The 72,089-nt window shown below is 33.6% G+C and overlaps 4 protein-coding genes across 4 annotated transcripts in view; 2 read left to right on the forward strand and 2 right to left on the reverse strand.

The window, feature by feature from the left end:
* Positions 1-18,555: 18,555 nt before the first annotated feature.
* LOC132617875 (uncharacterized) lies at positions 18,556-20,172 on the forward strand. The gene is made up of 2 exons (XM_060332945.1): positions 18,556-19,022; positions 19,462-20,172. Exons 1-2 carry the CDS (start codon positions 18,750-18,752, stop codon positions 19,867-19,869), a joined length of 681 nt encoding a protein of 226 aa, XP_060188928.1. The 5' UTR covers positions 18,556-18,749; the 3' UTR covers positions 19,870-20,172.
* Positions 20,173-33,516: 13,344 nt separating this feature from the next.
* On the forward strand, positions 33,517-34,832 carry LOC132617646 (uncharacterized). Its single transcript, XM_060332694.1, has 2 exons — positions 33,517-33,794; positions 34,374-34,832. Exons 1-2 carry the CDS (start codon positions 33,687-33,689, stop codon positions 34,743-34,745), a joined length of 480 nt encoding a protein of 159 aa, XP_060188677.1. The 5' UTR covers positions 33,517-33,686; the 3' UTR covers positions 34,746-34,832.
* Positions 34,833-45,692: 10,860 nt separating this feature from the next.
* LOC132616859 (G-type lectin S-receptor-like serine/threonine-protein kinase At2g19130) lies at positions 45,693-48,509 on the reverse strand. The gene has a single exon (XM_060331608.1). The coding sequence runs from the start codon at positions 48,362-48,364 to the stop codon at positions 45,902-45,904; it is 2,463 nt and encodes an 820-aa protein (XP_060187591.1). The 5' UTR covers positions 48,365-48,509; the 3' UTR covers positions 45,693-45,901.
* Positions 48,510-69,971: 21,462 nt separating this feature from the next.
* LOC132618225 (G-type lectin S-receptor-like serine/threonine-protein kinase At2g19130) overlaps positions 69,972-72,089 on the reverse strand; it is a 2,844-nt gene continuing 726 nt past the window's right edge. The window contains exon 1 of the mRNA XM_060333288.1: positions 69,972-72,089. This exon is cut by the window's right edge and continues 726 nt beyond it. Within this exon, the coding sequence (XP_060189271.1) occupies positions 70,251-72,089 (1,839 nt within the window). The 3' untranslated portion in view covers positions 69,972-70,250.

Raw genomic sequence — 72,089 nt, forward strand, 5'->3', positions numbered from 1 at the left:
AATACCTGCTACTTAATTAGAAAGAATATAAAATGTAGATCAAATTCAAAATAATCAATGAAATGTGAACCGAAGTAAGTGTGTATATATATATAATATTACTAGTAATTATTATCTTTAGAAACAAGTAATCAACTAAAAATCCACATTTGATATATAGTATCTTAAAAGGAATTTGTTATTACTCACGGTTGCAGAAGTACAGAACTGCGAAGGAAAAAGAGTTACACGATTAGAGATTTAGGGGATATCATTTTTCCCATATTATTATTGGTCCTACATTGCAACAAAATTATGAATTTTAAACATTCTTCTGGTAAACTAAGTTACGATTTTATCAATCTAATCTACGTTAACCACTTGGCGTACAACTTTAATTTGGTTTTTCGAATTGATAGATCGAGTGTAAGAAAGGATTTGTTTGTTATTATTATTGTTCTTATTTTGAATTGATGGTTTGAGAGAAAAGGTCACTTACCAATCAACTCTATCTGACGACTTTAATCAAAATGAAAAAAGATTTTCTTACTCAATTTAAATCAAGAAACACATAGAGCCTGTTTAGGTGTTTTTAAGTCAAAATAGCTTATAAGCACTTTTGTAGTGTTTGTGTAAAATAAAAAGTGCTTTTAAACACTTGTTTTTAAATCAAAATAATAAAAATAAGCCAAAAGCTATAAATTAATTCCTAACTTATAACTTTTGATTATAAGTCATAAGTTATAAGCTCATCCAAAACAAGCTCATATTTGTTTAACAAAAAGGTAAAGCTACAGTCGATAATCGGATACGAAGTCATTGGTGCTCTTGCCGTTATTTTGTTCTGGTCATTAGTTTTTGGCCCTTGTAACAAATAACTTTTTGCGGACATAAATTTATATTTTCGTATGATAACATTTCACAAGTTATGTCTCGCATGACTTTTGCCCTTAAAGAGCTTATACCTATCAGCATAAATTCAATTGGTAAAGGACAAAAATTGAAAATCAGCCCATTTGAAGGACAAAAATTAAAGACCAGCTCATTTGAAGGTCAACTCGTGCAATTTTGTCAAGGTAATGTTGCATCATTTGTCTTTCTGTACAGGATAGAAAGCTAGCCCATTAGTGAGTTGGGAAAACCATCATGGCCCATTTTCCGTTTGGTGGAGAGAATCAGACTCTTACCAAAATTTTAGTGATTTCGACATTTAAAGTATAATCCAAGAAATTGCTTGCTGTTTGGGATGTCCCTACGAGATTGATATTCATTTTTTGTCTTCCTTTTTGCATATGTTGAAAAAATAGGTACGCTACGATTTACGGGCAAATGATATATCTGCCCTTGCAATAGAGCCGGTGTATTGCAAGCTTTCGAAACAAGCTACGCTTTGTGTCAACAGAGAGCATGTGGCGATCCGGTATATTGTTTGTGACGAATCCAACAGGACATCTAAGTTGAATATAGTATGATGTCATGTCAATTTGTCATGACTTGCCTGATTCTGCTTGCCCACGTCTCTTTACCGTCTCCACCGCTCAGCTCAATGTTATTTTAGTCCAATTTTTTTCATTAAATTTAAAACAATTAACTTAGCACAAATATCAAAAGCGGAAAAACAATTTAAAATACTGATCCCAAAGTTTCCTTTTGTGATAACCAGCAGAATCCATATCAAATACAAGGAGAAGGAGAGGCTTTTGCCCCTCTAAACAGAATCAAAGGTAGCCCATTAGTGTGTTGGTAAAGTAACATCATTTGGCCCATTGATAATTGGGAAAAGGATACTGTGTGTCCAATGGCCCAAAGTAATGTCACGTTTGGCCAATATTTGAGCCTAATACCCCCAGCAGTCCGCTCGGCCCAAAATAATGTCAAGGCTAGCCGGCCCAACAGCCCAGGCTGCTACAGCGTATATACATATGTTGGAATTAATCATACATTTATTTTACATAAATTATACGTTAATTATACATTTATTATACACATATTATGCAACAATGATATACACTTTATATACAAGAATTATACATTTTATATACATATGTTGGAATTAATCATACATTTATTTTACATAAATTATACGTTAATTATACATTTATTATACACATATTATGCAACAATGATATGATATTTTTTTTTTACATATACAATAGTGATACATATTATATACCAGAATGATACGGTTTTTATTATACATTTTTTATACGTAAGGTACACTTTCTATACAAGACTGATACAGTTTATATACACATGTTGGAATTACATATACACTTTCTATACAAAAAATGATACATATTATATACAAAAATGATACAATTTTCTATTCTATACAGGGCAGTTGCACTGTACTGATACACATTATATACACAAATGATACATATTATATACAAAAATAATACATACCTTAGTGATTCATATTTTATACAGTTTCTATACATTACAGATAGGTAATGATACATATTTTATACACAAATTACACATATTATATATAAAAATAGCCTCAAACATTCTTGTGTTTGGGTTTTTATTTGAAAATTGTCTTATTTAAGTTTTTGGCTTATGAATGGGATTGGTTTAGTGGGTATAATTTAAGTTTGGAAAAAATTGGATTAGAGGGTGGGATTATTTATGGCCGACCGGCCATATATGTCCTTTTCCCTTAATAATTTGCTAGAGTATTGAATTCTAAGCCCAAATTAGGCGACTTCTATGGCCTGCCCGTTGAAGATTCAAAGCAGAATTTGTATCAAACGGATTGGCCTTCAAATTGGTGGTCTTTAATTTTTGTCCCTCAAATTGGTGGTCTTTAATTTTTTTCCTTTGCTAAATACCATGAGGTTTGGGGTTCGAATCTAGGCTCAGTTAAAAAAAAAATCGCAAGACAGAGTTTTGTAGCAAAGTTAGGCCTTAAGGCAGAATTTTGCACAATTTCAACTGAGTAAAAGAAAAAACTCTCCATGCCTTATGCCTGAAGACAAAACTCTGTCTTAAGGGAGAGTTTGGCTTATGCATGCAGGTAGAGTTTGCAGTCAAACTCTACTTAAGGCAAAATTTCAAACTCTCTTTGAAGGAATCCAAACTCTACCTTGTGAATTTTTTTTAAATTTTTGACCGAGCGGTGGTTTGAACTGGAAACCAAGAGATTTTAGTGAAGGGGAAAAAAAAAATTAAAGACCATCAATTTGAGGGGCAAAAATTAAAGACCACCCCCCAATAAGGGCAATTGTGCAAATTGCCCAACTCATATCCCAATTTTAGGCTCTATAATAAAATAAAAAAAGGGGCAAAAGTTGTCTTCCTTTCTTTCTTAAACTCCGTGCCTAATCAAATGATACCAAACAACTTGTGGCAGAGGGAGTATTATCTTTTTATACTCTTCTCAGTTTCAATTTAAGTATTTTGTTTTTCTTTTTAGTCTGATTCGGAAAAATATATCTCTTTTTATATTTGGTAACTCTTTAACTAACATCCTATATAACATGTTTAAGACCACAATTCAAAAGGCATATGGTATATTACACATTTTTTAGTTAAGATTATAAGATTAAAAAAATCTTCATTTCCTTAAACTTCATGTATAGTCAAACTGAGACACTCAATTTAACACGGGCGTAATTGGGATAGGTATCAGGTTTCTTCCCCTTTCTTAACTTTACAAATAATGGTTGGCCAAAAAAGACGATTATGCAATCCGTTGAAGCACGTCATTTGATCTTACTCAAATTAGTAAAATTACACTAATTTATTGACTTAAATCGAAATGAAATCTATCCATATAGAATAGGAGAGACAAATGCATGATAGGATGACAAGTGTCCTCATAAGAAATTTCCTATTTTAAAAAATAAAAAGAAAAAGAAAAAGAAAAAAAGGAATGAAAAGAAAAGACAAAAAGAGAAAAAAAAACTTTAAAAAAACTAATTAACTCGTCTAATACCCCCCCCCCCCCCCCGGGCCCCGGGCCACCATATTTCCCCGCCAAACACACACATGCACAATTTAAAAAAAAAAAGGTGCACGCATAGTTTATAAAGTTGCTAAAATTTAGGAATACATATTATCTTCTTTCTTTTTTTTACAATTTTTGTTTTTGTTTTAATTCCTAACGCACACGTGCACGCTATAAAATAAAAAAGTACACCCACAATTTATAAATTTAGGAATACATATTATCTTCTTTCTTTTTTTTTTTTACAATTTTTTTGTTTTAATCCCTATTTTTCCTATATATGTTCTATATTACAAAATAAAAGAGATTGTAACCATATGTAACTCTTAAAATTAAATCACGTTGTCACTCCTTTATAGCAAACTAAACTTGCTCACCCAGAATCAATTTTTAAAACTTCTCTCATTCCCCTTCTCACAATCAATTTATCTTTTTTTTTTTTTTTTTTTTTACAGTGATTTATTGTCACATCTCGAACCATGACCTCGGTGACTTGCTGCATCTGACCAAGCAAACCGCATGGGTTGCTGAATTAACATGGGGCATATATTGATGTGGAATATAATATAAACATGCATAGTCTGAATAAAACATGTGACATCATAGTAATACTAAAAATATTGTTTATATCATGATGCAAAATTAGTCTGAAAATATAATAAGTAATGAGCCAACACTGGCTATACGACTCTGAACATCTGACATAACATAACTGACTAGTCTATTCTATGAAACCTTTGATATGAGTATGACTGCTAAACTGTTTACCGAGACAAGGCCCCCGGCATACCTTAACTGCATGACTGACAATAAATAAATAAAGAAAAAACCCCGAATGAGATGGGGCTCACCAATAGCCGATACGTGCAAGGTCCCAACGAGCTGATCCGTCGTCCTGTAAATCTGCATCGTGAAATGCAGGCCCCCCAGGCAAATAAAAGGGGACATCAGTACATTCAAATTGTACTGGTATGTAAAGCAATTGAATGAAATAAGCATGGCACATGAAATAATAGACTGAAACAGAAACTGTATCTGTAAGCTGAACATGAACATGAGTATCATCTGACATGAATATATATGTGTAACATGAGTAAAATATTTTAAGTGGGAGAGCCTTAGGATAACCGATATGTAACCACCACGTAAGTACACGACGTCTGGTCTCTGCCCGACCATCTAAGCCATCATGTAGCTTGTCGGGGTACAAGACATGAACATGTACATGAATGGATCCAATAACCCGTAATGGGTAAACATGAAGGTAACATCCTAACTAGGCGGAGCGATCCTTATCCTACGCTGGCATACGTAGTTTCAGGCTATTTAAGCCTTCTCGGTAATCTGTGCAACTCTCAAAACATGAACATAGATATAATTGGCTCAATAGCCCATGAATTATATAAACATGATTGTAAACATGACTCGTGTTTGTATTATAACATGAAAATAGATATAAAGTATAACTTGTATGAAAGCATGGAAGCTTGTAAAAGTTCATGAAAATAAACATAAAAGTTCATATCTTGCATTTAAGAACCCATAGAAAGCAAAGTATGGGTTTTCATAGATTACAGACAGATTCTCGATACCCAAAATGGACTATTAAGAACACAATAACGAATTAATAATACAACATGGTATATCATGGTACATGTACTTAGGGTTATCATGAACATGGCTAGAAACCCTAGTTTTGGTGAAATTCTATATAATCATGAAAAAACGTGGCGGGGGAAGAACAATGATGTTTCCACACGTAGATAAAAACCCTACATACCTGTTAATGCTCCAAAACTTATAACTAATGGTCTAAACTTGAGAAGAACCCCAAAAGACTTAATCTTGAATCCTTGAGGTGGTCTTTTTTAAAAACCCTAGGTTAGGAATAACGAATTCTTATTTAGAAATCATGGATATAAGTTAGATTAACTTGAAAGGCTTGGAATAGGCTTACCTTTGTGTGCTAGAATGGTAGGAGGAGAGAACATTCATGTTAGGGCTTGAAACGATGAAAAATAGAACAAAAGACTGAAAACGCGTATTTATATTGTTTCCTCGCCGGCCATTGTCTGGGCACCAAATACTATTTGTACTTGATTTTACAGTCTCAAATACGGTCCGTATAATCTGACCGTATTTCAATTGGCAAATTACAAAAATTAAGATTTTTACCAACAAGATTTACGGATCAAAATACGGTCCGTATTTCATTATATGGCCAGAAGTGCGGTCTGTATAATAAGGCACAAATCCTTAAGTGAAACGAATTTTAATCCTAACACTTCCCATTTGGTTTTCTAGGTCCTGAATCATGAACATAACTTAGTTAGGAGGTACAAGGTGTTACACATATTTATCTAATTTGAAGTTTGTATATTCTGCTTACATGTATGAATTGGCAATATATACAAGAAAATCACAAAGTTCAATACACATCCTCTCGAAGGTAATGAGATTTGGCACCGAGTCAATGTTTGATTCTATTACTTTAGAGATTATGCATTTATAATTCCATTCTGCTTCTCCATTTCTCTCTGCATTTGTGCTTTATGTTATTTTTAGTTCAATGTTGATGTTTTTATTTTTATTTTTATTTTTATATTCATGAATTCTTTATGTGATTACTTTTCACATTGTTCATTTTTTTTTTTTTGCTTTTCGTAATGTCGCCCGACTTTAAGTTGCATATGTGTATAAAAAAATCTACATATTATCTAACGCAGTTTGCATATGCACGCAAGAGAAGGAGTGATGTTGACATGAAAAACGTTTGCCTATATACTTTTACTTACATTGACTAAGTGAGATCAGGTAAAGGAACAATATAATCTTTATAAGCATATGATGTTATATTATCGTTTGACTCAAATATTGTATGTTACTTGCTAATTACTAGGTTAAATGCTAACATTTACTCTTTTTAGTATCCCTGTATAGCACTTTTGTTATCTGATGATAATGACCCGTGTATAAGTTTTTTGTTATAGTGCATTCATGTTGAAATTGAAATGCCTAGAAATAAAGTGCAAATGTTACATTTAGTTAAAAAGAGTATAGAAGATAACAAAAAGTATAATTACGTGTACACTATAAAATATCGCAATCACATTAAACGAAATAAATAGTTGTATTTTGAAGTGTATATAACTTTCTTACTTAAGAATTTGTATTGTGTAAACCGTAAAATATACCTTATCAAATAGTGAGTTTTCATAATCCTATTAAATTTCAATCTTACATGAATTTTTCATGGTGCTGTAACTTTAGATGCGATCTCCATTCTGCTTTACCATTTTAAGTTTATTTATTATATCTTCAATTATGTATGTAGATGATACTTAGTGAATGATAATTAAGATAGAAGGGCAGACCAGTCTTTGTATAAATGTCAAGGTAGTTAAGGACTTAGAAGCTTTTAGAAGATAGAGTTGTCATAATTAGTTATAACTAACTCTAGGCTTGTGAGTAGTTATTAATATGATCCCTTGTATTCATTATTGGATTATCACATTCTAATGATCATTACTTCTTCTTCTTCTTCTTCATCATTTCTCAATCACCATATGATTACCTCCATTTTTACAATTTCTATTATCTCAGTTTGTGATCATCAAGATACTGTATATTCTATGTATATTGACTACAACTATCCTCTATTCTTATCACCTGCCGATGTAAGTGGAATACAGATTATTTCTTTCCAACTTACGGGTATTGAAAACCATTCTATCTGGTTGAATTATATGAAACTTGCTCTATTAAGAAAAAATAAGTTGGGGTTGGTTACTGGTGCTTGTAGTAAATAAAATTACCCTGAAACTATGTGGGTCATTGGGAAAGAGTAAATGCTATAGTTCTCTCTTGGGTAATGAATGTTGTTTCAAAGAATTTACTAGAAGGGATCATGTATGCTACTAGTGCTCTAGTTGTATGGAAAGATTTATGTGAAAGATTCAATAAAATTAATGGTTCAAGAACTCACAATCTACATAAAGAGATAGCTACCCTTAACCAAGGTACAACATCTGTGTCTATATATTTCTCAAAGTTGAAGATTCTGTGGATAGAGTTTGAGTCAATGGTACCAGCTCCTGGTTGTAACTGCTCTAAGCCAAAAGAGTTTGTAGAACATTTACAGAAAATGAAGTTGTTTCAATTCTTGATGGGGTTAAATGATTCATACTCACAGATAGGGGTGCTCACGGTTCGGTTTGGATCAGTTTTTATTTAAAAAATAACCAAACCAATTGAGTCGGTTATTCAAATTGTCAAACCAAACTATATCGGTTTTTACTATTCAATTTTTGTCGATTTTTTCGATTTTTGTTGGTTTTTAAAATACCTTGTAGTCACTATTTGAATTTAAACTTATTTGAAATAGTACTGCTAAGAACAGTCACTCTTGAAACTAAACTCAGGAGCATACTTATTCTTAGCAATGGGTAGTATTGCCAAGAATTGTAGAGCTAGCACAAAACAAAAGTTGAAATTGTTAAAGCCATTCCTCAAATAGAAAGATGCCCCTTCAGTACCATAGTCCATAGAGATGACTTTTACCACCCCCAAAAACATTGTACACCAGCAAGTTGATAACGGAAACATGACAAAGTGCTAACAGTACTAGCAAAGCTTCTTGCATAGTATCTCATGGCTTTAGCAATCATACTCTTTTGCTTATAAAGAGTCCGTTTATAAAGCTTATACAACAAAAGAGTAATAAATCTTATACAGCAAAAGAAAACGTGGCTCTTGTTCTGTTCTTCTTTTAAGTAGAATAATAAATCTTAACAATAGCTAGATTCATGAAATATTGATGGAAGGTCTTGCTGCAATTCAGAGATCCTAAATGGAGAAAGAGAAGTTTTTTCAATCAGTTTAAAGAGAAGACTTTTTAATCAATTTCCATTTTGTTTATAATTTCAGGCAAGCTTAGGATTATGAAACTGCTCGAAAAATCTATTAAATTTTGTGAGTCTCTACTTCATATTTAACACACCATACATATGAATAAATAGAAAATAAAACAATGGCTCAACACATGAATCAACTTTAAATAGAGGGCTCAACACAAGCAGAAAATAGTAATGTCATTTTCATCATCCAACTTTAAAAAGAATTGTATTACAATAACAAAATCATAATAGGGTCCTGTAAAACACTCTTTCACATAGCAAATTAAAACAAAATTCATCCGAAACTTCAAGCAACAAGAATATAGTAGAAGTTTCTTCCATCATTTGAGCTAATCAATGCTCAAAACATCATCAGGATATTCTGAAAGAAAAGAATTAAAATATTAACATTAAATGAATTCAGAAACTTAAACATATTCACAAAGAGTTAAAGGTATAAAATTACCTTTTTCAACTATTTCAAGTTTTTGAATTTCCTCTAGAATATCTTCAATGTTGTATTCTTTGGGAGTTGACCTGAGCCATTGTTGAGTGCAAATTAAAGCTTCTACAGTTTTTGGGGACAAAAAACTTCAATATGAATCAAGAATCTATCCTTCGGTGCTAAAAGCCGATTCGGAAGCAACAGTAGAAATAGGAATTGCAAGAACATCTCTCCCAATCCTAGAAACAATTGGATACCTTTTGCTTGCATCTTTCCACTAAGCCATGATATTCAAATCTTTGGTTAACTCCATATCATCTATCAAGTACCTCTCAAGATCATTCTTATTTCCAACATTATCTTCTTCTTGCAAATATTTTTCCCATTGTGATTGACATATCTCGCCACTATCACTTTCAGTCAACATGTTAAATTGACCTCCCAAATTAATATCAGAAGTCTTAGAAAAAGAATCTTGGTAACGATGATACAAGCGAGTTAAAGTATTCATCACTTTCTCTGAGCTCAAATTTCCCACCAAACTACCATAAGCGTTGGCAAAAATGAACTTCACATACCTCATCTTGTACCCGGGATCCAATACAACAGTGACAAATAATAAAATATTTATATTATCAAAATCGGCCCAATATTTATCAAACTTGACTTGTATCTTATCAGCCATATCAATCAACACCAAATCATCACCATAAGAATTTTTTTAAAATAAAACCAAGAAGATTAAAAAGCTTATGGAAGAAAGAATTTGAAGTAACATACAAAGTTCCCGAAAATTTCAAAGTAATCTGATAGAAAATGTCAAGAAACTTTGTAAAACCTTTTACCTTCTTCCAATCATCCCCACTTGGATGCCCTCTTGATGAGTCGTGAAATTACGCGATATTCGATGCTAATTCCTTAAGTTTTTGTGACTCTTTAAGCACTTTTGTTGTTACTTTTTGTGTTTTTATGTTATTTTGTAGGAAAAGATGCCCGGAGAGCATAACGGAGCAAAACAGACCAAAATAGAGCAAAAATAGAACAAATCAACATTTCTGGCAGCATATGCTAATAGCACATGGTGCAGCATGTTGAACATGCTAGCAGCACATGGTGCAGCATGTTGTGCATGCACCATCCGCGAGTAGCACATGGCGCAGCATGTTCAACATGCGAGTAGCACATGGTGCAGCACTTGCTGACAGAGAAATTGGCACCATGTGCTACGGTTTTGGCACAACATGCGAATGGCACATGGTGCATCATGTTGTGCAAGAGGGTATTATGGTCCAGATTTTGTTCCCGTTTTTGGAATAATATAAATACTCTTTTAGGGTTTGTAATACATATCTTTGGCAGTTTTTTGCAAGTTTTGGAGAGCAGGTTTCTATACCACACTTTGGGGTTGAAGATTTGAAGATTTGGTTGAGTATTTCTTAAACCTTTAATTCATTTCTTCAATTCTTTGCTTTGTATTGTATATCTAAGTGTGTAGTATTTATTTTCTTCACTTGAATCTCGTCTATGGAAATATTCTATGATTAAAGTGTTGAATGAAACTCTTGTTTTGCTTATGTATTGAATGATTCTTATTGCTATTGAAGTAGGTCTTTGTTGATTTAATTAATCTCGTTCTTGAATGTTTCCAAAGGGATTAGCTAACCTTAGGACTCACCCATTTACTTAGATTGAGCTCGGAAGAGAAAATCTAGGTTGGGAAAGATTAATTAACAAGAATTTGGGTCATTAAACTCATCTAATAACTTGAGCTCAGAAGAGGATAGTTACTTGAGGTTAAATTGATTGTGCCTAATATCACACTCTAAGGCTTGGAAAAGCTTAGAGTGAAATTCATTGATTTGGTTGGAAGACTTTCAATGAGATTTTAGATATCATTATCTATCAACACAACCCGCTCTTAGTTGTAAAATCGTAAAATACGTTGGATCGTTACTTGAGTGTAATCTCCTATTATCCATGCTTGTGGCCATTGATCATTTTACTCGCTTTCTAGGTTAGTTTACATTTCCGCATTAGTTATAATTCTCTCAAAAACCCAAAATATTATCCATCGTTTGGCTTTAGCGTAGTTGGTGAAAGTTCCTTACTTTCTTAATCGCCTAGCATATTATTCCCTGTGGGATCGACCCCGACTCATAGTTGGGTAAATATATTGCATACGACCGTGTACACTTTCTCTTTGAGGAGTGTATTTGGACGTTATCACCTCTGCTCCCAGTCATTTCAAGACAATGCTTTTGGTACTTGTGATCATCAACAAACATCCTTGAAAAGGCCTTTTCAAACTTAATAGCTGCACTCAACATCATATATGTTGAGTTCCACCTAGTTTCAACATCTAAAGTCAAAATACCATGACTATCTATTTTTACCTTTTCAACAAACAACTTAAATGAAGCAAATCTGGTAGGAGAGGACTTAACATACTTCACAACATTCCTGACCCGAGAAATGGACTCATTATGATCACTTAACCCTTCCTTTACAATTAAATTCAGAATGTGAGCATTACATCTTACATGTAGAAAGTCATTGTTCAAGATGATACATTTCTAGTCATCAATCCTCACCTTCAAGTGTCTAATTGCAGCATCATTAGCAGTAGCATTATCTAGGGTCACGATGAATGGAGTGTCAGCCTCCCAATCTATCAAACAAGCCTCAATCGCCTTTGCAATTGTCTCACCCTTATGATCTGGAACTTGAAAAAAGTTAAGAATTTTCTTTTACAAGTTCGAATTATCATCAATTCAATGGGCAGTTATAACCATATAGGTTAGGTTTTGAAGCGATGTCCATGTATCGCTAGTGACACATATATGTTGGTTTTTAATAAACTTTTTCAGCTTTTCTTTTTTCTCGTGATAGATTCTCAAACAATCAGCAACAGACATACGAGAGGGCAAAACAAAATTAGGCAAAATAAGTGACATCAATCTCTTAAAACCTTCCCCTTCGACGACTCTAAATGGTTGTTCATCAATTATAACAAATTCAGCAATAGCCTTTCACACTTTGTTGATATTAAACATGACTTTTTCCATCTTACCAGTACCATAATTACGTCTTTGTCTCCCTCTTTCAATAGAGTAAGACCTGATTCTCCCTTGCTTTCTGTCAATGAATCTAAAAGGGGACATTTTACAAGTATTATTCAAATGATTCCATAATGTAGTTGTCCCATTTGTCCTTTTATCAGAAGCAAATTTTTTAGCACAATAATTGCACGAGGCCTTTCTCTTACCATCTTTATCAATACATTTAGAAAAGTATTTCCAAATTTGATATGTTTCCCTTCTCGTTTCAATGCCAAGATCAATTTCAGGCAGTGTTGTTCTTTTGTGCTTTTTTGGAGGAGAGGGAATACTTGAATCAACAACTCGCTTTTTGTTACCTTCTGGTCGAGAAATTGTCTCTGCTTCTGAAGGATCTTTCACCTCTGCTTCTGAAGCTTTTGGTTCCATGTGCGAGAGAGAAAAAAGATGGAATCATAGGTGAAGACAAATTAAAAAAAAATGATGATAGAAAAAACTAGAAATTTCGCTCCCTTTTTTTTTTCCATCACCCCCCCCCCCCCCCCGCACCTTCCATTTATTTCGTTGGTAATTATTCTTATTTGGTTCCTCCATTTAGTTCTTCTCTTTAACAAATTGTAATTTTTACATAAAAAAAAAAAATACACACACACACATATATATACAAATTTAATTTTTAATATATGTATATATAAAGTCGGTTTGGTTCGGTTTTTTTTCGATTTTTTTAGACTTGAAACCAAAACCAAACCAAATATAGTCGGTTTTTAAATTTAAAAACCAAACCAAATATATGTCGAGTTTTTTTTCCGGTTTGGTTTGGTTATCGATTTTTCGTGTTCAGCCCTACTCACAGACTAGAAGCCAAATTCTTATGATGAACCCTATGCCTAATGTAAATCAGGCTTATTCTCTAGTTATCAGTGATGAGTCACAAAAAGCAGTAGCAGCTAATTTTGGATTTTTAGGAACTAATCCAAGAGCCACAGTTGGAAATATTGATCTGACAATGCACTCAAGAAACAATGTGAATCAAGGTGGTTCAACTCAGTATGGACATCAGAAATTCAAGAAACATTATAATGGTTTGATCTGTGATTTTTGCAAATGTAAAGTTCACACCAAAGACACTTGTTACAAACTAGTAGGTTATCCTTCTGATTTCAAGTCCAAGAAAGGTGTGGTAGATAGGAAAACTGGTCAGAATCAAAGATATAGTGCTGCTTATAATGTGGTAGGAGAAAGTTCAAGTTCTGATTTTGGACCTGTCAGTACTCAAAACTATAAAGCTCAACAGACATCTATGCCATATGGTATGAATGGGACAAGTTCTAGTTTGGGATATGGTAATAACATGGGAGCATATGGCCCTCAGAATGGACAACAACAGGTGGTCAATGGTGCTGATGCAAACAGTTTTAATGCACAACTTCATATAGGAAATACATTTACTAGAGAGCACTCTGATCAGATTGGTCAGTTGCTAAACAAGAATCATAGTGCAAATGCAGCTGTGTCTTCAGCAAATGCAGCAGGTAGTATAGCAGGTATGGTAGAGGACATGGCAATGGTAGCTTCTGATAGCAATAGTCCTGAATGGATCATTGATACAGGAGCCATTAATCACATGGCCTCTGATGCAAAATTACTGAACAAAGAAACAATAAGTGAACCTATAGTTCCAAAAAGAGTATATTTACCTAATGGTGACATTACTCAAGTAGCTCATATTGGGACTAGTTCAATATCTAGGAATAACACAATATCTAATGTGTTTTTGGTTCCAAAATTCAAGTACAATTTACTGTCAGTTTCAAAACTAACCAGAGAATTGCAATGCTCTGCAAAGTTCTTCCCTAACTTTTGTGTTTTTCAGGATCTCTTCACTGGGAGGGTGAAGGAGATTGGCAGAGAAGCAGCTGGACTATACTTGTTGTTGAATCAACATACATATAATGGAAAACATATCAGCTTAGCAGTGCAGAATCCTGAGAATACAGTGTTCAATCAAGATATTAGTTTGTGACAAAAGAGGCTTGGACATAGTTCTTTTTTAGTTATACATAGATTGGTTCCTGGTACTTCTGGTGATGTGACGAATAGTATAAATAATTGCAAAATATGCCCTTGTGCCAAACAGACTAGATTACCATTTCAATCTAGCAGTATAAAAACTAGTGACAGACTCGAAATGATTCATGTAGATCTATGGGGTGCTTATAAAATTTCTACTTTTGATGGCAATAAGTTCTTTTTAACTATTGTTGATGATTTCTCAAGATTTATATAGGTAGTGCTACTAAAAAATAAGTCTGATGTGTGTACTTATTTAAAGCAATTCTTCAAACTTATAAAAAACAGTATGACAAAACTATCAAAGTTATCAGAACTGATAATGGCTCAGAATTTCAGAATAATATTTGCATCAATATGTTTCAAGAATTACGTTTCAAGAATTAGGCATAATTCACCAAAGGACTTGTGTATATACACCACAACAAAATAGTGTGGCTGAAAGCAAACACAGACATATTTTAGAGGTTACTAGAGATATGAGAATTCGGGCTCATATTCCTATTGATTTCTGGGGACATTGCATTTTAGCAGTAGTTCATGTGATTAATAGATTGGTTACTACAATACTTAATGCTGTTTCACCATATTAAAAGGTTTTATGCTAAACAACCTAATATTAACCACTTAAGGGTACTAGGTTGCTTATGTTTTACCAAAGATATGACTCAACATGATAAAATTCAATCAAGATTAAAAACAGCTATACACATGGGTTATTCTGATGTGCTAAAAGGATATGTGCTATATGACTTAGCTAATAATAGTTTCTTTGTCTACAGGAATGTAATATTCAAAGAAGGAATCTTTCCATTCCAAAAGAAGGATACAACATCCACCTATGTTTTCAAAGACACTGCAGTTGAGGATGTATCTTTATAGCCTAACTATATTTAGTTTAACAACCTTCATCAGCCTGAGTATAGGCAAGATGAAGTTCAGATATAGGATTAAATGCTGAGTACAAACACTGAGACTATGCCAACTGAAGCTCATGCACAAGAGACAATGTCTGAGTTACAAGGTCAACAAACAATAGACTTGCAGGTTCAGATTGAACAAACAGCTGTACAAGCTTCAACTACTGTAGTTCAGGAAATAAGAAAGTCATCAAGGGGTAAAAAACCACCAATATAGATGAAGGATTTTATCAGTTTGAAAGTACATAAAGATGCTCCATATGGACTAAACATATACATTCACTATGACAAGTTGAATCCCAAATATCAAGCATATATTGCTGCCTTCTCAACTTTGATAGAGCCACTACATATAATGAAGTTGTTAAAGATCCAAAGTGGATACAAGCAATTAAGGATGAGATATCAACTAATCGCACTTGGGACATAGTTAAACTGCCTCAAGAAAAAACAACAATAGGCTGCAAATGGATATACAAGATTAAGTATAAAGCAAATGGTGAAGTTGAGAAGTTCAAGGCAAGGTTAGTAGCTAAAGGGTATAGCCAAAAGGAAGGAATTGACTATCAATAAACATTCTCACCTGTAGTTAAAATGGTCACAGTCAGAACTATTTTGACTTTAGCAGCAACATAGAAATGACATATTCATCAAATGGATGTGTATAATGCCTTTCTACAAGGAGATTTATATGATGAGATATATATGGAGTTGCCTAAGGGATTTGCCAATCAGGGGGAGAATTCAGTATGTAGATTGGCCAAATCATTGCATGGGCTAAAGCAAGCATCAAGACAGTGGAATGCAAAACTGTCTGAAGCCTTAATCAGTTTCAAATTTCAACAAAGCCAGTTTGATCGCTCTTTATTTGTCAGGAAAAATGATCAAGGTACTTTGATCATACTTGTCTATGTGGATGACATGTTAACCACAGAAGATAGCTTGACACTGATTGAAGAAACAAAGATAGCATTACATCAAACTTTCAAAATGAAAGACCTTGGGGAGTTAAAATACTTCCTTGGGATTGAATTTGCAAGATCAAGTAAGGGCATCACAATGCATCAAAGGAAGTATGCATTGAAGTTAATATCAGAGGTGGGATTTGCAGGTGCCAAACCAGCTAGCACACCTATTAACCCTAATGTCAAACTAACTTCAAAACAATATGATGAAGGAATGCAAGCCAAAGCTAAAGATGAAAAAGTACAGATCAAGACAACACATGAAGAAGATACTCCAGCTGATCAAGCTGCCTATCAAAGACTCATAGGAAAGTTACTTTATTTGACTGTAACAAGGCCTGACAGATCATTTGTTGTTCAGAGTCTAAGTCAATTCCTTCAACATCCTAAGGTATCACACATGGAATCTGCACTAAGGATAGTAAGATATGTTAAACATCAACCTGGACAAGGTTTGCTACTCTCAAGCAGTTGCAATCATACAATAACTACATATTGTGATGCAGACTGGACTCCATGTCCTATAACTAGAAGAGCAATGATAGGGTTCGTGATTAAGATTGGAAATTCACTTGTGTCATGGAAGTCAAATAAGCAAAAAGTTGTGTCAAGGAGTGCTGCAGAAGCAGAATATAGAAGTTTAGCCACTACAACAGTTGAACTGATCTGGCTATTGGGATAACATTAAACTTAAACATTGATCAACCTATTGCTATACACACAGACAACAAGGCAGCTATACAAATTGCTCACAACCCAGTGTTCCATAAGAGAACAAAACATATAGAGATAGACTACCATTTCATTAGGGAAAAAATTCAGAAAGGAATCATCACAACTCAATATATCAACACAAAGGAACAACCAGCTGACATCTTTACAAAGGGATTAACTAAAATACAACATGAGTACTTGAAACTCAAGCTAGGGGTTCTCAACATTTTTACACCACCTAACTTAAGGGGGAGTGTAGATGATACATAGTGAATGATAATTAAGATAGAAGGACAGATCAGTCTTTGTATAAATGTCAAGAGAGTTAAAGGTAGTTAAGGACTTAGAAGCTTCTAGAAGATAGAGTTCTCATAGCTAGTTATAACTAACTCTAGGCTTGTGAGTAGTTATAAATATGATCCATTGTATTCATTATTGAATTATCACATTCTAATGATCATTAATTCTTCTTCTTCATCATCTCTCAATCACCATACGATTACCTCCATTTTTACAGTTTCTATTATTTCAGTTTGTGATCATCAAGACACTGTATATTCAGTATATATTCACACATTATAACAATGTACAACAATCACCTTTTATTTGTGTTATTGGAGGAAATAGAAGCAGTTTCAGTTGTTCACATGAAGAAGAAATGACTTTTCGTTTGAAAGATGGACAGGGAATACAAAAATCACTCAGTGCATAACAAAGAGAAATACATAGGCTAAAGAAGAAAAGTTAACAGAAGCTTGGAGTAGCAAGCAACAAAGTTGGTTGTGGATATATTGCATCCAAAGACAAACATCCAAAATCTTGGCTCTTTAGAAACTAATGTTAGCATTATTAGGATGTTCTGTTATGACTTTCATGTTCTCATGGTTTAATAGATAGGGAAAAAAAAATCAAACTATTATAATCTTTCCATTATTAGGATGTTCTGTTATGACTTTCATGTTCTCACGGTTTAATAGATAGGGGGAAAAAAATCAAACTGCTAGAATCTTTTTCTTGCTTTACCTGAATTCATTTTGATGGATGAAAAACTTAGCATTTTAATTGATGTACTGAATTGTTTTAGAAGTGTTCATGGGACGAATTTGTTTGCTAGAACGTAAAATATCAATTCTTTCATATATAAACATGCAAGATAACGTTAGTATGAATATTAATTAATTGCTTTAATTGTTGTGTATGCCCACGAGGGAGAAGAATTAGTAATTTAAAAAGATAAATGGCTTAATAAGACTACATAATCCATTTAGTATTCACTTTATTTATAGAAAAGGAAAAGAAAAAAATAAAAAAGTTCAAAATGAATTGGATTTAAAGATATTAGTAAAGCAAATATTGTAGATGATCATAGCTACAATAATAATTTAATATTCTCAAAGCCATAATATAATATTCGCTTTGTTCGAGTTCTAACAATAATAATTTAATATTCTCAAATAAACAAAATATTATATTTTTTTATGATTAATTTTCTTTATACCATCGCGCGGATACTAATACTAGTAATAATAGTAATAATAGTGTAATAAGAAAGTCCCAAACTGCCTAACTTGCTGACTTCAACAGTGTCAAATAAGTCACCAAACAAAGGAAAGCATATTTGATATTTTTCTTCGTGTTAAAAAAATTCCTATCCTCGCACCTTTTCTTTACTCCTTTTATGTCGCACACAAACTAAAACTGCCTTTAAAAAAAAAAAAAAACTTCTCTGCAAATTCTGTAACCACTAACCATGAAGAAAAACCTCTGCCTTTGTTATTGTCCTGCTGTTGTAGAAACAGACGATTCTACTGATTTTATTTCTCCAAATACTGTTTCTTCATCTAATAAAGTCTTCAGAAAAGAACCAGAGAACAAGGACTTGTCATCTTTGTCAAAACCTTCATTTTTGAAGCATAATAATAATAAGAGCCTCCACAAATTTCCAAGTTATTCTCGTCGGAAAATCTTTTCATACAAGTACTTCCCTCGACTGTTTAAAGCCCTCTTGTCTCAAGATCCTGTGGTAAGTCTTTCTCTCTCTTAAGTGATCATTTAATTCCTTAGGCTTGTCGAATCAGTATTAAAACGAATGTGTTACTGGTTGGAGAGTCAAACAACTAGTACAATTTTTCAAATTTTTTTTGTAAATATTTTCGTTAGTTATGTTGGCTTATAGTAGTTTTCATGAGTAATTTTATTTTAAAATTTTGGAGAAGTACAGCCAAAATTAAGTGTTTGACTCTCCTGCTCCGTTCGATATAAAATTGGAGGAAGTATCCATGAATCATACTTGGTTTGATCAAAATCCTTAACAATTCCTAATCAATTTTAGTCGATTAAGATCATTCCAAGTGGAATATAATAATTTAAAAAGCCCACAATCACTCCCTTTGTTCTGCTTTCTGATTTATAACGAATTTGTTCTTGTTTTTTTTCATGTATAAAATCTATGGGGTGTACAGAGAAATATTCAGCAACTTGATTTTGAATTGAAAAGTAGCAGTTGGAATAAGAAAGATGAAAAATGCTTCAAGAAATTGGATAATCATGAATCAGTTAAACCAGAAATTGAAGTCAAGGAAGATAATCGAATCCTACAGGAAAAAGTGATCAGTTCAGTTTCACATGAATCTCAAAAGTCGTTATCATCAAATTGGACAAATCCAAACACTAGTAATATTTCAACATCATGTGACCAGAAGAAAAAGGAGTCTTGCTCCTTGTTGTATTTGATTATATTTGCTCTCTTCATGACAATATTTCTTGGTAAATATTGGGCCATAGTGTTAACACTATCATGGCTTTATTTTGTTCCTTACCGGAATCAGTTTTTCCAGCAATGGGAAAATAAACTGAAGTCGTCGACGTAGAAGTCAAGGTCAATGTCGAAAGTCATTACAGAGAGCATTCAATTGTTGACCTGAAATGAAAAGTAAAGTTTTTGACGCGAACAATACTTCAAGACTCTGGCTTTCGTGATTCTTTTGGAATATCACTGGATGCTCTACCAGCAATTAATTACTAGTACTAGTATTTGTAGGAGTGATTAATTTTTGTTTAGTATTTTCTTTTTCTTTTATTTACATATTTTTAGGGAGGGTAACGAAGATATTCTCCTTGTAGCTCTTGTATACAACATTGGAAATTAACGTTTGTTGGAAATGTTTGCTAAGTTTTACAGATATGCTTGTTCGTTCTGTTTTACTATGACTCCCTCCATTCAAACTTTTACATGGCATATTTTGAAAATTTGGCCAAATAGGCTATAAGATAGTTTCCAATTGTTACATATAAATATTTTTTAAACTAAACTATTATAGAAGTCATTAGCAGAAAATTTATCACTCCAATTCATAAAACTTTATGTAAATAATCAAAGTTACTTGCGCAAGGATAAATCAAGCAAAATTTCAAGGAAGAACATTATTGTGCTATTTTTTTAGCAAATATTCCTGCTTATGGCTTTAGTACTATAACTACACCAAATTATATTAACTTAAATTTGGTAAACAAAGTGGAGGTCTATGTAGAGTACATTATAGGAAAAAAATACTCACATTCAGTATTTATGTTATATCATTTTATTTATCCTATTTTATAGTATGAAAATTCTCTAGCAATTCTCGAACTATGCGTCTTACTACTATTTTATTTAGATTGTCTCAAATTTTTGTACTCTTCGTCGGATAGATAGTTCTGATTTTAAATATTACAAAAAAGTTTCATTACGACTGCTTTTTCATTAAAATTATCCTTTGAATTTAATGTCTTTATGAGAAATGTCGGAAAATCATAGTACTACTTATTCCTCAACAGAGACTGCATTAAACAATTCACATATTTTATCTTTTTCATAGTCATGCCAAATTAAAAATAAATCATCAAAATTAGGACAAAGAGAGTACGGAACTATGAGGATAAGTTAAAACTTGATTATTTATGTTATGAATATGCCAATGTTTAGCAATTCGAGTATTTTGTCGATCTTGATTTCACCGATGTCAATATTTTATTACTTATGAAATTTGTCTTAATTGACTAGGAATTGTTCAAATATATCTTGGTCGTATAGATTGGTACAAGTTTAAAACTTACACATCTGCCAAATTATTGAATTTATGCGATTTTCGTTTCAGTTCATGGCCCAATATCCATTTATGAGCTAATGCATAATTTCTTTTTGGAAAAAGGTTCAAATATACTCATGTACTATACGAGTATAACAACAACATACCCAGTGAAATCCCACATTATGAATATGAGGAGGGTAAAGTGTACGCAGACCTTATCCCCATCTCGAAAGATAGAGAGGTTATTTCCGAAAGACCCTCAGCTCAAGAGAAAACATGATGAGAAAAGGTTAGATAAGCACAAACAGTTCAAAGCAATACGAAAATGAAACTAACGAAAGTGACAAAAGCCATGATAAAACAGTCTGAGAAAAATAAGCAGTAGCTACCACAGATAAATACGATAATTGTGGTACAAGAAACAACATATAATTGCAAGAATCAAAGGACAAGAAAATGAAGATCAAAACTGCGACTACTAGTACGACGGGATACGTGGGACTACCTACTAGCCTTCTACCCTAATCTGAGTCATTCATAGCCTCCTATCTAAGGTCATGTCCTCGGTAAGCTGGAATTGCGCTATGTCCTGCCTAAGCATCTCTCCCCAATACTTTTTCGGCCTACCTTTACCTCTTCTGAAACCGTCCATAGCCAACCTCTCACACCTCCACAATGGGGCATCTGTGTCTCTCCTCTTCACAAGCCCAAACCATCTCAGCTGCGTTTCTCGCATCTTATCCTCCACTGATGCCACTCCCACCTTATCTCAGATATTTTCATTCCTAATCCTATCTCGCCTGGTGTGCCAACACATCCATAGCAACATTCTCATTTTCGCAACTTTCATCTTTTGGACGTGTGAATTCTTGACTGCCCAGCACTCCACCCCGCACAACAAAGTCGGTCTCACTACCACTTTGTAGAGTTTGTCTTTAAGATTTGGTGGCACCTTCTTATCACACAGCACTCCTGAAGCGAGCCTCCATTTCATCCACCCTGCACCAATACGATGTGTGACATAATCCTCAATATCCCCATCTCCCTGTACAATAGAGCCAAGATACTTGAAACTTCCTTTCTTTTGGATGACTTGGGTACCAGGCCTCACTTCTACGCCAGCCTGATGTGTCACGTCACTGAACTTACACTCCATGTACTCTGTCTTGGTCCTACTCAACTTGAATCCTTTAAACTCCAGAGTTTGTCTCCAAACCTCCAACTTAGCATTCACTCCGTTGTGGGTCTCGTCAATCAGGACTACGTCATCCGCGAATAACATGCACAAATAGCTAAAGTACATTCTTCGTTAAAAAATAATCTATTTATGTTCTTTCCATTACACAAATACCTAAAGTATATCCTTTTCGGCTGAACGAAGAGAGAAAATCTACCTTAAAATTATTTTTCTAATTTTTTTAATTAAAATGGAAAATAAAGAGTCTTGGAGGCTAAGGATGTGTTTGGTACGAAGGAAAATATTCTCAATTTTTTTATATTTGGTTGGTCAAAAATTTTTAAAAATATTTTTTGAAATCAAAAAATAATTCACATGGCTTTTCTTGTTTTTTATATTAATAAAAAATGTTAAAAGAATATTTCTAAAATTGATTATTTTTTCCACTTCCGTTAGTTGAAAATAGTATATTTAAGCTATTTGCATAACGATGAGAGTATAAATAGGCCACTTTTCTATCAAAGCTATACCAACTTCAAATCGTATAGCACATATACTATACGATTTTCAATTAGTAAGAGCATTTACAGTAATACAATTACTAAAAAAGATCGATCCCACCGTCTCTAATGTGATCAAGTTTGGACTAGCAACAAATGCGGAGAATTTTAAGTTTAAGGTTTCGACAAGCTCGAGATATCTTAGCTGGACTCTTATATGTCAATTGACTTCGTGAGGCAAGGCAACACTTGGGTCAAGAAAAAGATTTATCAAATTCATCTTATATGCTGGTATATGATTGTACATGACATTTAAAAAGAAACTTTTTGAAACATATGTTAATCACGTATATTGTAGGTGGCATCCTAAATTTGTCAAATTTCTTCATTTTGACATCTAAATTAAGGGTGATACGTATTTAATATGTTATTTTTGTTCAAATTATGCCCATTGAACATGTTTTTTTCTTTTGTTTTTTGTTTATAGTCACCTAAAGACGCTAAGCAACTTCTCCAATTGTCACATTACGTAACCCCCACAGTTAGAAACACCTACCTCTACCATGCCCACCCAAAACACCATCGTTTACCTCACCAGAAATTCTAAGACTCACACCAATCACTCCTAAATATAGCTGCTACAGCGCCCATACTTGAGAATCTGGCATTCTGAACCTTTAGGGGTCGATTGGTAGGAGGATAAGTTATCCCATGTAAATGGGATTGGGTGGGATAAGATGGGATTACTAATCCCACCCTTTATGTGGGATTACTTATCCCACCTTTTATCCCATCTACATGGGATTGGATGAGATATCAAAAAAGTTATCCCACCAACCAAACATAGGATTAATTCTAATCCCATTGGATTAATAATCTAGCCCATCCTATCCCTCCTACCAAACGACCTCTTAAAGAATTAGTGCGGGGCGGCGCTCAGCCTTCAAGGTTGCTGAGAGTACATTTGCACATCGATGGCTTTAATTTTGGGAGAGGTCCTTGGGATCTGATGGATCCGGTCGCCCTACTCATCTAGTCCATTTTTTGATTTTTAAAGCGAATCCGCTAGGCACGTGCGTAGGGCTATTTTTTTATTAATAATCAAAGCGAACCTCAAAGAGAAGAGTACAAATAAGGGGGGCTAGACCTTACCTTACTAATCCTAATGAGGTAATGAACCTCTACTACTTAACAAGCATGAAGAAAATAAAAACTAGAGAAAATCAGATATTCTATGATCATTACAGAGTTTATAATACACTATATGATGATATTACAAAGGAGGATGCTTAAATAATGTAAAAATATAAAAGTCGAGAATAAAGTTGAGTTATCAGCCTCAAACTTCATTTTATACATGTATGAGCTAAAAAATATAACTTGCCCGTTTAAAGTAACCTGAAGTATTTTCTTTTGGTCTTTTTCTTCAAATTTGTCCAATAACACTTGATAGTTCATCACTTCTTGGATTTATTGGATCTTGTTAAAGTTGTTGACACTGTCAGATGATTTTGCTTTTCCAGTCGCATCGGTAGGTGCCTTGGAACAAATTTCTCAGTCACCTTACCATTCCAACTATGCTGCCTTCTATGTGTCTTCTTTTTACTTTTGTTACTTCCACTTCTTTGTTGCCTAGGTGAGAGATCCCCATCCTTGGCCACCTTATCAAAGCATATGTCTAGCATATCATCCTCATCATCCCCATCGAAAATGTCATCGCCCAAGTCAATATCATCTGTCGTAGTTGGACTAAGTTTTGAAACTACAGCGTCTGACTCATGGCTCTTTGTCAATACTCCCATATCCTTTGTGGTACTGACCAAGCTCTTATTAGAGTTATGAATTGCATTCGATGTATCCATATCATATCTATCTATTCCATTTCAATATGCTTTTCAAGAAAGCGTGTTGTGGCTCAGTAACGACTATTGACACAGTCTCTTGAACCACTACACCAATTCCCAAGTTCCTTCAAACTCCTGAATTACTTGGAATATCCGTCATACCAGAACTTTTCGGTGCAGGGTTTGGCGTGCCTTAGGTTAGAGTTGTCCTTGGTGTCACACCCTCATTTTAACCGGGTTGATTTAGGAGTATGACGTATTGGTGATTCTTATTTATTTATTTTAAGGAGTCGCCACCTAATTAATTTTACGGTGAATTAGGACACCTAAACATTAACTAAGGTAAAGTTAAAACTAAACCTCTGTTAATGGTCTGCTTAACCAATGTGATTCTAGGTAAAGACTCTATATTATCCTAAAGGGAAGGGGTTAGGCATCCTTTAGAATCCGCTAACTACGGTTGTCCGGCCAAACTTAGGTTAATTAATTGAGAATAAATATAATGTTTAAATTCACAAATGTCGTTAAAATTTTGAAAGGAAAATAATATTAGTGAAAATAAGATTTATAGAAAATATAATATAAAAGAAAACTTAAAATGCCATTTTTTAAAATAGGACTTATAAATCGCTAAGACTTTAAATGAAAGCAATAATGATGTCATTTGAAATAATACTTGTAGAAAATATGATGTATTGCATAAAAGAAAATTTTAAAGGCTATTTAAAATAAAACTTGGACACGCTAAAGCCTTGAAAAAATGTAATAATATTCTTGAAAATAAGACTTGCAAAGATATAAGCCTATAGTCTTTTAGCAAAATGTGAACTTTAGACAAAAACTTTGTATTATATTAATATGGTGATGTAAAAATACCTAAACTTATTTTTCTTTAAAATGTGATAGATAGGATATGAGTTTTCTTTCTTTTATATTAACTATACTTGGCTAAAAGAAGTATATTATTGGGTAAACTTTGGAAAATTATTCATAGAATGTATTTGAATTTATATTTGCCAATTAGTAACGTTTTGAAATTTCTGGGATAGTAAGCATAAAATATGATTCTTTTAACTCAATATATGAGGTTATGCTATCTTGCAAATCAATTATGCTAAATAAAATAAATATTAGACATTATAAATAGTTTTAACATGAAAAGTAAAAAAAAGAGAGGGAATAAAACTTATGGAATTAATTTTAGTCTTCCTTAAACTAACTACCCATCACTAAAACTAAAAACTACTAGTTCATTAGGGTTCATCTAAGTTAAGAAAATAAAATAAGATAAGGTTAGTCATACAAAGCAAATAAAAAAATACACAACAATAAAATAAGATAGAGGGGAAAAAATTTGAATGGATCTGGCCCATTTTCCAGGCCCAACTGCTGCGAGCAGGAATGGGCTCAGCCCATCTTAGACTGTTGCGATCACTGCTGTTGTTGGGCTTTGGCCCAGAAGATTTCCTGTTTTCCTATAAAGGCTGGACGGAGAGAGAAAAGGCTGTTTCGTTGGGCCTTGACCCAACATCGATTGCGGAAGACGACGAGTCTTGGACTCGTACGCGATAGCCATGCATAAAAAAACGGAAGAAAAGGATTAATATAGTGAAGATATGCAAGACACGCTAAAAAAAGAAAACAAGTAATTGAAACCAAATAAACCATCACATAAATAATAAACAAGAGTAGGACCTTGACGTACCAATATAATAGAGCAATCTCAACAGACGACTGATTTATATGTGTAATATATGTATATATTATGTATATACATATACCTAATCAAACAACCCACACTTGCAAATGCACAAACATATATGGACTTAAACAAGGATAAACTCATCACAGCATTCATATAGACCTGAAACTATTCTTTTACTATTTAACACATTTTAAGTATCAACAGCTTACAAATGCACCAGCAATAAGTCAGCAAACCAAACAACAAGATAATGATCCCTTTTTCATTTCAACAACTCATACACTTAAGAGGACACCAAATATCACTGAGGCAAATTTCAGTTCAAATCAATTTCTAGTTTATTAGAACCTACACTGAAGATGACAGGACACAGAGTATGGCATTTTAAGAACAGCTATAAACTTTATAATGGGATCACTGGGTACTGATTAAGACCAGCTATTTATTCGATATCGAAGCAGTCCGACGTTACTTCAAGCTACCCAAATATCAAACAAACACTCACAGGTTCCAGATGAATCAGGCCAGCTTCTCAACATGCGAGATCTTATTTTGGACGTGTTTAGGTTAACAGATGACACTTGAATACTTTAAAGCAACACAAAATCCATACTCAACACAGTTTATAGCCAAAGCGATGGCCAAATGAAATAAGGTTCCTTTGAAAGCTGCTTAGTTTTAAGGCAGTTTTGACAAAGAACAGGGACAGCAGGATCAGATAACAAAACAAAGCAAAGCAAAGAGAGCCCCATTACAACTAAATATACTAATGATCACCTCAACAGTAATCTAATCAAAATGATATCCTCTTTAAGACAGACCACATACTCATTTTGGACAACAGTTTAGAATGGATGACACAAGGCAGATGAACCTTAGACAAATCCAGCATGAATCAAGACCATAGAAACCCTTTTTGCATTCAAAATTTAAACCAGATACCATTCCTTCGTTTGCAAAAATCAGTTTTAAAAGGAAAAATAAAAAGTTGTGAGGAAAGACTAGTGAACAAAGAATGAACCAACTCAAATAAAATTGAAAGCCACACTGACATTTTGTCAAAATGAGATGCATTCTCCACTACTTGTTAGTAAAAATAAGAATTTATCAAGCATAATCGTTTTTTTTTTAAAAGGAAGGCCAAACAGTTTTCAAATTATTCTCTGGACTGATCATGCAAAAATGAAGAAAACCAGGGTCCTTAAGCACACACAGAGGACCAAATTTGACTCCACATAATCATTTCAAACTATTTACCTTTACTGGACCAAAAATGGCACTTCAGTTATTCAATTTGTTAAAAAAAATAAGTGTTGCTAGTAACAGTACTAACACTCAGAACTAAAATAACTTGCGAAATGACCACCTTAGCCCATTTAGTAATCCATTTCTTCTCTTAAAACCATTTTTTAGGCAATCTTAAAGACTTTCGTAAGTTAAACCCAAATGATAACTCATTCAAGTGAAGCCAAACCAATGCAATACAAGTCAGTGTAAAGTCATACAAGGCATCGATAAGGCCAACTCAATACAACAGACACAAGAAAATTTGAGAGAATGAACCTAGAACCCAAAACATCAACGCATAGCACTCGGAATCAAATTGTTTCAGGAGAATGACAGATGACAGCACTCAAGAGCCAAAAAAATAAACTTTTCCAAACACAGGAAATTTGATCTACAAAGTGATACACACACACACACAACTGGTATGTTTTATCAATAGGGAGCCTCAAATATCATTTTCAGAATTCAGCAAAGCCCAACATATATTAAAAGATATCAAAGTCGAATCCCAAATGTTGTTCAGCCTTATTTAGAGAAAAGAAACAGACATAGAAGGCATATGAACTGGGAAAATCATACATCGTATCCTAATCTAAGCACGAAATTGATTTTAACTCAGTCACGGAACTGAACATAATTTAATTTTAGCACTGAATCAGTCCATTACAGCAATAGGGAAATAAACTAGAACTCGATATTTTAGTAATTACTTGAAAACAAATAAACAATGCATACTCCCAAAATTACTTGAACTAGAGTAAGATTTGGAGAGCTAATGTTGAACCATTTTGGACCATAACCACAGAGAATACACCTCGCGACACTGAAGACTGAGGAAGAGAATAGATTCAAACTGAAAACTGGAATGTAAAACTAAAACACATACGCATTAAATCACATTATCCAATAGCCCCTACTTTAATCATTCATCAAATTGTCCAAACATGAAACCCAAACAAGTTCAAAAAAATAGGATTAAGCATGAATAGACTTAACTAAATAGTCATACTAGAAGCATAATACAAATTAAGCACTAATCAGAAACATTCGACACGTTCTAAACTGAACTAAAACAGAATGAAAGTAAACTAACAATACACAACCAGATGAAACAGCAAACCACATCATATCAGCATTTTAAGCATACCCTAACGACGACTAAACTAAACAGCATACTAATCTCATAAACACATTATATGCAAGAACTAAAAAAATAAATGAAAGGAATGAAGTTCACTGACCTTCTTCGGGTGCAGCGAAGTGAGGCAGGGTCTTCGATCTACCCTCGAACACTATCAAATCCGAGCTTGCGATACTCGGATTCACAGCAATAACAAGGCAAACGAATATAAATTGAGATCTAGTATTTTGACCCGATTAAAATAAAATTACGATTTGCTAAAGAAACTGATTTTTATGGAGATTTTGAGGCGATTCAAGAACTTGTTTTTGCAAGGCAATTTTTGGGGTTCTAAAACCTGTTTTGTAGGGGATTTTGGAGTTCAAGAACTCCTCCAAGGGATTTCTCCTTCAAAAAATCTCCTCTCACACGTTTTCCACTCTCAACTATTTATAGGTTTTTTTTTTTAGGTTTTCTGTAGAAGAAAGGGAGAGGGAACGAGAAAAGGAGAGAGAGAGGAGCGGGGAACAGGGGAAAGTGGGGAACAGAGGGAAGTGGGAGCGGGGCGTAGGCGGCGGTGGTGGGGCGAAGGAGATGATGATGAAAAAGAGGAAGGAGCGGCGGCAAAGGGGAGAAGAGAGAGAGAAGGAGAGAAAGAGGGAGGCGGCGGATGGAAAAAGAAAAGGGAGAGGGAACCCTACCTGTTTTCTTCATTTAAGAAACGGGTCGGGTCCATTTTTGGACTGGATCGATTTTAAATGTGGGCTGGGGGTGAAAAATGTTGGGCTGGGTATTAAAATGTGGATTGGGATAAATAAAAATGTGGGCTGGTTGGGTAGATGAATTAAAATATGGGCTGAATGAAAGAAATAATTTGGCTTCTAAATTTAAATAGAAGATCCATTTTAATTAATTATATACTAAGTGTGCTAAAATATCCCCTAATATAAAGTATGTATTTACTAACATTTATATGAAAATAAAATGACGTCGTAATAGTCGGGCGATAATATATTTGAAATTCAACAGTAAGTAAATGCAATTATTAAATTACGCGAAGATAAATGTGATGCGTGTGCATAAGCTGGTAAAATGCCAAAATAGATAAAAAATTGTGAATTAAAATAATAATGATAATAATAATAATAATAATAATAATAATAATAATAATAATAATAATGATAATAATAGTAATAGTAATAGTAATAATAATAATAATAATAAATGATGATGATGATGGCTAGTAACTGTAATAGAATAATGAAACGCCAGTATTGATAAAAGGCTAATAATTATAGTAAAATATAAATATATATGTTTTTTTAATTTTTTCCAAAAATATTAGAAGCATAAATAGGTATTTCGGAGGAGAGGCGGGACAAAATTGGGTGTCAACACTTGGTTGCGCGAGCGATCCTGCGTTCTTGTTGGCAACCAAAGAAGACAATACACTGCCGAATTTTGTGTTCATGTCATGATGTCAGTCCATAGGTTATGCTATACCTTTTATGTAACACCCCGTACCTTTAACCTAAGTTTTGACCATGATCCTAGACTCAGAAAATCAGATAAAGAATGTGGGAATTGGAATTTCCCTATTTAGTTGTAAGATGGGGGTTTACGCCCATGAACAGTGACCGTATTTCAGTATACGGGCCGTAATTCAAGTCGTAAACTGGTACCAAGGACTTCTGAGCATTCTGGAATTTGACATTTGGATGTCACATAGTTAAATACGGACCGTATTTCAAAATACGGCCAGTATTTCAAAATACGGCCAGTATTTAACTGGGCCGAAAAACTTAATTTTCCAGAACAGTATATATTCGTCCATATCAGTTCAAATCATTATTTTTCATTCCTTCAATCCCTAGAACGACCTCCTATCCTCTTCCATCATCAAGAACACCAAGGTAAGCCTACTCTAATTATTCCATGTCAATTCTAATACATATCCTTGTAATCTAAACAAGAAATCATCATTCCTAATCTAAGGTTTTCAAGAAAACCTATCTCAAGGTTCAAGAATCAAGATTTAGGAAATCTTCTTCAAAACTCAAGTCTCTAATTCAAGTTTTGGAGCAATTAAGGTATGTAGAACTTCCATCCACATGTGGGAATCTCTACGTTCTTCCCCATGCTTCGTTTCTTGATATTCATGAAGTTCAAACCCTAGGGCATTAAACCCAAAATATTGGTAGCCCGTATTTATGTATTTATGTAAATGAATTTTGTATCTATATTCATTATTGTATTCCTAATCTTCCATTACGGTTATTAGAAACCCTAGCTTAATCCATGAATCATGAATTCTTCCTCATGTGTTCTCATTATGTTTATATGAAACTTTATGATTTTAGATAGCAAGTTACAAGCATGTTTTCAAGTCAATTATATATATATATATATATATATATATATATATATATATATATATATATATATATAATTATGAACTATTGTTATTACTCATGAATCAAGAATATGTTTGCAAGATTATGACAAGTTATCTCATAAAACCATATTACAAGATATTTCATGAAACCATGTTACAAGTTATTTCACAAAAATCATGGGCTTCTTAGCCAACTATATCATGTTCATGTTTTTGGGAATTGCTTAGTTAACCGAGAAGGCTCAGATAGCCTGAAACTACGTTGCCACCGTAGGATAAGGGTTGCCAGCAAGGAGGCAACACCTTCATTATGCAGTTTGGATCCTTACATGCTTATTATTACTTAAAACTCATATCCCTGGCAAGGTTGTGAGTGTTCTGCTAGTAGGACGCAAGTACCAGACCATGTTGTCGGTTATACTATAGCATTCCCCACGTTACAAGTAGTTTTATATACATGTATTTCCATTGATTTACTGTTTTCAGATTTTACTCACGTTTCATGCTCATGTTCAAGTTACATTCAGTTTCAGTTCATGTCCTATACCTATGTTGTGCCATGTTCTTCATTTCAGCAGGTTTTACATACAAGGACTATTCACCATGTACTAACGTCCCTTTTGCCCGGGGCCTGCACTTCACGGTGCAGATACCGATTTTCAGGAGCATACACCTACGCAGTAGGATCACCTCAGTTATCAGCTTATTGGTGAGCCCCACTTCTCTCGAGGTTCAACATGGAGTCTGCATTAGTATTCAGTTTATGGTAGTCCACGACCATGTCCTGGTAGTTAGTATTCATACGTGTTTTAGAGGTTTCATAGACAGATGTTAGTTCATAGAGTCAGTTATGCTTTCATAGTTGCAAACTATTATGTGTTCATGATTTTTCACGCTATAAGATAATTTCAAGACTTTATTCCGCAAATTACATTTTCATGATTCATTTAAATTGCATCATATAGAGTATATTGTTTTGATGCCCATGTTGACAAGCAAGCCATGAGGTTCGCTCGGACACATGCAAGCAAGGCCCGAGTGTCGTGTTACGCCCAGGCCATGGTTCGGGGCGTGACATTTTACCTTTGTCAACGCGGCATGGCCGTGAAGTATCCTCAACGTGTGGCTCCATAAGGGGTATGGGGTTACCACGACACTCAGATGGCTCTATTCTTCGCCCTTTTCCTGTTCACTATCATCATTAAAGTCTCCTTCCACATCAACAAGATCCTCCTCATTCAGGGTTTGGGACTTCAGCAGCATCACATGCCTTAGCAACAGCTTGAAGAGCAGCCAAATATTGTTCGTCATTCATTGTTTTGCTTGCAAACACAACTCAGTGAAGGATTAAAATACCTTGGGATAACTAATATTGTGAAGGTTCCACTGTGGGCTTCAAACTGTTTAACCTAAAATTTATTTATTAGGGAAACTAGTTAAACTTTTTTGAAAGAAATCTTTAGCAACACAATTAATTCAAATATTGGTAATCATTTGATTAAGTAATCGATGCAGTAAATAGCAATCAAAATAATAAACATAATAATTAATGATAATTAAAGAACTGAATAATAAAAAAAATCTCCTCGAACGGTGATGGATATTGCTTAATGAATGAACAATTATTTGCTTTGCAAAAAACAGTATAGAGTAATATTGTATTCATGCGAAAAATTAGATGAGGTACAATTATAATAGAATAAATGTAATTAACCTCACTAACTAACTTCCCTAACCCTATGCACAACTTAGTTGTTATTAGTGTGGAGATTGTGAGCTCCTAATAAGATAGAATCTGATCCCTTAAATCTCGAGTTTTCGACGTTATCATCTACCTCTGTTGCTCGACCATTTTGAATCATGTTCGGGGGAGATTATCTGAATAGTGATTTGTAGGGCATAATTGAGATCTTTTCCTGATATATCTCTCCAAAATTTTTATTCATACGGTGACCTGATCGAACAAGAGTAACTCATGAGTCGCTTTGCTTATTCCAAAGTAAAATTCTCTTTATCATATTTCACTAATACATACAACATTAATAAGAAGTAAAAAACTTAAAATATTCACCTTCTTTATAGTGCCACCAGATTTAAAGGATATTTCAATTATTTTAATAGAAAAAGTTTTATCAATGTTATTTTATCAAATGCTTTAGTATTATTTTTTAAACTTCAACACTTATATCTAAATGCGTAACTATTTATTTATAAAATCTGCGCAACATTTAAAAGTGTTTTTGTTACTTAAAATCCAGCTAATCAAAACAGCTTTTTAAAAAAATTACTCCATTTGAATTCTTCAAAGTGTACCTAGTAAATTAATTACTTGTGAAATTCGTAATCTATTCCTGTGGTCGGATGTGACATAAATACATAAATTAGTTGGTTGTTTTCCACCAATTCTCACTGTCAAAGAGTGAAGTAAAGGGTGAGGCCGGCCTAAGTAGCCGAATTGCCACCTGGCAAACAAGAACCACTTTTCTTGGTCTCAACCTCCCTTAATAATATAAGTCCACTCTCTTCATAAATTCTCGTCTCCAATTTTTCTTTTTTCCTAAATCAGCCATCCATAAGTGAAACAAATCAATGAAGAACAGATTTTTCCTCTGTTTTCGACCTATTAATGTTGCTGAGGACTCTGTTATTCTCAAACATCGGTCTTCTGTAAAAAGACATCACAAAGAAGATTCAACTGTAAGTCCTCTTTTTCTTTTTGAATATCGGAAACAGCCTTCTACCTTCTAAATTAAGGATAAGGTGGGCATATGCTCTACCATTTTCAGATCCCACTTTGTGAGATTACGCTAGATGTATTGTTGTTGTTGATATACTTTCTATCACTCATTTAATAGAGTACCCAGTGAATAGGAATTAGCTTTCAGAAAATTGTGTAGCTAAATAATAAAATCTGTTGTTAATCCTTTTTAAGGAGAGACCAGCACAACTAATAAGCTATGCATAATGATATGTGATGCATGCTTTGACTTGAGAGGCTAGCTTAACTGGTCGATTTCCAGTTGATTGCTTTGACTTGAGTTTTACGTCTTATTTTTTTGCTGTGTCTACTATTTATTGATTGCCTCAACCAATTGTGTCTATTTTAGGATTGGCGACAGATTATCAAAAGAATTTGTTAGCTATGAACTATTTTGCGGCAGATTAGCTAAAAAATTTATAGCTAAATTCATTTTTTTTAAATTTTTTTTTTTTTGTAAGTCTTATGTCTTTTCATGGTTAAATCTTGACTGTGGTGCCTTCACTTTAATTTTGCAGTTGAAACCAAAAGGCAGGAGGAGTAGTAGGAGAGACAAGTCATTAAAGAAAGCAGGCTCTTCAGCATCTGTACTTTCCTATTCAACTTCATCTTTATCATCATCATCATCATCATCATCTTCTTGTTCTACTACTGAAGATGAGTTATTATCAAGATCAAATTCATCAAGTTCATATGATCAGAAAGAAGCTAAAAATGGTTCAGCAGAACGTGACAAAGTCTATTATTCTAGTTCGTTTTGGGTATATTTGTTTATTTTCATTTTATGTTTGCTTATCTATATTGGTAAGGTCTATGCAATAGTTGTAACGTCATTAGGGGTTATGTTTTTCACCTTAGTTGGAAACCGGAAATTGGAAAATCGTATGTAGTTGCTGGAACTGAAATAAGAAAACAGAGGCAAAATTAAGGAAAATCCCTCTCTACTCATGAGCATGGTAAATTAACATTTACTAATTTCAGAGTCCTTTTTTTTTTTCTTTTACATATTTTTCAATCTTTAGTACGAACTTCTTGTGGGTTGTGTTAACAATTGCGGAGCTTAAATTTTAACTAACAGGTTCAAAATATAAAAAATAAAGGCTTAATGCATATGCAGCTCTCTAAACTTGTCTCTTTTTTTCATTTTGACACCTCAACTAACTGTTGTTCCTATTGAACCCCTGAACTCGTTCTCAAGTGTGTCTATCAAACCCTCTAAATATGATTTTATTAGAAGCAAAAAATAAATTGCGGTAATGAAGGTAAAGTAATATTGTAGACGTGTGGTAAGCTATTCTTTAGGTCATGGATGTGTCGGTTTCTGCTGGTTCTGATCTTTCACTATCAGCTTAATTAAGAGCTTACTCTTTTTTTCCCTCTCAATTGCTGCTAATCTTAACTAAAAATATGACATTATTAAATTATAATATATATTAGTATGTTGTTACATTGAAGATATAATACTATGTAAGTCAGATTGTGTTTGATAAACACACTTGAGGACGAGTTCAGTAGGAACAACAGTTAGTTGAGGTGCCAAAATAGAAAAAAGGGACAAGTTCAGGGGGGCTACATATGCATTAAGCCAAACATAAATGTACACTGAAGTTAAAGAAATTCAATATATGTAATATATAAATAAAACATAATTTTTAATGTTCTTCACACTGAGCGTATTATATTTCTAAAATTATAAGTTTCATATTTATTATTTATTAAAATTAAATAAACTTTATACATAAATTTATTTTTCACGTTGAAAATATTAAGTGCAAAATATTAAGTGCAGATGAAACTGGTACCAAAAAGGTTGGATCTGACCCTGCTTAGTGCTTAGTGCTTAGGAATCATCTCCTATCCTAAGGGGTCGGTTGGCTGACGGATGGGACATACAATAATATCTCATGAGATATTTCATGGGATTATTTATCTCACCTTGTATATAGGATAACTTATCGCACCATTGATTTTCAGACTACATAATATTCATTATCAAATGCAGGATAAAATAATTTCATAAAATATTCTGAAATTATTATTCTTGTCCCACCAATCTAATGATCCACGAGGGATGTGATGAGATAGTTAGCATTCTTTCATCATTGAATAGAAATTACAAATTTAAATATTGAGAATGAATTATCTTTCGATAGGAAGTGTTTGATCTTATTTATAAGTTTACTCGTAACAAATCTATATTAAGTAGGTTAGCCAGTTTCAAATACAGAATAATATCATTATGTTGTACATAAATACGAGGGACTTTAACACCGTATAGCCGCCCGCCAAAATAATAACCAATATATATATATATATATATATATATATATATATATATATTGCACACACAAATTACATAAAGGAATTTTACAAAATTATACCCAACATAACACCTACATAGCCATATTTTCAGTTTATACAACTTCTTTTTCGCAATAGTGCTTATACCACACGGTGTACAAGATTATACACTTAGGTAAAAACAATGTGTTCACCATATATACAACAACAACAATAACAACCCAGTGAATGTTCACCATATATAAACATGTATAATAGTGTATACGAGGTGTTTAAGGAAAAATTAGGCTAAACCAGATAAATATTCATTCCCACTAGACATAGAGAGTATTTTTCCTTATTGTCAAGGATGTATCGAAACAGTCTCTCTACCTCTAACAAAATAGGGGTAAGGTCTGCGTATATTCCAAACTCCCTAAACTCCACTTATGGGATCATGTTGGGTATATTGTTAATATTGTTGTTATATAACATAAATAATGTATATTTTATATATATGATTAGAGATCGTAATTACTTTTGATGAGCGGCTCCCATATATAAAACCAAAATGCTAAGCTTTAAATTACATAACTCGTTTCAAAAATGAAAAATTGAAGGAAGAAGCTTATCCAAATTATTGTCTCGTCAAACGTCATTTTCTACGTTGATACATTAAATAAAAGCAAAAAAGCTAAGCTTATCATAGCTTGTTTGAAAAATGAAAAAAAGGAAGAAGCTTATAAAAATTATTGCCTCGTCAAACAATTGATTGTCGCTATCCCTCAAGTTTGCTTTTGGGAGAAGAGCATGGGATTAATTATATGCATTCTCATCCTTTCTTGATCAACTTTGTGCCACAAGCATCACGCAAAGTGTCCAAACTTTTTCCATGAAATATTCATAAGTTATTTAAATTTTTCTTAATACTGAAGTTAGGGTGTAAGAAAACAAAACAGAATAAGAAATTATAGAATGAGATCTCATTTTGCTTCTTTCACTTTTATTTTATGTTATTCACCAAACTATCATGTCCATGTTTGTTGAATTTTTAATTTTGGTGAGCGCCGATATAGTGTAATTTTATTTTATTTTTAAATCAAGCAATTAAAGGATACTCACAAATTGGCACAACACGAACTGATACTGATACTTTTACACTAACTAGCGAAGAGAATACTAACAGGTTATGTTGAATATAATATGATGATAATCTCTATTAATTAAGCTTATTAGGATTTTACTGAATATTTATTCGACATGTTTATTAACCTGGTTTAATTATTTGGAATTTGATTGGCAGTGTATTATCTTAGATTATATGTTACTTAAATATTACAGTATATAATGAATATTATGATGGAAACAAATAAAAGCAGCCAGAATCAAATATGTACACAATTGTGATCCCTTTTACTTTTCATCCAAGTATAGAGATGCAAACACCAAGTGGGCGCTTTTGACGTAAAAGTTGTGAAATTTGAAAAAAGTAGTAATTGCTTTTAAGTTGAAAATGTTATTCGGGAATTAAAATTATTTTTAAATTTTTGTGAATGATTTGAAATGAAAATTGTGAAAACTTTTGAAAAATTGTACTAACTATTTTATGTCTAATCTGTTTCTGGGAACAAGGCAAAAAGTAAAAAACTATCCATGGCCAAAAGGATAAGCAAACGACTATTGTACTAAACTACTACACGTGGAGAGAAATAAATTAGACACAGTTTTCAATTGTCGGAGAGATAAATCACCTTGCTGCTTTAGCGAAAGCCGTTAGAAATAACGGGTGATTCTGTTAGGAGATTATATTCACTTTTCAATTTACAATTTATGTTACATAGTTTGAGTAGGTATGAATATTAAAAGAAAGAAATATTTTAAAATTTGTGATCTAAAATAGGTCATAAATATTTGTGTGGCTGTAAATAATAGTGAGAATGATACGATATTTGAAACTTTCGTATGGTAATTTCGGTTTTCGATTTCTAAAATTACTATACTATTATCATACCAAATTAATTCAGTATGTTTCGGTATTCTGCAGTTCGATTATTTTACGGTACCATAAATCGGTAATCCTCATAGTTTGTTCAACTTCGACTTACATATAATCATATCGTATAGAATTATAATTTCGCCTATTCAAGAAACGTCTCAATTATATCGTACTAACACCTCACGCATGTAAAATTCAAAAAATAATACAAGCAATCCCTTTTGTAAATCAATTACACAAAAAAGACATTTCAATCAAGAAAGAGTAATCAACCTTACCACGCCTAAACAATTAGTTTTGTACTAATACTAGTTTATATATCGTTTAGTATTATAATATATACTAATATGTATATGTAACTATATACTTCAGTATGTTATTCAGTATTTTCTTTATAAATATCAAATTCAAATATTTTTAAAATGCATACCAAATACCATATTGCCGAAACTACAGTATAAATTTTTTTGATTTCGGTATGATACTCGATGTCTACCACACCATGCCCACCTCTAGCTGTAAATCATTTCATTAAGGGTACAAAAGAAAGTTTTGAACTAACTTATTAAAAATGTATCATTTTTGTTAGACATATTAAAAAGAAAAACTTATTACATAAATTAGAACAAAATGAATAAGTTTTTCTATAGGCGGTGAATGCATGTAAGCTCCAAAAGAAGAGAAAAAGAACAGCTGCTATCATATACTCTCTTAGAATAAAAAAAAAATGTCCACTTAGCTATTTACAGACTCTTTAAGAAAATACTAACTTATAGAAAGAAAAATAAAATAGGTAACTCGATTAAACTATCCCTAATTAAATAGGTATTGAGATGTGATCACATCACACTTAATAGAGGCAAATTTGGAAAAATAAATTTAATTCTTTCTTGATTTGATAAGTGAATATTCTTTTTTAACCAAGAAAAATAGGCTAAGATCCCGATTGGATTGGCTTGTATGTTGATCAAATCAGCTTATAAGCCATTTTTTAACTCATTTGAGTGTTTGGTAAAATAGAAAACAGCTTAAATTAAGTTATAAAGTGCTTAAAATAAGCCAAAACCAAGAAGTTGCTCAACCCCAACTTCTTCTTTTTTTTTGGCTTAAAGTTCATTTTGGTTTGACAAACAACTTTACCCTTATATCCCTTATATTTTCTGTTAATTTCAATACTACCCTTACTTCTAAAATCCCTTTAAGCACTTTTATCCAAACACGTAACTGTTTATTTATAAAATAACTTTCAGCACTTAAAAAGTACTTTAAGCACTTATGATGAAAAATTACTTTTTTTCAGCTAATCCAAACGAGCTCTAAGTAAACACTCTTTTTGATCTGGAAGGAGTACTATACTATTACTTCATAAATTTGGATCTTGGATTAGACTTTTAAAGGCTAGCCCGTCCACATATTTGCATATTGGTATATATTTTTTGTTAATTTTATAAATGATCATTTAATTTTTATTTCTTGTACCAAAGTCATCGATCTTACGTAAGTATCACGAGATTTAGAGCTTATTTGGATGAGCATATGACTTTTAACTTATTTTTGTTATTTGATTTAAAAACAAGTGTTTAAAAGTACTTTTTTATTTTACCCAAACATTATAAAAGCGCTTACAAGCTATTTCGACTTAAAAGCACCTAAAATACAATCATTCAACTTTACCAAGAAAATCTTCCGAGGAAACAATGACTCATTTTTATGATAATTGGGCACAGTTGAGTAATTTTACTTGTTATAAGCTATTACTTAAGTGACTTGTTATGATACATTGATACTTCCTGATATAATAAGTAAAAGTTTAATGATCATTATTGAAATTACCATTTGCTTTTTCTTAATTTCTTACCTTTCGTTATTAATCAATTTAGCAAATTACTCGTCTTGAACGAATTTGCATTTGCATAATATTTAACAATTAGAAATAAAAACGAGAAAGAACTAGTAAGAAGTGATTTTCCAATATTTGATGGGACAAGCTTTTAGGTGAATCCTATAATGGAAACAACCCTTTAAATTCCCTCGTGTTACAAAAGCAGGTCAGTTCATTTCGGGACATCTTTCAGTTCGATGCACCGAACGTAAAAATATTTACATAATAAAGTTTTTTTTTTTTTTGTGATACTTATTGATTCCACAAAATGGAATTAGCTTGCTATTTAAAGTTAAATGATACTCTCTCCATTTCATAATAAGTTATGATTTTACATTTTCATTTTGTTTCTAAATAAGTAGTGTTTCATAAAATTGAGAAGGCATTGATTTTTTCCCTCAATTTTACCTTTATTTAAATAAATGAAGTTTCACATAATCAAGAAATCATTAAAGAGCTACTTATTATTCAAGGCATTTGATTAATTAAGAATAGGTTAGTAAAAACACTTCTTACTTTCTAGAAATATGTAATTTTATTAAGGAGTATGTCCAAACTAAAAACACCACTTATTTGAAACGAATGGAGTAATATAAAACAAAATAAAAGTTTACCCTGTGACTGTATATAGTTTACAGTAATTTGGACGTGGGTCTTTTCTTTTTCTTCTCAAAAAAAAAAATCATAACGTTTTTTTTTTTTCCACCCGGTGTCTTGTACTTGCATTAGAGCCCGACTATATCCGGATTGGCGCCTCGTAAGGCCCATTTGGGGAGAAGTGCTCCCTACCAAAAAAAATTCATACCCACGGCTCGAACCCAAGACCTCTAATTAAGGGAGGAGCAGTCCCATCCGTTGCACCACATCCTTTGGTGATTTATTTGATTATGCATTGGAATGTTTCTTTTTAGTTTTTGAAGATGAAGTTTTAAGTGAATCTTTTCTTCTCTTAAAATTTCAACTTTTTTTAAGTGATATACATATCCAAACATAATTTCAACTTTTAAATACCGTTTTTCAACTTTAACTTTAAATGCTACTTTTATTTCAAATATTACTCAATTTATGTCGAAATGCCTACTTAAATCCTTGAAGAAGAGAAAAAGAGGTAGGGGACGGGTGCGAGAAAATATTGGTGCTTCTGCTTTTGCTATAAAATTTTAGTAGCAAAAGCGTGCTAAAGTCCTCTGCAATATCTTAGTTCAACAAAGATTAACTCCCACTTGAGTGTTTAGTTGATTGCTATAAAGTGTCTTTTTTCAGTTTCTCTTTTTTGTGTCATATGATATTTATCTACTTATATATTGAATTCTGGTGGGGCTTAAACCTAAGTTCATTCATCTGCAAATACGTGCGTTTAAAAGACATTCATTATTGCTCTCAATCATATGGCCTTTGCTTAGCCCTCATGCTTATCGAAAGGTTTTTCTTTCTGTTTTTCTATTTTCATTTTTCTACTTTATTGGAAGAATATCCTCTCCTCTTTTTGGTATGTCTCAGGAGCCATTTGAACAAAATTTCATCTTATGAGATGAAATCATGTTTGGACATGCAATTTGGATTTCTTAAGTTGTACTTTTTTTTTATAAACATAAAAACCCCACAAGTTGTGAAAACCATCAAAATTTTCCAATTCTTATACAATCTTACCAAATGAGTAAATCATAGTTCATAATAAAATTAATATGCTACTAGAAGACATTTCTAAAAAATACAACATCAATTGATCAAACTTTAATTCAATAAAAAGAAAAATTTAACATGACTAGTGATGTAACTACTTTTTAATATAATCCTCTCACATGGTACGAACAATCTCTTCACACCGCGAGCATGCATTTCCCTGTTGGTAAACATGATTAGTAAATATATCTACCAACTTATGGGTCTTTTTTTACAAAATATAAACGTATGAGTCAAATTTTACATGTATATTTTTTGAAATCATGATTTCAAATCCCAAATCATGTCTTTTTGAATGATTTGGGATTCCATCTCATGAGATGAAATCATAGATGAAGTCGCATGTCCAAACGCAGATTTCATCTGATGAGATGAAATGACATTTCCAAACACCTACTTAGATTAGGTGCTAGTGAAAGAAGAGGAAAAGTCACTTCGATCACACAACACACATATAATAAGCCAATTGCACAAAGATGTGCCACCTCCATTTCTCTCCTTTTTTTTTTTTTTTTAAACTGTAATCCTTTACCCTATATTTAGTGATCGTTTGGTTGTGGTATTGTTTGCATTTAATCTTAGTGTAAAATCTCACATAAGATAATACAGTATTTGGTTAGCCATCTAAGAAAGAAAATGATAATCGCTGCATAATTAATGCAACATTTGGTTGGTGATAATGTATCAAGTTATATAGGAATCTCTATATCATTTTACGCGAGATAGAAGAAGGAATAAAAATCATGTATTAGCAACGCAAAGTTAAATTATTCAACAAAAATAATGTCCTTTTAAAGTAAGCAATTCTTTAATAGCAATCATTTATTACAAAGTGCTTCCCTTCATTCGCTTTGCCGGAGATCACAACAAATAGACCTGCATAAAAATCCAAACTACCATTACATTATAATTCCTGTATAACTAGTAGCAAACCAAACAGCCCGTTACTGTCTATTTCCTTCTAGCAGGCTAGCAAGCGTCCTCAGGCACGACATGGGTTGACCAGATTGAACTAGGGCAAGTGAATAAGTAGTTGATTGGAGGACCGCTATTTAAGACATAGCTGAAAATTATATAATATTTAATGTTTAGCCGCTTTAGAATCGACTTCAGACCTGCGAGACTGAAATTGAAAATCTTGAATTTGGAGTTTGAAACTTCAGACATATGAATTTTAAAATTAGTTAAGCCCAATTTCAAACCAAAGTGTTTAAAGTTGGAGTTCAGTTTGAATGAAGTCCAACTTCAGACAACAAATGTCTAAAGTACGACTTTGCAAGCCGAACCACGTATTTGAATGTCTGAAGTTATGCAAAATTGGCATAGCCCAAGTCTAAAGTTTATAGGGCAATTTGCACGATTGTCCTTCGTTGGGGGTGGTCTTTAGTTTTTGCCCCTCAAATTGCTGGTCTTTAATTTTTGTTCTTCGCCTAAAATATCCCGAGGTTCTAGGTTCGAACCCTGACTTAGTCATAAAAATTAAAAAAGAATCTCAAGAGAAGGCTTTACAAAAAGTTCTACCTTATGCGACAGACTTTGTCTTAAGACATAACTAAAAGTCTACCGGAGAGAACAAAACTTTACCTTATAAAGCAAACTTTTAGTTGTGCCTTAAGGAAAAGTTATGTCTTATGAGGCAGACTTTGCCTTAAGGCATAACAAAAGTCTGCCCATAAGTCAGAACTTTTCCTTAAGGAATAACTAAAAGTTTGCCTTATAAAATTAAGTCTATGCCTTAAGTAAAAGTTCTGCCTTATGAGGCAGACTTTTAGGTATGCCTTAAGACAAAGTCTGCTGCATAAGACAGAACTTTTTGCAAAGCCATGCCTTGCGAAATTATTTTCTTTTTTGATTGAGCGGGGGTTCGAACCCAGAACCTCAGAATATTTTCGGCCACATTTTTAAGCGAAGGACAAAACTTAAAGACCACCAATTTGAGGCCCAAAATTTAAAGGACAGCCCGCAAAAAAATAAAGTTTATTACCAAATCCACTACCATGCAATTGGCTACTACAAGGCCCATAAGCTCATATAATTCCAATTGAACAATGCATTCTTTTTGGGCGATCGCTAGCAAGTTTGGTAAGCATCCATGGCGAGAGATCATTCTGTCATTTTTCTATGGAGTTCCACAGTACCCTCAAGACTTTGAAAAAATCGAAAGCTGAAGAAGCGGAGGAGCAGCAACAGCAGTGGATATCTGAAGTTTGTCAACACTGTTTACAAGTTAAATACTTTGACAAAATTAGATATATAACTTAAATAGCCCCTATAAAGTTGGCTACTGAGTGCACATCCTACATTGAACTATATAACATTTTTTTGTGCGAATCGGCCCTCATATGCACTGGTCTTTAATTTTTGGCCCTCATATTGGTGGTCTTAATTTTTTAGCCTTTGCCTAATATCATGAGGTTTGGGATTCGAACCCCTGCTCAGTATAAAAAAAAAAAGATAATTTCGCAAGATAGAGTTTTATAGCAAAGTTAAGCCTTAAGGTATAGTTTTGCAAAATTTTAACTGAGTAAAAAAAAAATTCTTTAATGCAAAACTCTATCTTAACCTTAAGGTATTCTACCTGATCATGCAGATTCTGTATTGACTCAAACTCTGCTTGGCAAACTCTACCTTAAGGGAGAGTTTCAAACTCTGCCTGAAGGCAGATATTTTTGCCATGCGAATCTAAATTTTACCTTGTGATTTTTTTTTTAATTTTTTTTTTACTTAGCAGGGATTCAAATCAGAAACTAAGGACTTCTAGCAGAGAACAAAAATAAAAGACCACCAACTTGAGGGGTAAAAATAAAACACCACTCCCAAATAAGGGAAATCTTGCAAATAGGCCACCATAAAACTTAAATTGGGGCCAAAAGTTATTATGAACAAGTTGAGCATTTTTCATTTTTTTTATGCGGATTTTCCTTCAAATGCGATCTTTAGTTTTTGCTCCTCAAATTGCTGGTCTTTAATATTTGCTCTTTGCTTAAAAAAGTAGTCGAAAACATCCGATGTTATGGGTTTGAACACCTGCTCAATAAAAATAAAATAAAAAATTTGCAAGGCAAGGCTTTCGTAGAACGTTTGCCTTAAGGCCTAACATTTCCCCAAAATCAGGCCTATTCGGGCAAAAATTAGATCTTAAAGTAGAGGTTTGCCTTAAGGCCTAATTTTCGGGCAAAAATTTTTCTTAAGGCAAACCTCTGTCTTAAGGCCTAACTTTTGCCTGAATAAGCCAAATTTTATTACGAAACTCTGCCTTGCGATTTTTTTTTTACTAACTCTAGATTCGCACCTAGAGCCTCGAGAATTAGGTGAAGAGTAAAAATTAAAAACCAGTGATTTGAGGCAAAAATTAAAGACCACCTCCGAATAAGGGATATAGTGCAAACTAGGATTTTTTTGGCGCCACAGAGATCTTCGACTTAGATCCAGCTGGTCCATTTAAAGTTTAAGATAGGATCGTTCGTACAAATTCCCTATTTCGGGGTGGTCTTTAATTTTTCTCCCTCAAAGTTGTGGTCTTTAATATTTTCCCTTCAAGCACTTTTCGCGTGGCATAACTATAAATTTGGCTCAACATAATTTAGATTATATCAAGCAAGTTATGTCGGACACGACAAAACTTTAATTCCTAAAGGACTTTGCCCTGCAACACTTTTCGCGCGGCATAACTGTAAATATTTCTTCCCTCCTAATAAAATTTCTACTTACCAAAAAAATAGTGAGCTACGACAATCCACCAATTAAAATGGTTTAGTACCTCTTCTTCCAAGAAAATCCATACAGGTAAAAACTCACTCTTTGCCTTTTTCCTTGTTTATCTTCCATGGTAAACTATAAATTTGAAAACTTACCTGGCATAACCATTAATTATCAATCAGGTATACTACACACACGAGAACATAAATACGAATACCTCTTTTGCTAACCTTTTTCACTATCAGATTATAATTAGATATATCAATTCAAAGAATAGGTAGAAACTTAACTCCACACTTTGAAATCTTTTCAGGTTTTTATTCACTCTGCACTCTAAAATTCACCACAAAACTACCAAAAGTATGTAATAAAATAGAACTAGCGAACCCAACAAACTCAACAGGTGATGCTATGGCTAACCATTAAATGATTTTACACAGCTAAGCATAGGTAATTCGAAATAGTTACTAATGATATACATTGCAAGAAGTAGTTGAAAGTCATCTTCAAGACCTGGAATTCGTAGACTCTGTGGTGCTTTTGGATTGAGATGCTGCACTTGAAGTCTTGCTCTGAGCTTGTGAACTAGTCTGGCTCGATGATGACTCAGTGAAGAAAACTATGTGCTCGTCGTTGTCTGCATAAACTTGAAGAGAACGTGGGAGAGGAGGCAAATTCACCTCTAAAACTCCTTCAAGAATCTGAGCAACCTGACCCATTGAGGGTCTTTGTAATTCATCATCTTGGATGCACCAATACGCGACTTTACATATTCTTGACACCTCCTCAGCATCAGCAGTTCTGTCCAGCCTATAGTCCAATAAGCTAAGGATATCGCCTTCCTCAACTACTACACGTGCAGCCCAACTAGGGAAGAATTTCACTTTCCCATCTTGAGAATTCTCCGAATTTCGCCTCCCTGATACAATTTCCAAAAGCATCATCCCGTAGCTATAAACATCAGCTTTGGCTGTAATGGCCACCCCTGTTATCCATTCCGGTGCAAGATAACCTCTTGTTCCTCTCATAGTTGTAAGAACTCTGCTAAAGTCGCGCCCAACAAGCTTTGCCAGGCCAAAATCTGCTACTTTGGGGCATAATTGTGCATCAAGGAGGATGTTTTCAGGCTTTATGTCACAATGTATAATGCAATCCCTGCACTTTTCATGGAGATAAGTCAATCCTCTAGCTGTCCCCAGCGCCACCTGGTACCTCGTTTTCCAATCCATAACATCTGACTGCTGTTCGGTAAAAAGATGTGAATCCAACGATCCATTTTCCATGTAATCATAAACCAGCAGTTTCTTGTTACCTTCAGAGCAAAATCCACGAAGGCGTACAAGATTAACATGTTGGATTGTCCCGATTGTACTGACCTCTGATCGAAATTGCTTCTCTCCCTGGCTGATGCTATCAAGCCTCTTAACAGCAATAACAGATGAATCAGATAGTTTCCCTTTGAAAACAGAACCAAAGCCTCCACCACCCAACTTCTCCGAGAAGTTTTTAGTCGCGTGTTGCAAGTCTTTGTAACCAAACGCAACCAATGAACCCTCCACGGTTTTCCCACTTCCAACAATATGCCTACGCCTTCTCCGGTAAACAACAAAAGTAAGGCCCAAAACGATCACTACGGCAGCAGCAGACCCCACAGAAACACCAATTGGAATTCCTTTTTTACTCTTGGATTTTGGGATGTCAGATGCAGATAACCTGACATAGATCGATTCGCCCCTACCATCATTTTGTGAGAGTTGCTGCACATTCAAGAGTTCACCATTCCAAATCGAGCATGAACTGCCATAAGCATAAGCAGTGCAATTGCAATTATTCAAACAGGTAGATTCACATTCTGCAGCACTCCCAGCAGCAACAGTTTGAGAATTTTTAGGTACTTTCATCCCGGCATACATCCAAAATCCATCTTTCTTCCCGTTAGCATTGCCACATTGCGACTTCGTTTTCCTCTCACATCCTCCAGAATAATCATTTTGATTCCAATCAGTCTCTGAACTATGCTTGAAACCATCCAAGCAATTACAAAAGGGCAAGCTCTCCCGACAGGTAGCAAATGGCCCACAATAAGCATAAACTTCACATTGTGATCTTGGTTGAGACCAGAACAGATTCCACTGATTTGAAGTATCCAACCATGTGAGTTGCTTAATCTGTCCAGAGACATCCATAATGAATCTTGATATGATAGAATCATCATAAAGTGAATATGTAAAATAGCTTTCATTCTCCTTGACCTCATAGCTAAAATTGTAAATATAGTTGGATCTCATCTCAGGCACCCCGCTGAAAATATGGCCATTCCATGGTCCAGTGTCATAATATTGCTTAGTTCTATTCCACCTTATAATATACTGCTCCTCAGTTGGATCCAGCTCAAGAGAATACAGCCCAGGTGTGGGATCATCCAAACTCTTCCATGAAGTAAGAAGCTGTTTTGTTTTGGTAACAGTGTTGTAAGAAAGTTTAGAACCAGGCAACCAAGTATTGCCAGGGTTATCAAAACTTTGCCAAAGTGGTGGTCCTGAATTAGTCCTATCAGTCAAGATTAAATTACCTTCATCCCGGAGAACTGCTACCACAGAATTTGACTTGCTGGAACTGATATTTGTGGACCAAATTGGAGTTTTAGACCCATTAACAAGTACTAAATTACCATCTAAGATTTTTAACTCAGCAGAGGTTTTATCAGAAACAGGTATTTCCCTGTTTGCAACCCAAACTACAGTTTGTGTACTGACTCTATCGTACCACATGCCTATGTAGTACTTGGAAGACTTACCTGGTTTGAAGAAACCCAACTTAAACTTCCCACCTGAAGAGGTAATTGTTTGGTCTCCAGAAAGAGATTGATTTGTAGAAATAGTGTCAGCTCCATAGGAAAGACGGGTTTTGAGAGAGAAACATAGGTAAAACAAAAAAATGAAGAGAAAAGAACTGTTTTTTATGTCCATTTCTTGCTCAGAGCTTGTGGATAGGACAAAGATATGACGAACAAAGGAGACTTATATTATCATTTTTTGGAAGAAACCATTCATGGGATCTATCTTGAAGAACGGGTCAGTTTGAAAATGGGCAACAAACACTTTCATATATGAAAACAGAACTTTTGGTCTGGCGTCAAGTCAACAGGGCTATCTTAAATTGACATTTTCACCTTTAATCCTTCTGTCTGAAATTCAAAATAACATAGAGAAGTAATTAGAGAATTAATAATTGAATAAAAACAAGAAAGATGTTTAAACAGGAACATGGACTAATTTTTACTAATAAATGACGAAAATAATTTTTTTACATTAATCACTGTGACGTGCTATGGTGAAATTTTTACATAAGAGTCTAAACAAATTTTAATTGTTATATTGTTTAAATTTTAAATACTCAAAATTGACCAGATTTACCTTGCCTAATTCCAATTAGTAGTTATTTGTGGGTCAAAATATTTGGTCAAGCAATTCATATCTTCTATACTAGAACAAGAGAATAACGAGATTCTTGGTGCATCTGCATCATAATTGCAAAATATATAGTCTATGGCAGACATAAAACTATTTTATTGCCGCTCGTGGCTGAAAGCATTATATTGACAAATTTATAAATTTGTGGTACAACAGCAAAGTTCATTTATGACATAGCTGAACTGAACAAATATTTCATCTGGAAAGCGTCAACCATTAAACCATGAATATGTTATTGATGCACAATAGCATGACTTTGTTTTTTCAACTATCAGCAAGTCCTTGCATTTCATTTCACAAAAATTAAATAATGGAAGCAATTACATATAAGGATGTAGTTTAGTGGTCGTAGATTAAGAATGAGTGTTAGGTTTAAATACCAACAGAAACAAAGCATGTGATATTTTCCTATCTATCAATCCTTGATGAATAGAATTATCCGATACCTATGTTGATGAGGGGTAGCATCATGAAATTAATCGAAGTGTGTGCAAACCCAACCGGACATAACGATTATCAAAAAAATTAATAGAAGTATTTCTTTTTCAAATGCGAACTATGAGCAACCCAGGAAGGGGCATGATAGTCATTCTATCAACAAATGGAAAACACAGCTGGAAAAAGTCCTCCCACGTGCTATCTATGAGAAAGAAAAGTCAGTTACCCATTGTAGCAAAAACTTATCAAATGGAGATTATTCAAAGTTGCATATGACAGTCACTTAGTTTAGCTAAATCCGATAATTCCATTGGACTGGTGCATCAATAGATATCACCAGCACCAAATTCTAACATAGCATTAGCCATAATATGATAAGTCACTATCACATTGAATAAGTCTCAGCTACCCACAATAACTCTTAGTGGAGAACAATAAATGCTTACCCAACAGCCTCTAAAATGGATCCAAGTAGGTTTCTCTTACCAAATTATCAGATGCACCAATTTTTTCTCTTAGGACAACGCGCTAGAAATTGAATAATATGTATTTACATAATTGATGTACAAATTAATATTATTAAAAATTTGTACAAGAAAGCTACTGATGGACAATACTTCCACAATTCATTGGCCAACCATCCACATCCTATTTCATATTTCGTGCGAATTGGGCACAGATATGAAGTGGACGATAGGAAACACCATATATTTTAGAAAACGTTAATTTGGATTCAACCATTTTGGTAAGAATCATTTTACCATTTATTTTTGATAACATGTACACATAGTATTACCAACTTTAGAAAGTAAATAATTTCAACTCCCCCACCAAGTCCCAGTGGTGAAGCCAAGACTTTTAGCGAGCGTAATTTTGATCTATATACACAATATTATTTTTTTGTATACACAATGTAATTTCCTGCAAAAGATGTTTAGCATATAATTTTTCGACGAACGACAATTGTTTAATCGATATAGCTAAACCAAGTCCACAAACAAGTTGAGGACTGCTTTTTGATATGCTTATCTTTTACGCATCACTTACCTATAATTGATAGACTCGTAGCGGAGTTAACGCTAAGCTAGAGGATTGGAGACATACCTTGGAGTCTAAAGGATTTAAGCTGAGTAGGACCAAGACAGAGTACTTAGAGTGTAAGTTCAGTGAGACACCTCAGGAGGTTGGCGTGGAAGTTAGGCTTGGTGCTCAGGCCATCCAAAAGAAAAGTAGTTTCAAGTACCTTGGGTCTATCATGCAAGGCAGCGGGGAGATTGACGATGATGTCACACATCGTATTGGGGTAGGGTGGATGAAATGGAGGCTAGCTTCAGGAGTGCTATGTGACAAGAAGGTGCCACCACAACTGAAGGGCAAGTTCTACAGAGTGGTGGTTAGACCGGCTATGTTGTATGGGGCGGAGTGTTGGCCAGTTAAGATCCCTCACGTTCAAAAGATGAAAGTTGTCGAGATGAGAATGTTGAGATGGATGTGTGGGCACACTAGGAGCGACAGGATTAGAAATGAGGCTATTCGGGATAAGGTGGGAGTGGTCTCGGTGGAAGACAAGATGCGGGAAATGCGACTGAGATGGTTTGGGCATGTGAAGAGGAGAGACATAGATGCCCCAGTGCGGAGGTGTGAGAGGTTAGCCATGGATGGTTTCAGAAGAGGTAGGGGTAGGCCAAAGAAATATTGGGGAGAGGTGATTAGACAGGACATGACGCAGTTACAGCTTACCGAGAACATGACCTTAGATAGGAAGGTGTGGAGGACCCACATTAGGGTAGAAGGCTAGTATATAAGTCTCGTTATCTTTCCTTATTAGTAGGCGCATTAGCGCATTATAATTTCTTGTGCTTTGATTTATGTTATTATTTGCTACTTTCTGTACTTTGATTACTCTATTTTATCTGTGCCGCTTTCGTGATTTGCATTTCCATATCGCTTTGAATTCCTTGATTATCCTGTTTTACTGTGTCGCTTGCATTATTTCATTGCAATATCGTTTTAAATCTTTTAACCTTATCTGACCCCCTTTTTATGCTTCTATTGAGCCGAGGGTCTCTCGGAAACAGCCATCCTACCTTGGTAGGAGTAAGGTCTGCGTACATTATACCCTCCCCAGACCCCAAGATGTGGGATTTCACTGGGCTGTTGTTGTTGTTGTTACCTATAATTGATCAAGTATCCTACAGTTTCTGTTACATAGTTAATATACACTAAGCAAATAAGGTAACACAAAATTCGCAATGGACCAGATGAGATTTTAAGTAAGATACATAAATCTAACATTTTAACTTAAAAATAAAGAAGTGAATTCCTACAGGGAAGGACAACTGTATAAGGGAGATAATGAGGTTCAAGCTAAAGGATGCTCAGTAAAAAAGAAGGAAAACTCTACAAGAAATTATATATTTTCTTTAATACTGCTGAAGGTAATCTTACAAAAACTAATAGTAAAATTTTCTTTACTAATCAGTCAAACCAACAAATGTTGACTACAAGATCCTCTATATTTTCCACAAGTACGCTGTAAACTATAAGCAAAGTAATGGGACAACACCAGTCAGGTCAATTCAGTGAGAATGAAAACACACTTTGGAACCTTAAAATACTCTGATTAGGAAGGACTAGAAGCCACAATCCAGAAGCCAAGACTCGGTCAGACATCAAATAGCTGCATCATTTTTTCCCCTTCTTTCTCATCCAAATTTGATACTCAGTCACAAAGTACTATTTCGAAATTAAGTTTACATTATCTTTAAAATATTCATAGTCAGGTGGTATACATTTAAAAAGAACATTAATATGTCTACAGTTATATAACATTTTTATCAACAAATATCATAAAGAAACATTTGTCGCCACCCATGTATTAAAGTAATTTATGCATATCATATTGTCAAACAACAGTTTAGCTTACAGATCTAGACCTTGAACAGTTGAACCAGATAGTTAAGTGCATAAAAAGTATGCTTATCTGTCAGGCAAAAAAGGGTACACTTCAACCCAACTTAAGTATTTAACTCAACTAAAGAATTGTAACTGAACTCCCTTCAAACCTACAGGACTAAATGCCGGCTAAAAAAGTTCATAAAGACGAAACAGGTATAAAATGCTTTGCTATCTGAGAATTCTTATACCTTTCTAGTGGAGAGTCTGGAACCATACTGGGTGGCCATTGGATACACCATTAACTGGAATGATCGGCTAGCGTTTCCTGGAGGTTTGGAACTTCACTGCAAGAGAGTCAGAAACATACAGCAAGAGAGATAGAGAGAGAGAGAGAGAGAGAGGGAGAGAGGGAGAGGGAGAGATGCCGCATTTTATCATCCAGCAAATATATAGTTTCTTTAGCGGTCTAACTTACATTTCATATATGAGACTATGGATCCATGGAATCGTATTGATCTCTCTAGAGAAGAGGACCATCGCCAGTGTTACCAGTCAAGAACCAAAGGAGCTATTTCCTCAATGGATAAAGAGTGCCAAGCGTTTAATCGATGTTCCTTCGCTGCAAAAGGAGTTGCTGATTATATGCATAAATTATCAAAAAGAAATAGAAAGTCACATTCAGATGTGTGAATTATCCTTGAAGCAACCTATCACAAAAAACTATCTGAAGCAAGTAAATTACAGGATATTTTAAGTAACAATACCTTTGAGTGAATGTAGACATTCTTCCGAGTGAATGTAGACATTCTTCCACAGGAACTCTAGACAACAGTAGCAAATTATGCAATCTGATCTTGTATACCAAACTAAATATTTGTAACAGAACTGGTCAGAGTATAATTTGATCTTAAATCTTCTAAGGGTGTTGCATTTGTACAAAAGAATCTACTTCCTGTTAAGAGTGTAATTTAAAATATTAAGATATTCACGTGTCCACAATCTTTGAGAAAAGTTCTACACAAAGTGATATGAGCCATGTGGAGACCAAGTAGGAAACTGAACTCGTGACCTCTTCAATTTTAATAGATGATCCAGAGACATACAAGTTACGATCTAAACTAAGCTCCCTTTTCTGCTCCTACTGACTCAGTGGAAGCAAGTTCAACTTCATTACACACAATGAAATGACTTCAGAACCTGTGCATTTGAAAATAGCTAGTTAAAGCCATCTAGTAGGTTAATCAGGATCTGTGTCAACAATCTTTACTCCTTTTCTCTCTCTTCTCAACAACCTCACCCTACTAACATGAATACCTGCACCAGAAATTTCTCCTTTTCCTCCCTAATTGCATTGTACTGGTGCCCAAAGGGAGATTTCGTGTCAGTGACTCCAATTTTTTCGTATCTTTTACTTTTGAGCCTCTGGCATAAGAGCTCTGATGCTTGTTGGATTCGACAAAGGCTTCCAAAGTGGTAAAGGGGGTCAACATAAGAAGCAGTTGAAGATACAATGCCATTGATATTAATTGGCTTCAGAAACTCAACAAATTTTTGTAACTCCGGAAAGCATGAGTGATCAGAATATAAAACTGTATATATGTACTGATCACATCTCCCTGCAGTTAACGGATCTCCATTTGATGTGGTAATATTTGGTGTGGTAATCTCAATTTGAAATTTCTTTTTTTAAGGATTTTTATTGGTTAAAGTTATTGTTTTTTAATTATTCAAGTGTAAAAAAAAAACCGAGTTAATTGAAAGCTGCAAAATTGCGATTAGCGAGTATTTATTGGTTTAAGTGCACATTTATAGTCTCATGTATATGCGTTTGCCTTATTTTTGCATTTTAAAAAAAATATTTTGTGATATATTTAGGGCTTGTTTGGCCATGAAAATTGTGAGTGTTTGAAAAATATAGTTTTTGTTTTCAAAACAACTGAAAAACTTGAAAAATACACTTTGAGTAAGTTTAAGTGTCTATCTGGTCACCTTATAAGTTTATATCCCTATCTTACAAAACATGCCAAGTTTAAGGGTTCATCTGGGTATTAAAACTGATTTTTCTTTTAAAAAAATTATTTTTAAAACCCGTTTAAAAAAAAAAAAAAAAAACTGAAAATGCGAATTAAAAAACTGAATTTTCTTTTAAAAAAAAAAAATTTAAAGCCCTTTTTAAAAAAAAATTGATTTTTTTTTATTAAACCCATAAGTTTTTTTTTTTTTTTAAAACAAAACTGAAAACATGATTTTTTTTTAAAATATGGAAAGCTTGATTATTATTTTTTAAAATATGGAAAGCTTGATTTTTTTTTTAAAATGTCTTAAAAGATCTTGATTTTCATGATTTCATTTCTTAGGACACTTTTATTTTTCAAATAAAATCCGGAAAAAGTGTTTTTCTTGTCAAAATTTGAAAAAAAACTGATTTTTTATAAAATTTTGGAAAAAATAATTATTTTTGTAAAATGTGGAAAACCCGTTTTTAAAACTAAATTTGGAAAACTACATTTATTTTCATATTTTAAAAAAATACAGATTTTTAAGAAAAAAATTAAGTTTTCCCGTTTTTTATGCTTCTCACTCTCTTTGAGAGAGTGAAACACACTCTCCTTGCCACGTCAACCTTAAGGGGGGTAAAATATTACGATTTTAAATAGTTTAGGAGGGTGATAGAACCAAACATTAGGTAAGGTGTGTCGTAGCAAAAACGCTACTAGGTGATGAGGGTAATGATGCCTTATCCCTTTTTAAAATCTTATGTTCATATTTATGGTTGTAATGTCTTTGCTTTTACTTCAAGATGATAGTTCTCCTTAAAACTTTAATAGAACTTCATTCGTGAGGTTGTTGTTGCTGTCCCCTTTTTGTTTTAAGTGTCATACCCTATTTTAACCGGAGTTAAAGTAGAGTACAACATATTGGTGATTCCTATTTTTTGTTTATTTTAAGGAATTCATTAAAGTTGAGGAGTCGCCACCTAATTATTTATGGTGAATTAGGACACCTAAAGTTTATTACAGTTATTTTTAAAGTTAACTCCGTTTTAAAAGTCTGCAAAACCAAATGATTCTAGGTAAGGGTTCAATTAGTCTAAAGGGAAGGTATTAGGCATCTTTTAAGACCCATTAACAATGGTTAACCGACCGGACTTATGTTATTTAATTAAAGCTAAAAATGTAGATGTAATATTTAAATATTTAAGAAAATATCTTATAAGTATTGCTAAAGTTATAGAAATCGAATGCTTTTTAAAATAAAACTTGTAAAATAATAGTTGCGTAAAAGAGTTTAGTTACAAATAAACTAAAAGAAACAGGATGTGTAACGTTTATATGTATTTGGAGAAAATGACTAACAAATTTAAAAGAGTCATTTAATAAAATTTTAAAAGTTTTATAGAAAGACTATTAGTTCAACGTATATTGTGCGAAGGTTGTTTTAAACAAATATGTATTTCAAGTGTTGGAAAGGAACTAAATTGGAAAAGTTATCCGTTGAAACTAGTTTGCCTTTTATTTCTTAGAATAAGCTAACGTTAGTGTAAAATTTGTGACGTTTTAAACTTCTAAGATCATAAATTATGATTCCTTTAGCCAAAATATGTAGTCATGCTATTTTGAAAATCAATTATTCTAAAACTAAATATTATAGATACTATAAATAATTTTAACATAAAAGGGAAATGAAACCCATGGAGCTAATTGTTAGTTTCTCTTTGAATTAACCACCCATTACCAAAACTAAAACCCACTAATTTATTAAAGTTCATCTAAATTAAACAAACAAAAGTGTTAGTCGCACAACACAAATTAAATGCACGAAAATAAAATAAAAATAAACTAGAGGAGCAAATAAGTTAAATGAGCTCAGCCCATTTTGAAGGGCTGCTGCCGCGTTACTGTTGCTATTGGGCTTCGGCCCAGAATCAGTTTTATATACTGCTGCTGAATGTTGTTCCTGTCTATTGGGCTTTGGCCCAGAAATTTGTTTTTCTATTTTTTTGGCTGCGGACAGGGTTGACTCGAGAAGAGGAATTGCGTTGGGCTTTTAGCCCTACACCGAATACGGAGGAGGATGAGTCTCTCGGACTCGTACGCGGAGGTCATGCATAAAAAGAAAAGAAAAGGATTAGCATATAATCAATAAATAAGGCTAAACAATGTATAATGTAAATTTAGGACGGGCCAGTGGACTATGGATATTCCGTGTATATTTAAGTATACTTTGTATATATACATTCAAACACAACATACTTACAATGCTCAGACACTTATGAATTTAAAACAAGATAATGACCCCTTTTTATTTTATTTTAGAAGCTATATGCTTAAAAGAATATCGCTATCAACGAGGCAAATTCCACACTTGGATAGGGACCATGAATCTTAATGGTCCAGTACAATCCCCGGCATCCCTTTTGACTGGATTTTTAACATTTCCAGCTTGACCAGACACCAAACGAAAAGACAATGGGAGCAAGCTCTACTAACTAATAGTGCAGCCACTGTAGTAACCAATTTAGGAACCAAACAGATCTGTTACTCAATGAGGGCACGAAAAAAAAAACCCAACTCTTTTAGCCCAAAATTGACTCCTGAATATAAGCGGCTACAGTGTAAACTAATTTCTAAGTAAAGACACAAAACAAAGGATTACTAGCATTTGATCACATTAGAACAACCAAGTTATTAAATCTTCAAAATTCATAAAACATCATCAAAGCATTCACTGGAATTCTCCTTAGACTCTTAACTTAACTGGGTTCCTAACTAAACACATGTTAAATCTTGTATTTCTATATGTTAAACCCAATTTTGAAGAAAGCAACACCTAAACAGACAAAACTAATTCGTTTCTATAAAGGCCCATTTTAAACAGTCTTGGTTTCAATATGAAATAATAGCTATAGCATGAGCTTAAATGTGCACACAAGAACACATATTGGCAGCATTTCGATTACAGGGATAATTTCTAAAGTTTGAGATAAATAATATGAACGATCACCAGCCCACACACAAAGGAAAAAAGGAAAGGCATTGAATCATGGATCAAAGCTTAAAAGAAGTGGATAGGATGGATTGCAAAACTTTGTATCGACAATTAAAACACAAACTTAACATGGAAAATTTGGAGTCTGAGCACATGACAGAGCAGTAAAGGGAAGTTCTAACACAACAGCTATCCAAAAAGATCAATCACAGGGTCACGCTTAACAGGCTTGAACTTTAATAACTGCATATCAAGGTTATTCGACACCTAGAATTTAAATAACAACCGATCGTGAAAACACCGAACTAAAAAAAACGTAAGATCGATTTATACACTAAACTCATACAATATCCAAGGTAGAATTAAACTATCCATGAAATAAAACCAGCTAGTTTTTGACTTAAAACAAGCTAAAACAGAACTAGCAAATAAACATGGCAAAGCAAACAAACTGAAAGCATCGAGTAATTCTTATTAATTTATAACTAAACTAAATCTCAAAGCAAACAAAACAAACTCAACCTTATGCAAGAAAGAATTCTTGCGCTTCAAATAAATTTATCAATCAACTGACTAATAACTTTACTGACTAGTAACAACGATCTGAAGACAGTACTAAAAAGTATGCGGGAAGAGATTCGAAGATATGATTCAAATAGAACCTAGTCTATACTTTGCGTTAGTCCTCTTAAACTAGTTCATTTTTTGGACAAACAAAAGGGTAACGAAAGCTGTAATGGGCTCATATTTCGCAAGTTCGATGAAAAGAGAAATAAGCTCAATAACGGCACAACGACATAAAATCGAAACAAAACTATAACTAACTCCTATTCCGATTGAGATTAGACGACTAAACCTTAACTAACATTCTGAAATCTATATAAAACGAACTAAAATATTAAACACAAAGGACAGAACTGAAGCAAAAAGAGATGGAGAGTTATTGACCTTTTGTTGGTGCAGTGAATGAGGGCGTCGAGGTCTCGAATTTACTCTCGTTATGAACCGATTCAAAACTCGACTCGAAAATAAAAATGATTTTGTCGTAGTTAAAGTTCTTTTGTCGAACAACGAGGAAAGTTAATCGAGTTGTGAGACTTTAACCTTTCGTCACAAATCTCAGATTTCAACAAAAGTGTTTTTCCGATTTGAAGGGTTTAAGACCAGATTAAAAAGAAGAGATTTTGTAACAAAATACTCGTGTATTCTAAATCCGTCCCTCAAATACTGAATCCGTTTTCTCAAAAATCATAAAAATCCCTCAAAATACTGAAAAAATCCCCCCTTCATACTGAATCATTCTTTTTTATTTACAGAGTGAGGATGAAGATGAGCGTATGAGAGAGAGGAGCGGCGTGGGGAACAAGGGGAAGTGGAGAGGAACGTGAGGCGTGGGGGGACAACAGTGAGTGGAGGGAGCGTGGGAGAGAGAAGGGATTGAGGAGAAAGAGAGAAAGGAAAGGGAGAGTGAAGGGTTTTAGGTTTAGGAAAATAAAAATTGGGCTGGGTCGGGTAGATGGAATGGGCTGGATCAGGTGAATTGTTTGGGCCAGACGGGTGAGTATGGATAATGGGCTGAATTGTTTTGGGTAGGGGAATAACGTGGGCTGATTATTTGGGCTGGTGTTGTGGATAATGGACTGGTTGAATTAATTAGAATCTGGGCTAATAATTTAGCTGAAAATGTTGATCCTCTATTTAATTATTATTGGGCTTCTAATTTAATAACTAGTACAATATATACTAGGTGAAGACAATTAATAATTAATATGTAGAAAAAAAAAGATTTAACAAAGTGTTGTCTTGTAATTAGATAGTAAAAGTAGCGAAAATAATAGTAGTGAAAATAAAGTATTTAGCTCGTCAGTAAATTTAGACGCCCGAGTGAATAAAATTAAATAAAGGAGGGACAAAATTGGGTGTCAACATGAAGTACTGATAATAATTTTTAATATTACGATATTAGAAAAAAATACTTCGTAAATTGAATGAGATTTTCACGACCGCGTGGAGCGCGGGAAAATTCACTAATTATATGAATACTTTGAGACACCCAAATAGAAGTGTCATCACGGCAAGTGAGTATTCTTGTCATATAAGTGAAGAGAAAAGTCCCAAAAAGGGGTTTTTTGGGGGGCCTTTTACACATTTAGCCGCTCGACTCAAAATAATTACAATTGCTAGCCAATATACAAAAAAAGATACATTTATTAATTATGTATATGTATACATTTTTTTGTATATTATTATTAATATACAATAAATATACATTTGTTTACTACCTTCTTCCCATAATACGTGTCACCTTAGCAAAAAAAAAATTGTACTATAATAAGTATCACCTTAGGAAATCAAGACATAAATTGATTAGTTTTTTTCAATTCTACCCTTAGACAAAAGTGACAAGTTGAAGTAACATCTAAATGATGATTGAAAAAGTCACATAGTAACTTGGTATTGTTGAATTTTTAATGTCAAAAGGTTCAATATTTGTGTATGTTCTAATCAAAGAGGAAAAAGTAATTTATTTTTATTATATAAAGGTAACATTGCAGTATTGAATTCTTAATGTACGTGTTTTTGGCTAAGGTGACACTTAGTATGGGACGGAGGGATTATTATTTTGATGGGTGGCTATACTGTGTGAAAATCCCCTTTTTGTTTCTCAAGGGCCAACTTTATTGGATTAGGATTCGTTCCTTGTGGTCTGGACCGGATGTGATGCAACTTATCATGGCCCAATCAGAATTTTCTTTTTCAGATAATAATCAAGGGAAAAAGAGTCAAATATACCCCTCTACTTTAGTTATTAGTTAACTTTGTCCTCCGTTAGTGAAAGTAGTCAAATATATCCCTCCGTTAGTCAAAGCGTACACATGTACCATTAAGTGCATGAAAATCCCCAATTCAACCAAAATTAACCATTTAACTAAAAATATCCATGCCCCAACGATTGACCCGCCTCGACCCATCACCAAATAAATTCACCCCACCCAAATATACCCATCTATTTTCCCATTTCTATTGAATGATTATATATAGGGAAACAATGTTGTAGATGGTGATGACTAATTTTTCCCTGGGACGTCCACTGTGTTGTAGTAACAAGCATGAGGACCAAGGACATAAGTGGGACAGAAGTAATAGCTACAACAATTAAGCATGCTCTAAATAGAACTAGCATTTGTTCTGAACGAGAAATATAAACAACAAAATGTTAAACATGAGAAGCAAACAAGCAATGGCTACAGCTATAAAGAAAAATAGCTGTAATTAATAGCAATGACAGAAGTAATAGCTACAGCAATTTCTGTAATCTAATAATTAATCTCACTGACCTAAATGTGTAGAGGGGTATATTTGGTTGGTGTGAATTTATTTAGTGATGAGTTGGGGCGGATCAATCGTTGGGGCATGGGTATTTTTAGTTAAATGGTTAATTTTGGCTGAATTCGAGATTTTCATCTACTTAAGGGTACATGTGTACACTTTGGCTAACGGTATATTTGACTCCTTTCGTTAACGGAGGGCAAAATTAACTAACAAACTAAATTAGAGGGGTATATTTGACCCTTTTCCCAATAATCAAAGCCTCTAAACACGAACAAATACAATAATTAAATTCTTGATGATTTGCTAAAAACTCTGGTATGTTACATTTAAAATACATGGGTAGTGGGTACAATATAATCTCAATCAAGAGATGTTATAGTAGTGACACGAGTTCCAATTGTAAGTGAGCTTCAGCTACTATTATCAAGTGGAACTTATGAGTTCCCTATAAATGCGAAGGACAAGAGAGTCTTCTGGTTCAAGCTGTTTGAAAAGTTCATTGGTTATTGCTTTGTTGGTTTAGAAATTCTGTAGATGAAGATCATGACATTCAGACAAATATGTGGTCTACTTTATGGTGATACAGAAATGCTAAATATGTTGTCTTAATCTATCTATCTATTATAATATATATTATTATAAAAGCGTGAATATAAATGTTGGTTGACCATAATATCTTCGAATATTGAACGACTTTTATACCCTTAATAAGCTCTAATCCTATTTTTTTTAGTAACTTCATGTTGGATAAAATTGTAATAGTTAAAACTTCATCTAATTCGAATTTATGGACTTCTAATCTTAATCAGGTTTAAACTTTTCAAACAATACCAATTCTATAAGGACAAGTATACTTTCAATCACATATCACAACTATATGAAACGTAATACGTTAATTTCCTCATTAAATTCTTTAATGATATCTTTTATACCGCATGAAGATAATATTAGCAAAGAGGTAATTTGCATCATTGAAAGCCATCAACTGTCTAAAAAAGTGTAATCCATTCTTGTTGTTGGTTGTACTTTATAAATATAAATATTGATAAGAGCAATTTCTTAAAGGAGGGCACTGGAGATTTTAACATAGTTTTTTTTATTCTTTCTTCTTTTTCTTAAAAAGACAATGCTATATATTAGCAATATAGCTATTTCAAAACGAGCTACTCCTATTGTAGGTGGTGTCGAGAAAGTTTAGGACGAAAAAGGGAGGAAATGATAATTTTTGCACTACAAAATATTATTATTTTGTTCTTATGTTTAAATTTAAGTTAAATAGTCAGGTCTATCATAACAATTTCTAATATTTATATTGTTTTTGTTTTTGTTTTTATTTTGTGATGCACGTACATAGATATTAGACAATTGGTTATTTTACTTCATACATAATTGACGGTAACAATAATTATTTTAGAATTTAGAAGCTATAGAAAGTTTATATTTTATGTATGCATTTCGTAGCATTTGAAGCAAGATATATTCATGCAAATCACGAACACAATAAAAGCATGAATATAGATGTTGGTTGACCAAATGTCCTTCAAATCTTGAATGAATTTTATACCCTCAATAAGTTAGAATTATTATCATGTACTAGGAACTTCTTAATATCAAAATTAATGCAAATTCATACTTGCTTTATGTATGGTAATAATAGAAAGCATCATCTATGAAAATTAATATGACAGATCAAAATTGTACGTTATTGAGTAACTGTTGTGCGATTTTTTATGAAAAGAAGGTAACTTATCAAAGAATAAAAAGCAACAAATCCAATGACTACAAGAGTAAAGTAAAAAAATTAAAGTTTAAAATTTTTGTAACTCATAAAATAAATGTATATAATTATAAATAATATTATCTAATATTTTTTAACTATGATTGAGATTGTCTGAGAATAACGTGTATTTGCACGATTACCCTCCAAAGGCAATGGTCTTTAATTTTTGCCCCTCAAATTGGCGGTAAAAATGGCAAAAATTAAAGACCAGTGCCTGTGAAGGATAATCGTTCAAATGATGAATACAAATGTTGGTTGACCAAAATTTCCTTTATTGAACGACTTTTTTACCCTTATAAGTTAAGTATTTCTTAAACACATAACTTCATGTTGGATAAAATTGTAACATTAAAAACTTTGCCAATTAGTAGGATGAGTTTGCATCGGATTCCCATTCTAATCCCAATCATGTTGATGCCAAATCAAAGTCTAATCATTGTAGAAAATTTTAACATGCACTAACCGTAACTAAGAAGTTTTCAAACAAATTTAAAACATTAGACGTCGAACATTAATATTACTTAATCGTAGATCCAAGCACTATAAGAATTCTTTAGCCAAAAATTAAGTCACTTATTTTGAGAGTCCTAATTAAAATGTAATATCAAAAATTGAAGAGACCTATAATATTTACAAAGCTTTTATATTCGAGCAGTCAAGCAAAGAGCCCGCTTCTAACCCTATTGATATTGGATACTGTCATTTTTGGCCAAACTTAGTGTTACGAAGAGAAATCTGGATGAAGGCCTCTGAAATTTATCCATTGCATTTAATATTTTATTAAGCTAAGTAGCTATTTTAGAGTGTCATGTCATATTTTGGGTATAAAATATAAGAATTCAGCTGAGATTCACTTCTTAATTAACTTGGTCAAAGTTGGATGACTTTTATTTAACAAAAATAAAAATAAAAAGATTTTTGTATGGTTGACACCCAATTTTGTCCCTCTTTTATTTTTCTTTCATTTACTCGGGTTTCTAAATTTATTGACGAGCTAAATACTTTATTTTCACTATTTTTTATTTTTTACTGCTACTACTATTAATATCGCTACTTTTATTTTCAACATTACCAGTATTACTTTATCACAAATTTCAAAAGGGTTCGTCATCACTTTATTTTCATTAAATTAATTATACTTTATCAAGTCCTTTATTTTCTACATATAAATCATTAATTATCATAATCTATTTTGTACTAGTTATTAAATTAGAAACCCAAAAATAATTTAAATTAAAGGAGGAAAAGGGGCCAAATTCGGATTAAATAATCAGCCCACATTATTCCCTACCCGGTCCAGCCCAACCAAATAATTATCCAGCCCAATTCCAGCGGCCAGCGCACCAACTAAAATACCCAACAGACCAGCCCATTACCCATTCAATACCCAACCTGGTCCGCTTCATTCCATTTTTTCACCCTTAACCTAAAACCCTTCAGCCGCCTCTTTCCTTTTCCTTTCCCTCTCTTCAACTCTCCAGCTCTCCTTCTCTCCTCCTTCGTCTCTCCCATGCCTCACGCTCCCCCCACTCACTGCTGTCCCCCACGCCTCTGTCCCCCCTTCGTCTCTCTCTCATGCGCTCCTCTCTCTCATATTTTCTTCTATAAAGAACAGAATTACTCAACATTTTTAGGGGTTTTTTTTGGCTTAGCATTCTTCAAGAAACGATTATTCAGCGTTTCCCAGAGCTTACCCTCACATTTCATACACTTTTGATCAATCATCATCTATTCTTGAACATTTACTCGACATAAACTTTCGAGTCTGTTTCAATCGGAGGTTCGAATCGTTCGTCGTGTTCGGGTCTATTCACAACGAGAGAGTAGATTCGACAACCCCCGACGCCTCAGTTCATTGCACACAAAAAAGGTAAACATCGATACATTATTGCTTATAGTCTTTAGTTTCTGTTTTAGTTAAAAGTTTTAACTTATTCTGCTATATTTTAGTAGTTATGTAGTTTCTTTGTCGTCACGTTAATTGCTTGATGTTTGAGAGCTGTTAGGATAGGATATTAATTGCTAAAATGAATTTAAAAGATGTATACTGTAGTTTGGATGCTTAGACTGAATTTTCAAGACTTAGAACCTATTTGAAAGTCGAACATATAAAGGATATACCGTGGGTATCAAGGTAAGCAGGAGGTATACATTCGACATACACCCGATATACATACCACGATGTGTATATTTTAGGTATATTGTGTCTATGGTTAAAACAGGTCGACACTGTCCCTCTTTTACTCTATTTTGTTCAAGTAATATAACTCGACACGAATGCAGCCTGTTTGGGGTTATATATGATGAAATGGTTATATGACATGTTGAGGTTGTTTGCTAGTTAATTTGGTACTGCCCAGTACTAGTTTTACAGAAATACATTATTTCAGACTATGAGGCTGCAACTCTCCCCTCTCACTCGATCAGTGAAAAAACCATATAGAAGAAGTAGAATATAGCGCAATGCTAAAATCTGCCCTGTCCCTTTCTTATCTTCATCACCTGGTTACAACTATCTGATTTCTCTAGGATTAGTTGAGCCAAAATTTAGCTTGTGAAGATCCTGTACGATTTAAATATATGCCTAACCTGAAAAAGGAAGATCTGTTTGATGCATTCTGTTAAAATATATCTGTCCAGAACTGTGTATGCCCATGGAATTGAATAAGAGTGTTGTTTTACTCTTTTAATTGAAGTCATCAGTTTGTGCTTGTGGAATGTACATTTGTGTCAATGGCCTACTGTTCTGTTTATGCTGGATAGAGGTAGAGGTGGCTTTAAATCATTGTGTCTTTTCTTCTGTTTTCATGTTTCACCTTGTTATTCGTATGGTTTATAGGATGTGGATTCAATTTGAGAGGAAAGTCGCATTTCATGTCTGTTTAAACTATTTGTTCAGTCCCCTCAGTACTTGAAATACGTAAAACCAGTATTTATCCTTATTAAATTGCCCTACCTAGAACCAAAATTTTAAGAAAAATCAAGACCTGACCTTTCTGTTAGTAGGAGTTAGCATTTGTATGGTCTACCCTTTGATTCATAGACACAGATAAGTTCTATGTTAATCACTTGCTTATAGTTAGTGAATTCAAATTCTGCTTAGTGAGCATATTGTTAAATCTGCTTGCATACTTTATTTATAAGGATTTATTTTCTTAAATAACTCTGTTGTACCTGTTTAACTGAGGCTGTTTATGCTATGTATAATTGAACTTGCTTGGTATATCGCCCCTGTCCTAAACTGTTTGGTATTGTCTCTCTTTCCTGCATATGTTGCTGTTGTATTTAGCTGCGAACTCTGAAATACGCATGATCTCCTGCACTGTCGAGACTGCAGAATATTTCTGTGAATCTCATTCTTTATAACTAATAAGGATGACCCCAATTTGAAAGACAAATAAAGGTGGAAAGAGATGTTACTAGCTGGTCTTGCTAAATATAATCCTGTTTGCTGTGCCTTTTTTAATCATACTCACGCTAACACTTTCTCATAAAAAGTAAATAGAAGTAAAACCAGTGAAGGAAATACAGTGATAGTAACAGCAGTGATAGTAGTGACTGGTCAACATTTGTTTACTTTATTTGTTTCCATCGCCTCTGAATCGTGAGTCTAAAAGGCAAAGATAGGTGCTTTGATGTTTATGGGGTAGCCCTCTTATGTTATTATGATGTGCTATTGGGGAAAATCATGTTTAGCCTCTGTTTCAACAACCACTAACAAACCTATTTCAATCTTGCGATTAGAAATTTGAGCTTACATTCGAATGAAGTTGTGTAAAGTTGATAATCTTGTTTCTTTCTGGAACTGGAACCAAATCAGAAATTATGTGAAGTGTCCATGAGAAAATGTTTCTTTGGTTCTGCCTTTGTAGTATGATATGAGGAAACTGATGTGTACTATGTTTCGATATATTGGTATTGACTTTGAATTTCTTTATTTTTCAGATTGTTGACATTATAGTAAATGTAATGTTTTGGATTTGTTTGGCATAACTTCTTTAACTTTCTCCTTTATCTTCCATAATTGCTTTGATCGGGTTCTCTTTCTAATTCCTATTTCTTGTTTTCTTTCTTTGTTTGCATGTACACCGGAGCCGAAGAGTTTCATTTGAGACTCAACGACACCGCTTATGGAAGTTCGCACACCCTTATTTTTCCTCGCCTTCGCACTACTTGGACAGCGAAATATATATATAAGAGATTTTATCCTTCTGTTGAAGCCGGACATGGCTATGGGTCGTTTTATTCATCTCTACTTGCTTTCACTTTGCTTGTGTTAAAATGACTTTAGCTTTAATTATGTGTTTTCCGTTAGAAGAGACTAACAATACAAAGAAAAATAAGAGTTGCTTTGTTCTTGGTTACCATCCCTTAGTACAAAATATATCTAGAAGTGTAGAATCAACAACAGTTACGAACGCTCATGCAAAGTGGACAGTTATCTTAGAGCTTAAGCTTAATAGAGTATAATTAAAGAAGATGAAGAGATGTCAACACTGTCCAGTGTTAAAGCCAAAGAATAAGAGAGTAAAAAAAATTTGAAGTTAAGGAAAACTCAACCTCGGTTAGGATGTATCTAACGTTTAGGTATTATTTGTGAAAAATTAGAAGGTTACCATATCCAATGAAGAAAGAAGTTTTATCCATAAGGAGCCAAAACACCAATACATTTTTTAGTCATTGCCTTTCACTTTAACACTAATTCCCGCTCCTCTAAGTTTAACTACCTTATAGGTTAATACATAATTTTTATAACTTATATTTAGCCTAATTAATTTTAAGTCCGGTCGGTTAACCATTGTTAATGGATCTTAAAGGATGCCTAATACCTTTCCTTTAGACTAATTGAACCCTTATCTAGGATTTCAAGTTTCGTAGACCTTAAACAGAGTTAACTTTAAAATAACTTTAACTAACTTTAGGTGTCCTAATTCACCGTAAATAATTAGGTGGCGACTCCTTAAAACAAAACAAAGATAGGAATCACCAATATGTTGTACTTCTAATTTAACCCGGTTAAAATGGGATATAACATGTATGATAAATTTTAATTAAGTTGGATGATTTTTATGTAACAAAAAATAGAAAAGTGTTGTTCTGATGATAAATTTTAATTAAGTTGGATGAATTTTAGGTAACAAAAATAAAAATGTAACTTTTATGTGATAACTTAATAAAGTAGGATGACTTTTATGTAACAAAAAATAAAAAAAATTAAGTTTGATGACATTTGTGTGATAAATTTTAAGTTGGATGACATGTATGTAATAAAAATTTAAAAAGTAATTTTGTGTACACTAAGTTGAATGACTGTCGGTAGGAAAAACGAAATAGGAGGACGAGAAAAAACAAAAATAGCTATCTAAAATTGATTGATTATCTTTTGCAAGTCAGTAGGTATAAAATTTTATGTTACGTTGAAAGAAAAAAATAATTAAAATTGTTTGTACGTCTAAACAATTCATCATAAAACTATCATGAAGTTAGAAAAATTTACGGCGAGGACTTGATTTTCTGTTGTTGAATATTGTATCTTACTTTTGTGGTCAACTTAAATTTATATATAAAGATTAACTAAATATTCTTATAATTTATTTTTGTTTAGAGAAAATTTTAAACTCTTTTATATTTGTAAATGAAAATAGATAAATATAGGATTAATACATAAGCCCCTTAAAATTGTCAGGATATTCCATTTAGACACTCAAACTAAATCATGTTTCAATTAAATACCTCAACTCCTAAAAAAGTGTTCCAATTAAACACTTTTGATTCCAACAACAACATATCCAATGTAATCCCGCTAATAGGATCTGGAGAGGGTAGAGTGTATGCAGACCTTACCCCTACCGTGGGAGGTAGAGAGGTTGTTTCTTGGTAGACCAAAGCAAATCAAAGCAGTGCGGAAAAAGAAATATTAGACGTAAAAGGCCATGGAAAAAAACTATATAAAGCATGACAAAAAATCTGAGAAAGGAACAATAACGTAACTGCCAAATCATAGAAACAACATATACTAACAGAAATAAAAAAATAAGAAACCGCAAGAGTAATACTTCCAGTTCCAATTCTAAAACAAAATTAAAAAAAAATTGCGTGTTGTTTCATTCGTCTATTAGATAGTTACGTTAATCTCTAATGTTAAATTATCTTACTCATAACATGTTTTTCCCTGTGGGAAAAAAGAGAAAAATATGTATACCAAAAGAAAATCATTTTTAAAGAAATATTAAGTAGATATAATCTTATACTATAATAACATTTTTGTACCTCATAAAATAAACGTATGTATTTATAAATAATCGCCTAATAGTTTTTGCGATGATAGAGGCTGACATGAAATAACGTGCAAAGCACGTTTATATAGACTAATAAATTCACACACACACACACACACACACACATATATATATATATATATATATATATATATATATATAGGAATTACGATATACAGGAGATAACTGAAGCTAGAGGTGACTGGCGAGTACGTTTGATCATGGGTGGAACATTAGAGCCGGAAGGGGTTCATTTGAATCCCTTTTATCGTTAACTATATATACATATATAGTAGATGTTGAATCCGTTTATCTTTTGTGTGTATTTACTTCTTTATATTTTAAACTCTCTTAGTGGAAATTCCAGTTCCACGCTAATTTTTATGGTCCCAACTCCACATTTAATCTCTCTACCTACTCAATATAGGTCGTTCAAGTCCAAATCAAGGAGAGACAGGAACTGGAAACATTGGACATATTCCACAATGTGAAGTCCTTTTCTAGTTACACTTCCTTCAGCCAAAGCTGACAAGTGTATGTTCATACTCCATCATATAAGATTCCAAAATTACAGATTGCGGATAAAGATATTCTCAAAGATTTTGTCTTTCACAACTAAATGTTAAAACTTTGCTTTTGCTATACTGAATAAGAGACGCTATCCGTACCAAAAGAAGGATATTATGTGTCAAAATATCTAATTTTAAGTTAGTTTTGAAGATAAATTCATCATTATTTTTTCAAAAAACATACACATGCTATTTGAGAGATGCACAAAAGGAAGTTTAAGTTGCAATACAATCCTTTTATAAATGTGAATATGTAGGAAATATTTGAAAAACTTTTGTAGTAAGAAAAATTATATGACTCGCGATATAACAATTAAATGTAACATATAAAATAGGATAAACAAATAATGATGAACCAACGTCTTATTTAGCATTTCGAGTATAGGAGGCCTAAATTGAGGAACGGAAGGAGAGTAATGGTTACGAGTTCAGCCGAATTCAATAGTTTGATTTAAATTTTGTATTTGTTTTAAAAATTCATGAATATGTATAAATTATTAATTTAGAATCTAATAATTTTAGAATTTGAATCCAAAATTCACAACATTCAAATTGGGGCTTCGTCCCTATGTTGGAACTTGCTTCATTATTGCAACAACTTGAGTATTGCTTTGTTCACTGTTCACCCGATATGTTTGAGTTAAGATCAGTAGCTCAAGATTGAAAGAGATGTTACCTGTCTTTCAAGGCTCGGTTGGTATGCAGGACGGGATAGATAAGGATATTCTACGGGATTAACTATTCCACCTTTTATATGGAATAGATAATTTCACAATTTTATACATCTCTTGGGATTGTTATTCCTTATCCCACCAACAAAACGAAGATAATCCCGCATTTTATTCATGAGATTGCTATCCTATACGGCTCACTAAACGAGCCCTCAAGGTTTACACGTAGGTCAAAGTTTTTAATCCGTATCAATATTTCAAAAGTGAATCGACAGGTGGACGACTTAAATTGGACACCCAAGGTTGAAGAATACATTGCCGCTACGTTGCTGGCATTTTATGGCTGGGCTGATTTGATTGTCAGAATTGTCCCTGTCAAAGCATAAAACAATAGAAACTTCACTCATCAATAATAATACTATTAATTTAATTTTTGGATTGAGATGTTGAAGTCTTGCTCTGAGCTTGAGAACTAGTCAGGCTCGATGATGACTCAGTGAAGAAAACAATGTGCTCGTTGTTGTCTGCATAAACTTGAAGAGAACGCGGGAGAGGAGGCAAATTCACTTCTAAAACTCCTTCAAGAATCTGAACAACCTGACCCATTGAGGGTCTTTGTAATTCATCATCTTGGATGCACCAATACGCGACTTTACATATTCTTGACACCTCCTCAGCATCAGCAGTTCTGTCTAGCCTATAGTCCAATAAGCTAAGGATATCGCCTTCCTCAACTACTACACGTGCAGCCCAACTAGGGAAGAATTTCACTTTCCCATCTTGAGAATTCTCCGAATTTCGCCTCCCTGATACAATTTCCAAAAGCATCATCCCATAGCTATAAACATCAGCTTTGGCTGTAATGGCCACCCCGGTTATCCATTCCGGTGCAAGATAACCTCTTGTTCCTCTCATAGTTGTAAGAACTCTGCTAAAGTCGCGCCCAACAAGCTTTGCCAGGCCAAAATCTGCTACTTTGGGGCATAATTGTGCATCAAGGAGGATGTTTTCAGGCTTTATGTCACAATGTATAATGCAATCCCTGCACTTTTCATGGAGATAAGTCAATCCTCTAGCTGTCCCCAGCGCCACCTGGTACCTCGTTTTCCAATCCATAACATCTGACTGCTGTTCGGTAAAAAGATGTGAATCCAACGATCCATTTTCCATGTAATCATAAACCAGCAGTTTCTTGTTACCTTCAGAGCAAAATCCACGAAGGCGTACAAGATTAACATGTTGGATTGTCCCGATTGTACTGACCTCTGATCGGAATTGCTTCTCTCCCTGGCTGATGCTATCGAGCCTCTTAACAGCAATAACAGATGAATCAGATAGTTTCCCTTTGAAAACAGAACCAAAGCCTCCACCACCCAACTTCTCCGAGAAGTTTTTAGTCGCGTGTTGCAAGTCTTTGTAACCAAACGCAACCAATGAACCCTCCACGGTTTTCCCACTTCCAACAATATGCCTACGCCTTCTCCGGTATACAACAAAAATAAGGCCCAAAACGATCACTACGGCAGCAGCAGACCCCACAGAAATACCAATTGGAATTCCCTTCTTACTCTTGGATTTTGGGATGTCAGATGCAGCTAACCTGACATAGATCGATTCGCCCGTACCACTATTTTGTGAGAGTTGCTGCATATTCAAGAGTTCACCATTCCAAATCGAGCATGAACTGCCATAAGCATAAGCAGTGCAATTGCAATTATTCAAACAGGTAGATTCACATTCTGCAGCACTCCCAGCAGCAACAGTTTGAGAATTTTTAGGTACTTTTATCCCGGGATACATCCAAAATCCATCTTTCTTCCCATTAGCGTTGCCACATTGCAACTTCGTTTTCCTCTTACATCCTCCAGAAAAATCATTTTGATTCCAATCAGTCTCTGAACTATGCTTGAAACCATCCAAACAATTACAAAAGGGCAAGCTTTCCTGACAGGTAGCAAATGGCCCGCAAAAAGCATAAACTTCACATTGTGATCTTGGTTGAGTCCAGAACAGATTCCACTGATTTGAACTATCCAACCATGAGAGTTGCTTAATCTGTCCAGAGACATCCATAATGAATCTTGATATGATAGAATCATTATAAAGTGAATACGTAAAATAGCTTTCATTCTGCTTGACCTCATAGCTAAAATTGTAAATATAGTTGTATCTCATCTCAGGCACCCCGCTGAAAATACGGCCATTCCATGGTCCAGTGTCATAATATTGCTCCGTTCTATTCCACTTTATTACATACTGCTTCTT

This window comes from Lycium barbarum, chromosome 11, assembly GCF_019175385.1.
Source record: "Lycium barbarum isolate Lr01 chromosome 11, ASM1917538v2, whole genome shotgun sequence".
NCBI lineage: Eukaryota > Viridiplantae > Streptophyta > Magnoliopsida > Solanales > Solanaceae > Lycium > Lycium barbarum.

Excerpts from the sequence above, each read along its gene's own strand:
- LOC132617875 (XM_060332945.1), top strand. The coding sequence starts at position 18,750 with ATGAAGAAAAACCTCTGCCTTTGTTATTGTCCTGCTGTTGTAGAAACA. Across the intron at positions 19,023-19,461 it reads TCTTGTCTCAAGATCCTGTG|AGAAATATTCAGCAACTTGA; the intron begins GTAAGTCTTTCT and ends TGGGGTGTACAG.
- LOC132617646 (XM_060332694.1), top strand. The coding sequence starts at position 33,687 with ATGAAGAACAGATTTTTCCTCTGTTTTCGACCTATTAATGTTGCTGAG. Across the intron at positions 33,795-34,373 it reads ATCACAAAGAAGATTCAACT|TTGAAACCAAAAGGCAGGAG; the intron begins GTAAGTCCTCTT and ends TTAATTTTGCAG.
- LOC132616859 (XM_060331608.1), bottom strand. The coding sequence starts at position 48,364 with ATGGACATAAAAAACAGTTCTTTTCTCTTCATTTTTTTGTTTTACCTA.